General features: G+C 36.7%; 2 protein-coding genes and 1 pseudogene across 2 annotated transcripts; all 3 read left to right on the top strand.

Annotated features, from left to right (window-relative positions):
* Positions 1–35267: 35267 nt before the first annotated feature.
* On the top strand, positions 35268–37716 carry LOC137966477 (uncharacterized). Its single transcript, XM_068813101.1, has 2 exons — positions 35268–36038; positions 37094–37716. Exon 1 carries the CDS (start codon positions 35385–35387, stop codon positions 36036–36038), a length of 654 nt encoding a protein of 217 aa, XP_068669202.1. The 5' UTR covers positions 35268–35384; the 3' UTR covers positions 37094–37716.
* A 10034-nt stretch (positions 37717–47750) lies between these two features.
* Positions 47751–49460, top strand: LOC137966317 (uncharacterized; annotated as a pseudogene).
* Positions 49461–49819: 359 nt separating this feature from the next.
* On the top strand, positions 49820–50422 carry LOC137965291 (DNA mismatch repair protein MSH7-like). The gene has a single exon (XM_068811615.1). It carries the CDS (start codon positions 49820–49822, stop codon positions 50420–50422), a length of 603 nt encoding a protein of 200 aa, XP_068667716.1.
* Positions 50423–72089: the final 21667 nt, after the last annotated feature.

Here is a 72089-nt window from a genome sequence, read left to right as displayed (position 1 = left end):
CAAGTAGAGAAAGAGAGACCAGGAATGACTTGGGGAGAATTTAAAAATCTATGCACAGTTAGATTTGGGCCTCCCGCCAACAGCAACCCCCTGGGAGAGTTAGTCCTATTGAGACAAACGGGTTTGGTGGAACAATATCAAAAACTATTCCAGGAAAAGTTGGCTCATGCTGGTGAGAGGGTATTGGTTGACCAGTAGGACTCCTTATTCACAGCAGGCCTCAATGAGTATTTACAGCTAGAGGTAGAACTCCTTATGCCCACGGATCTGGCTCATGCCATGAATATGCCCGAGCAATGGAACAACGACAACAACTACAATAACATAAGCCGGGTTAGTAGAGTGAGAGGAACACTTCCTCCATGTGGCAAGGGTGCCGCTATCATTCATCTCAGGGAGAATCTACAGCAGCACCATCCAGACACACTCCGACTACGACTCAGATAGCCAATCCCCACCCTGGTAATTCCCTACTGAGCTTTATAAAAAAATTGACAAGTGCAAAGATGGCAGAAAGGCGGTCCAAAAATCTATGTAATAACTGCAATGAGCAGTATCGGGTTGGACACCAATGTAAAGGATTGTTTTGGCTCAAGGTGGATGATTCAGAGGATCCAGAGGATATTATCGAGGAGGAACCACCAGAGATATCATTGCATGCTATTACTGGGCAAAAATAGCCTACTACAATGCAAGTCCGAGCTCATGTTGTCGATCGAGAACTGGTGGGACTAGTCGACTCGGGGAGTACACACAATTTTCTGAGTTTGACAGCCGCACAGCATCTCCAGCTCCAGATACACACTCATCCAACAGCCACCGTCTCAGTGGCCAATGGTGAGAAGGTCCCTAGCTATGGGATTAGTAAGGCGGTAACTTTTTCCATTGGATTTAATTCATTTAATGCGGAATTTTTTGTTATTCCCCTGGCGGGATTTGATATGGTATTAGGCATGAAATGGTTACAAACGTTGGGGCCCATTCTGTGGGACTTTTCGTCTGGGGCTTTTCATCTTTAACCATGAGCTTTGATTTGGCCAGAAGTCGGGTGCTCTTACAGGGCTGTCAGGTGGACAAGGCCCACCGCATGCAAACTTTGCAGACACAGGATCAGCCTGACAGTACTAGTGATGGTCTGGTTGAGGAGTTCTCTGACCTCTTCAAGGAGCCTTCGGGGTTACCTCCCATGAGGCATTGTGACCACAGGATCTATCTGAAACCAGGTTCTGAGGTAGTGGTCGTGCGACCATACCACTACCCACACCTTCAGAAGGACGAGATAGAGCGTCAGTGCCATGAGATGTTGAAACAGGGTCTTATTCGTCCCAGCCGCTCCCCGTTCTCTTCACCCATCTTACTTGTAAAGAAACATGATGGGACATGGAGGTTCTGCGTGGATTATCAAGAGTTGGATGTGCAGACAGTAAAAGACAAGTTCCCGATTCTGGTAATGGATGAGCTTCTAGATGAGTTACATGGGTCGTGGTTATTCACTAAACTCAACCTCCATTCGGGATACCATCAGGTCCGGATGCACACCTCTGATATCGAGAAGACAGCGTTCCGCACGCACCATGGCCACTTTGAGTTCGTCGCCATGCCATTCGGGTTATCCAATTCACTCTCCACTTTTAAAGCTTTGATGAACAAGGTATTTAGCCCCTATCTTCGAAAATTTGTTCTTGTATTTTTCGATGATATTTTGATATATAGCAAGTCGGTTGAGGAGCACTTGGCACACTTGAGGATTGTTTTCGACTTGTTAAGAGCACATCAGCTCTATTTGAAACATTCCCAGTGTTCTTTTTCGGCTTCACATGTGGGGTATCTGGGACACATTATCTCACATGAGGGGGTTACGATGGATCCCGAGAAGATATGAGCTATTCACGAGTGGCCGCAGCCACAGTCGTGTTCTGTATTACGAGGTTTTTTTGGTCTTGCGGGCTACTACCGCAAATTTATTTAGAACTATGGGCTGACAGCACCATTGATGAGTCTACTCAAGAAAAACTCCTTTATTTGGAATAAGGGGGCCACCACGTCGTTTGTGGCACTCAAAGTTGCCCTCACATCTGTGCCAGTATTACAACTTCCCAACTTTGACGAATTGTTCATGGTAGAGTACGACGCTTCGGGCATGGGCATTGGGGCCATTTTACAGCAGTTGGGCCATCCTATTGCGTATTTTAGTAGACAGTTGGCAGTCCGTCATCACAAGCTGGCAGCCTATGAGCGTGAATTGATTGGGTTGGCCAAAGCGGTCCAACATTGGAGGCCTTATCTCTAGGGCCGGGCTTTTCTCATACGCAAGGATCACTACAGCCTTAAATTCCTACTAGAACAACATTTGACGACATCGCCACAGTAGCACTGGATCAGTAAGTTGTTGGGGTTTGACTTCTCGATGGAGTATCATGTGGGAGATTAAATAAGGTGGCAGATGCCTTGTCACGGTGTTTTGAAGATCAGCAGTTGGTCAATTCTATCAGCCAGCCGAGATTTCTCATTCTGGACTTGGTGCGAGACGCACATGCCACTAACCCTGCACTGTAGGAACTGCATCAGAAGATCTCAAAAAGGACAATGAATTTGAAGTGGTCCATCCAGGATTTCACTTATTTATTACAAGCAGTGGATTTTTCTTCCACATGAGTTCGAGTTGATTCCAGCTATTCTCTCAGCCTACCATGACAGTACACACGAGGGGATCCAGAAGACCTTGCACAGAATTCGAGCTGATTTTTACTAGCAAGCCATGAAACCCTCTATTGCGACTTATGTGGGCGACTGTCAGGTATGCCAGTGCAACAAAGCCGAGCACTTGAGTCCAGCCAGTCTTCTCCAGCCTCTGGCCCTTCCTACGCAGGTTTGGGCCGACATTTCAATGGATTTTGTGGAAGGCCTACCCCTGTCCGCCAGAAAATCCATACTTTTCTTAGTGGTTGATAGATTCTCCAAGTACGAACATTTTATACCGATGGCTCATCCGTATACAGCAACACGGGTTGCTTAGACTTTCCTGGAGCAGATAGTCCGCTTACATGGCATTCCAGAATCCATTGTGAGTGATAGAGATGCAGTTTTCACAAGCACCTTTTGGCAGGAACTGTTTCGCTTGAGTGGGACGAAATTGAAGTTCTCCTCCACCTATCATCCACAGATAGACGGGCAGACTGAGGTGGTAAACCGCACCATTGAGATGTATCTACGGTGCTTGGTGGGGGATCATCCGCGGCAATGGGTCCAATGGCTTCCGTGGGCCGAATACTGTTACAACACTTCGTTCCACTCTGCCTTGCAATCCACTCCTCTCCGGGTTATATATGGTCGGGATCCACCTCGCCTTCTCTCGTACAACCCAGGGTCCACCCGCATGGATGCGATTGATCAGGCACTCATAGACCGGGATCTGCTGCTACAGAATATCACAATCAACGCGCCTAAGCTCGGATGAAGGATGTATACGACAGAGGCCACCATGAGGTCTCTTTTGAGGTTGGGGAATATGTGTGACTACGACTCCAGCCCTACCATCAGCAGTCTCTTGCGGGACCTCCACGTCATAAGCTCTCACCCCGATTTTTTGGGCCGTTTCCCATTATTCGACGCGTGGGACCAGTTGCCTATCAACTCAAATTACCGGATACAGCCAAAATTCACGATGTGTTTCATGTCCCTCTTTTGAAGCCGCATTCCGAAGCACAACCTACATCCACTCCATTCCTACTATCGGTTGATAATGGCGAGGTTATTCTTAACCCAGCTGTGGTGTTACGCGCGCGGTTGACCGATGACCATTGGGAGATTCTCGTTCAGGGGGCGGACACTGACCCCGACGCTACAACATGGGAACGTGTGGACATCTTCGAACAAGTCTACCCAACTTTTGAGCTTGAGGACAATCTCTTTCTCCATGGGGAGGCAGATGTTGTGGACTCAATAGCACACTGAGTCACACAACAAAGAAGACAACAACAACTCACTCAATATGATTTAATTCTTATATTTCTTTGAGTAGGATTTATTTCTTATATTGTTTTAAGTAGGAGTTATTTCTAATTACTTTATATGTAAGGGCATTATGGGGAATTATTGTAACCCTAACCCTAAAACTCCTTGACGTGACCTATTTAAGGGAAAGGTATGAATGAAATAGGTAAGCTTTGAGATTTTAGAATAACCTAGTCTAAACAAGTTGAGATCACCTCTTGATCTCGAGTTTAGGGTTTACTCCAAAAATCCAACCTATCCTTCACCCTCCATTGCCATCCATCTTCACCCAAATTCATCCCTCATCATCCATACTAAGAAGAGGATCTTGCTGCCCCTTTTTTTAGCCTAAAGAGAGGATCTTCTCTCATCACCAGTGTCAACAACAAGTTGGGATCAATTTCCATCTTGACGAGCAGCAAAAGAGGAAGAATTCTGGATCTTTCACGTGAAGGGTTAGAACAACTCTTCTTGCTGGGAATTCATCACGAAAATAGAGCAAGGACAACCATCAACGTGAGCCAAGGCTGCCCACCCCCCCCCCCCCCCCCCCCCCAAGCTAGGCCTTCAAGTCCTAGAACGAGCTGCATCAAATCAGGGTTGAAACCCTGATTTACGTGAGCAAGAACAGGTATTCCTCCATTCTTTCTCCACCTGAATTGCTTCCATTCTAGCTATAACTTTAGCACTAGAATGAGACGATAAAAAGGGAGACTGATCACTGGTGGAAGAGTACCCAAAGAAGGGATCTTTAACCCTCCTTACCGAGTCCAGCAACTCATTACCAGTGCTGGATTCACAACTCCCACGCCGTGTTACTCGATCCATGACCCGGGACCGTAACACAGAGGAACTAAGAAGCCAGGTCTTAGCCACCTCTAGATAAGGCTTAATATTGGTAAGGAAAATAGCTGTTGTCAAGGCGTCTCATTTTTTTTCTTGAACAACAATGTTGGTAGAGTATGGTTGAGCAATTTTCCATTCTTGGAGAAGGCCACAAAATTGGGACAAAACTCATGAATATTATCTCCTTGTTTGGTAGCCACCATATTTTGGAAAACATCATATAGTTTTTGAAAGGAGGCGGTACTTGAATAGAGCTTAGCACATGTGTCCCAAATATCCTTGGATGTTTCCACGTGGACCACGTTGTTAGCTACATGCTCTTCCATGTTGTTAATAAACCAACTAATAACCATGCTATCATTTTTAACCCACTTGTAGTAGGCTTCATCTTCTTCATCAATCAGAGGAGGGATTTTGACAACATGACTGAGAAAGTCATGAGTAACGAGAACCCTCCGTACTGATTGTGACTAGTTGAGGTAATTGGAAAGACCTCTTAATGGAATTATAGTAATTCAGAGTATGACACTCTTATTACTCATATGTCCACTCTCCATGTTGACGCAAATCAACTGTTGAAGTCAATTATCAAAGGGCTTCTTCAAATAACAATTACACAACATAATTTGAATCACCCATAGACCAAATTAGCCACCAACGAAATAATAAGTAGAGAATATTTTCACGAGAATAAGCACTAAATCATGGAAAACATTTATGCTTTTGTCAAGCAATAACAAGAACCAGCCACTACACAACTTCTCTTATATTTATCTAACAAATAGAAAGAAGACAATAGATGCAACTCTCATCCTTAATCCAAACTCCACCACAAAACCGAGAGAAAATTTAGACAAGGCCTTTCTTGGCAAACCGAGAGCAATTTCTCGGCAAAATAATTTCCAACTCATGGGAATACTTCAACAAAAAAAATTCAATTGCTGAAGTTCAAAAGTAGAAAGAAACAATAGGAATAACTAAATGTTGGAATTCTAACCAAATGACGGTCATCTAACAACATAACCCAATCCCATGAGTAATGTTAGGTTATAAAATTGACAAAAACATATGCTAGAATCCCATATCAATGATGTTTGATCCAAGTTACATAAAGGTAACTGAATCTAAATCATAAAAAACAAAAAACAAAAAAACTTTTGATCAATCATGTAATTTTCTACAAGATGATCAAGACTATAAAATCCTTTTTAGTCATAAAAGATAGATCTTCACAATGTTTATGGAGATTATCCTGACTTGATGTGACTCAAGAATTCAAGAATAAAAAAATAGAAACTGTAAAGAAGGAATATCAAGAAAAACAAACTTCACCTATCTCTTCATGGCAAATCTCCTTCTTCTATAAACAACTTCTTGAATGGATGACACTATTACTTGAATAGGGATCCTAAACATCAAGTTATGAGACTATGTAGAAGTTAGGATCCCATGAGAAGGACTCTAGGTTAATGTGGAAGAAGAATGAGAAAAGAGAGAGAGGAGAGAGGAGAGTTTGGATTAAGGGAAGAAGAGAATGCATGAAGGGAGAAGAGAGGGTGGCTAGACGATTTTTGAAAGAGAGGGGAAGGCTTGAATGCCTTACCTCTTAGCCAAAGCTCTTATTTATAGTGTTACAATGCCCTTAGGGCTACAACTCAATAGATTAAAAGACATAATCAGACAACATATTTACATCTCTATGCCATCCTTATGGAACTTATCATAAATTGCTACTTTACTGCCTTTGACGTGTGAGCTTCTAGCCTTGAACTTGTGGGTTTGAGCCCATCTTCCAACAACCATGTTGAATTTATGGAAAAGAGAAATACTTCATTGACTTCATAAAATCAGAGTACATGAACATCTATTTATAATAGAGGAAGGTAGTAGATTCCAATTACAATTAAACTACCTTTTTCCAAATTACACCCAAACTCTAAAACTTAAAGATAAGTCCTAGCATAATTAAATAACCCAATATAAATAGAAGACTAATATGACTAAAACACCTTTAAACTAAAACTCTTTTGTGAGACCTGTTTCCATAATAATTTTGGCTCTATAAGACTTCTTATTGTTTAAGACTCATCATGCCACCTCATGTGATCATGGTGGGTCCCACTAGCTCGTGTGGTCATGGTGGGTCAATATCTTATGGGCTTGGGCCCATCTTCCAACACTCCCCCTCAAGCTGGGGGGTGAGAGAATATCATGAACTACCAGTTTGCTACAAATGGTATGTAGGATCTTCTCGTATAAAATGGCAATCCTCCATATCTTCCAACATGGCTCTGTAAGACTTCTTATTTTGAGAGTCATGTAAGAGTCTTCCATAATTTCTCTTCATCATAATGTATTCAGGGAGGATGCCCCAGCTCATTGTGCAATTGAAGAGCATGGTTTGATATGCATAACTAAAATAAGGCTGCATCCAAAAAACTGAGGACCTCCTTTTTCATGGATGCCACAATATAAAGGGTGAAAAGTGGCAAAGCAATTCAATTTCTTGGTAATTTTCTCACTAACATGAGACTCAAAAATAAATTGAGGAACGATTAAGACATCTAATAAATGATAATTTGGAGAAGTGGAAGAGCCAATCTCTTGAACTTTGGTATGTGGGTCATCTGTAACAGTCACAAAATGGTCAATAGGACTTGGGGCAAGGAATACAAATTGCCTAATTTCCCTATAAGATGTTCTTAGGTGCATGAATCAATAATTCAAGAAGAAGAGTTGGAGCAAGAAAAATAAAAGGAGATACCTATACTAGTAGTGGCAATAATGACTAGAGGATTACCAGAAGAAGAAAACCAACATACTCTTGAGATTTTTTAAACTTCATAATCTTCCCCAATAAAGGGTTTATAATTTTTTGGTGGGAAGGGGTTGATTTCTTTATTTTCATGCCAATAACTTGATTCATGTGAGTGGGTTTACCATTTATCTTCCAACATCTCTCAACCTAGTAAGTTCAACCCATAATAGGAACAAATCCGAGTAGAGGAGTCTCTAGGGTTTGAAGAATCCTTGAAGACTCACAAAAAATTCTGTGCCTACCTCTACCTCGATCTATTCTTTTATAAGCCTAGTCTCTATCTTCACTAACCATAGTTGATGTTTCAAAAGGTTTAGGTTTTTACACAATTTACTTGGTTGAATCCTAAGCATTGTAGCACATATATCACAAAATGAGGGCTTTGCAGATGAACTTAAAATTTCATTTTTGGCAAAATCCAGGTATGGTTTTATATTATCAAGACAAATAGCTCCAACTAATTCCTCTTTTTTCTTTTTTGAACAACAATTTCAGTGGAAGAAAGTTGGGCAAACTTCACTCTTGTAAGAATCCTCTAAAATGGGAAATGTACTCATTGATAATTTTTAAAATCTCTGTATTGTACATGGCATGAAAACATCATAGAGCCTTTGAAGTTTGTAAGTGCTCGAATAAAGCTTGAGATATGTGTCTCATATATTTTTTTCCAGTTTCAATATAGACCATATTATTAGCCTCAGACTCTTCCATATTGTTAATAAGACAATTAATCACCAAGGTGCCTTCTTTAAGCCATTTCTTGTAGCGAGAATCCTCCTCTTTGATTGAAAGAGGTGGCTTTGTGAGATGTTCATCTAAGTCACAACTGATGAGAAATCACTTGATAGATTGAGACCAGGACAAACAGTTTGAGACCATTCAAGTGAATTAAATTGATTTTTAAAAATTATTTTTCCCAAATTTATTACAAGAAGATGTGTGTTCAGCCATGTGTAATGTGAAAAATCAGAATTCTAGAACTTACAAGAACTCAATTCATATTAGAAGAAAGAATATGAAGACAAATTCTCAATTACGAAAGAAGCAAACACAACAAACTTCTAAGATCAAAACTTAAATCAACACGCGTAGCATGTAAGAATTAGACAAGGAAAAAAATGGCATAATTTAAATTCTTCATGGCAGCACATAAGAGCATGATTTTAACCTCTAAAAAACTTGGTAATGATGCCAAAAAAAATTTAAGAAGCTAACTCAGTCAATTTAACAAATAAAGAAACCTCTTAGATGCACTAGAAGTAGAATCAATGGCTGAATTACATCCAACCCTTAACTAGGGTTTCAATTTCGATATGAGATACAATAATTCAGAAAATACAAAGCTTGAAGGAGAATAACTCAAGGGGAGTTTTCAAAAACTCCATGGCAATGATTCAATTCTAATCTTGCCTATTTTGAGAAGGATAGGTGAGCTTTCAAAAAAACAAAACAAGTTCAAGAGACTGTTATGGGGAAAAAAAAATTCAGAAAAATGGAATAAATAAGGAACCCTAGTTGAACCTTTAGGAATTCAAGAATAGATCCTAAATACACAAAATTAATGAATAATTATAAACCTTAAGATATTTCTCAACAAAAAAAAAACATAGACTTGTGGAATAAACTTGGCTAAAATTAAAAATTTTACTTGTTTCCTTGCATGGCATATGTGTTGAGTTCATATAAAGTTGAGTGAAAAATCTGAGCACCTTCTAATTGAAACCTTAAAACCTTTGCTCCGATACATGTTAAATTATTGAGTTTCATAATCTTAAGGTGATAAAAGGAGAAGAAGAATATGAGAGAAGGGAAGAGAAAAGAGAAGACAACAGTGCAAACTAGGGAAGACAAGTGGAGAAGAGCAAGAATAGTAGGCACGTTGAGGAGTTCCCCTTAGGTTAAGAATGGGGTGAGCTCCTCTCTAATCATATATTATATCATGAGATGAATTACATTATACAAGTGTGCCTTTAGGACTTCTTACGAATAATACAAGAGAACTACAATAACTTAAGGAGTACATCATACTTCTTTACAAATTTATTTTTGGATAAAATGTAGAGAAATTATTTTTTTATTACTACAATGGTAATCACATTAATGGAAGATTCTCATTTTTATAAAAGTGAACAATAATTCTACAGTTTTTACTAAATCTATAATTTTATATTATAGGGATTTTTTCAAAAAATTATATTTTGGCAATAAAATTCTGATATAAATGTTACTAGAAATTAAATTTTAAACACAATAGGTATCCTATTAAAAAAATAGTTAAAATTAATATAATTTTTTATCACTTCATGTCTTATATGGTTTATATTATTTTTAATGAGATTTTTTTTAACTAATGTTATCACACTTCATGTATTTATATTAAAATTTTATTACCCATTTTATGTATGAAGCTACTTGATTATCCCCAAGTGATTGAGAAAATAAACAAGTGATAGTGTTAGATTTTAGGGTTGAATAGTTAAAGAACTTAGGGTTTGTAGGTAGAAAGCGGAAGAAGAAAAGAAGAGAGTAAAAGTGGTGAAAGGTGAGAGATCGAGTAGGAGAGAAAACAAGAGAGGCTAGAGTTAATTAGGGTTGAGAGGACATTGATGCCCTCCCCTTCACAAATTCATTTATAATCTTGAGGGAATAAAACCCTCGTACATGAGTAAACTAAAATGACTAAAATAACTGACATAATTACATCCTCAAGCCACTCACTCTCTAAATTACATAAAGTGTCACTATCTTCTTTAGCACTCCCCCTCAAGCTAGTGAAAAATTATCATAAATTCCCAACTTGGAACATGTCTCTGAGAGAGATTTGTACCAATGGCCTTTGTGAAGATATTTGTCAGTTGATTCTTGGAAGGGATATAATGCATAGATATTACAGCACCAGCTTGAATAGATATCTATCAGTTTATCTTGATATGTTTTGTTCTTTCATGAAACACTAGGTTGTTTGCAATATGAATGGTTGTTTGGTTATCACAATGAAGTTGCATTTGTTGGTTTACTTGGAACCCCAGCTCAGTCATAAAGGATTTTAGCCCTAATACTTCATTTATTGCATGTTCCATTGATCTATATTCTGCTTCAGCACCTGACCTTGCAACCACATTTTATGTTTTGCTTCTCCAGATGACTAGGTTACATCCAATAGTTGTACAATAACCAAACGTAGATTTTATATCATTTGGTGAACATGCCCAGTCTGCATCTACAAAGCCTTCTATGTCTACATGTCCATGGCTCTTGAATAATAACTATTGACCAGGGTTTTTCTTCAAGTATCAAAGAATCCTTTCCAATGCTTCCCAATGAGTTCATTGAGGTCAATGAATAAACTAACTAGTGACTTTAACTAAATAAGATATATCAGGTCTTGTAGCTGAGAGAGATTAATTTTCCAACCAACCACTAGAATTGTACAATATCAACATCACTAACAGTCTCATCGAATAATTTAACATTGGGCTTCATAAGTATATCGGTCAACTTGCACCCGAGCATTCTGATTTCTTGTAAAAGATTAGGAACATACTTCCTTTGTGACATAACTATGCATATTTTGATTGATGAACTTCTACCCCCAAGAAGTATTTGAGAAGTCCCAAGTCCTTAGTTTTGAATTTCCTTTTCAAATCTTCTTTTAATTGTTAAATTCCATTATAGTCACTCCTAATGATAACAATATCATCAACATATACTGCCATGAGAATCTTTCCATGAGTGGTATTTTTGACTGAGTGATTGGTCTCACATGTCTTAAGTTGTGTGACAAACATAGTAAACATATCAAACCAGGATCATGAATTTTGTTTGAGCTAATAGATGGTCTTTTTTAACCGACATACCTGCTCCCCCTCAACCACATAACCAGGTGGTTGAACCATATAAACTTCTTCTAAAAGATACATAGCTTGAAGCTCATCATCCATGGCAGTTTTCCATCTTGGATCTTTTGATGCCTCTTAATTAGTACTAGGGACTTGAAAAGATGATATAGAAGACAAAAAAGAAACACAATTGGAGGACAAACATGGAGTAGAAACAAAATTAGAGATGGAATGTGAAGTGGATGGTGGATGAGTAGAGGTATGAGGTTCTTTATGAAGGGTGATAGGACGAGTATCATATGGTGGGGCAAACAAAATTGGAGAAGATGGAGGATAACTTACCTCAAGAGCATTGGAAGACTATAGAGGGGAATGGTTAGCAAGAGGAGAGAGAGGAATATCATGTGCTTTCTCCTCATGTTGAATGTGATGATCGAAAGGCACACTTTGGCTTGGGTATTCCTATCGAGCGAGGAAAACTAGGAGGAGAGCTATGGCTAGTCCTCAAAAAAAGTATAATCAATTGAAACATATGTCTTCTTAAGAACGGGAGAGTAACACACATAGCCTTTTTGAGTTTTTGAATACCCAAAAAATATACACTTAATGGCCTTGAGAGAAAATTTGTTTTGATGTGGCTCCATATTATGAACGAAGGCGGTAGATCCAAGCACGCGTGGGGGCAACAAGAATGATGTTGCATCAGGAAATAATTTTTGAAAGGGTGTTTGACCATGTAAGACACTAGATGGCATTCAATTAATTAACAAACAAGTTGTAAGAACAACATACTACCAATAAAACTAGGGGGGCATTCATAGATAGCATGTGTCCTACCAACCTCAACTACATGTCTGTTTTTTCTTTCATACACACCATTCTATTGTGGGATATAGACACATAAGGATTGATGAATAATACCTTTTTTCTTGACAAAGAATTTGAAATTGAATAGAAAAGTACTTTTTGGCATTATTAGATCGGAATTTTTGAATTTTGGTGTGAAATTGAGTTTCTACCATATCACAAAAGGCATCAAATATAGATAGCAACTTTGGCCTTCCTTTCATCAAATATAACCATCTTACTCTAGTATGATCATCTGCAAAAATTATGAAATATTTAGAGTGAGAAATATTGGGAACATTAATAGGTCCTCGCACATCGAAATGACTTGAAACAAAGGGTCTTGAAACAACATTGGTTTCCCGAGGATGAAAAGTAAATTGATGATGTTTCCCTAGTTTATAGAACTCACATAGTAATGTAGAAATTTTACTAAGAGAATGAACTAAAGACATTAACTCGGGTAAAGAGGTATGACCCTACTTATTGTGCCACTGTTGTACCTATTTATTAGTAACTCAACAGCTACCACATTTTTAGTGTGTAAATAGTAAAGACCACCTCTCCCACGGCCTCCACCAATTGTCTATGTCGTTTTGATGTGCTGAAATACACAATAAGATGCAAAAAAAGGTAACAAAACAATTGAGTTTTTTGGGTAATTGACTAACAAACATAAGACTAAGAGGAAACTATGGCACAAATAAAACATCAGTGAGTGAGAAAGAGGAGGATAAGGTGGAAGTACCTGTGCCTTGAATTTTTGTTTGAGATCCATCTACAATGGATACAAACTGATTTTTGGTACATGGTGACACAATTGACAGGTTATGTAAGTGACCAGTGACACGTTCAAAGGTACCTGATCAATTATCCAAGATGAAGAACTACCACTAGACTTTGAGAGTAAGGAGAATGTATTTGAGGTAGCCACAATGGTTGTGGTGTCATTCTGTGGAGCTGCCATAAAGCTCTTGAATTTCTTAAACAGTGTATAGTCTTCATCTAACAAGGTTTTTCCTTTGTTTGAGTCATTAGGGACTTCATTTCTTGTTGATGTGGTAGAAGTGGAGACTTGATTTGCTTTGAAATAATTCAATTTACCATGTAAACTTCAGCATTTATCAACTAGATGATTATTCAAGCCATAGAAGGTGCACTTCCTTGATTGACCTAGATTTGAAGAGGAATTAGAATTGGAATCACTTCCACTCCTTCCACTACCTTGACCATATATTTTACCACCTCTTCCTCTGTCTCTTTCTTGATCATTTCCTCCTCTTCCATTGGTGTACATAGCAAAAATTTTAGTTTGTTCTGGTTGTGAAGATGTTACAGTCCCTGGATCTAACACGGTGATTTGTACGGAAGAAGAAGAGAAAGAAAAGAAAAGCAAGCCTAAGGGAAGCTTGAAAACCCTCGAGCTCGTTTAGGAGGAATCAACCCCTCTATTTTAACCTAAATTCAGACTTCTCTCTTTCCATTCCATTTCCCCTCTAAATAGGGTTCATGTCCACAACGTTCAAGAGAAAATTATAATTTTGCCCCTCCACAACATTTAACTTGAAAAGCAAAAGGTTCAAGGGAAAATTAAAGATTTGCCCCTCTACTGCATTTAACTTGAAAGCAAACTAAATGACTAAGTAACTGACTCAGTCAGAGTAATTGACTCCGCCATAGTGTCTCTGCCTGACTCAGCTTGCTATTGGATTCATAACATTACACCCCCCTAGAGAACGAGCTTGTCCTCAAGGTCGAAGGTAGGGATGGGTGCCGACTCGGCCTGCTATTGGGTTCACAACATTACAACCCCCCCCCCCCCCCCCCCCCCCCCCCTTCCTTGGAGAATGAGCTTGTCCTCAAGGTTGAAGGTAGGGATGGGTGCCGACTCGGCCTATTATTGGATTCAAGTTGTTACGATCCATGGATCTAACACGACGATTCGTACGGAAGAAGAAGAGAAAGAAAAGAAAGTCAAGGCTAAAGGAAGTTTGAAAACGCTCGAGCTCGTTTAGGGGAACTCAACTCCTCTATTTTAACCTAAATTCAGACTTCTCTCTTTCCATTCTATTTTCCCTCTAAATAGGGATCATATACACAAGGTTCAAGAGAAAATTATAATTTTGCCCCTCCACGACATTTAACTTGAAAAGCAAAAGGTTCAAGGGAAAATTACAGATTTACCCCTCTACTGCATTTAACTTGAAAAGCAAACTAAATGACTAAGTGACTGACTCAGTCAAAGTAATTGGCTCAGCTATGGCATCTCTGCCTGACTTGGCCTGCTATTGGGTTTATAACAGAGGAAGGCCTTGACTGGTACCCGTAACATTACTACACATACATCATTAAAGGAGGGTCTAATGAGCTCAATACCTGAGTCTTGGAAACGTCTAAATAATTTTGTAAATGTGCAAGATATATTTCTGAAATAAAGGTTTCCCTTTGCTTAGCATGGGTAGCAATATCGGTTGAATAATGTTGAGCTACAATCAACTCTTGAAGTAAGCCACAGAGCTTGGCAAAGTTCTCATGGAGAGAGCCTTCATGTATTGTTTTAGAAAATTCATGAAATATACCATAATTTTTTTTGGACCATCAGGAGTGGAGTATAATTGTGAGCATGTGTCCCAAGTATCATTGGCTAAGTTGAGGTGAATACCACCTCTTCCATACTGTTGATCAATCAGCTTATTATCAAGGTGTCTTCTTTAAGCCACTTGTGAAGAGGCCTCATCTTCATGCATAGGTGGCTGATCTAGATGGTTAGCAAGTTCTGTAGTGATTAAAAACCGTTTAACGGATTGTAACCATGACACATAGTTGCTTCTGCCCTTGAAAGAAATTGATCAACTAAACAACAATGGCTAAAATTGAAGGAACAAATTACACAATTTAACTAGTAAAGAGAGGAATCATCCAACACACTTAAACTAAAAAAAAAAAAATTAGTCAAATTTCACTATATGAACAATAGATGTTGCTGATATATACAGTGACTCAAGATGTCAATTACTCATAGACTGGTGCTTCAAAACTTGATTCAAAAACATAAGACAAGTCATACATAACAAGGGGACGAGCATGGTTTTTGTGGAGACTATGAAGTAACTCAAAAAAACTGAAGGATGAATTATAAACCACAACTTAATGCTGGAAAAAAAACTGAGATTAGGCCACAAATTCACACCATACTTGAGATTAAATTGATCATCAAACATGAATAATGATTCTTCAACATTAAGCCTTCAAACCCTAACGTTGGGTTTCATCATCTTAAAGAGTTAACACAACTTTGATCAAAACGAATTTGAAACTGAAATTTTTAGGATTTATTCGAAATTAAAAAAAATAATTTTTGAAATTAAAATCATAGCCAAAAACATCAGGAACAAACATCTTGATCAAAACACAAAATTCAGTCATGTTTTGGGGCCCACAATGTTGGAGCACACTTATTTTCAGAAACCTTTCTGGAATTTGTGAAAAAAAAACACCTTTTCCTTATAAAAAAAAGTCAACAACGAATGGGGTGAGCTAATCAGATAGATGGATTATAAACTATCTTGCGGAAGAAAATCTCTCCTACGTGACACAACAAAGGGAAACAAGTACCCCCCTTATCCTTTAAATTGGTCAACAAGGGGTCTCTACTGCTGTCATACGATAGTGAGAGAGGATCCCTCCCGTCAGAGAAATGTAAAGGGAGGGGGTGAGGCTCTGCTCCGTCCGCCAGTAAAACCAGATAAGAGGAAGAAGTTATGTTATTACATAATGACAATCATTGTGATATCATAATGATTGATGCACGATCAAACACAGTTAGAATTGCTTGTGGTGTGGTAGCATATGTAATAAAATCTCAAGAGTCAAGGTCAAGGAAACCTGTCTCTCCTGCACTTCCTCCATCCGATGAGTAGTTTTTTCAGGTCGAGGCAATTTCCACATTTAAGTTTTAACCCTCCATAGTTCCATCCATGTTTGGCATCCTGTTTTTCTATGGAAACACAGCACGTGTCAAAATTAGTAAAGTTTGTGGCTATGTCAATTTTGAGAAGATTTAATTAAATCTTCGTAATCACTACGAATTGATAGTGAGGATTTGTATTCAATTTATATAGTTTTGGTATAAAAAATTACAGTGTGATCTTATAATTAGAACTGGTCTTCTACCTTCTATTATGGGTGTGAAAAACTCTGTCTTCGGGCGTGGTATCCTCTGAGCTCTTCGGGCATGATATCCTCTACTCTCTTCAAACACGATATCCCCCCCCCCCCCCCACCTTCCTCTTGGGTCCACCCCACAAGTTGAGCATCGGATTAGAACATATATGAAGTTTGGAGCAAACAAATTCAAAAAGAGGGAGATGCTACATATTGCATGTGAAGTTTGTCAGCAACAACAAGTTCTCGAAGAAAATGATAATCCAATTCAGCATGCTTGGCTCGCTTGTGAGAAACCGGATTAGAGTTCAGGAAGATTGCACTTTTGTTGTCACATAAGAGAAGAGGTCATTGTGAAATAGGAACATGAAGATCGCAAAGGAGATACGTAAAGAAAAGAAGTTTAGTTGTAGTGTGTGCAAGAGCACAATAATCAAATTCATAGCTGGAACGTGTTACCATAGGTTGCTTTTAGCACTCCAAGAAATCAAATTGTCGCCAAAATAAATGGAGTAGCCAGAGGTAGAGCGGAGAGTGTCAAGACAGCTTGCTCAGTCAGCATCAAAGTAAGCAACTAGAGCACCAAGAGTAGCAGATGGGTGAATGGTAAGGCCAAAGTGAATGGTGACTTTAACATAGAAAAAAATTCGATTAACAGCAAGAAAATTATCATTAGTGGGAGCATACAGGAATTGGCTAACAGATTTGACCGCATGGCCAACATCAGGGTGCGTGATGGTCAAGTATTGAAGTGCGCTAACGGGAGACCTGTAAAGAGTGGGATCCAAAAATAGAGAACAATCAACAGACAGAAACTGGAAAATGACCATAGGCATATAGATAGGGCTATTGTCAAGTAATTGAGCTCGAGTAAGAATATCATGTGCATATTTGAGATGACTGATAAATAGTCCAATGGAAGTTGGTAAAGCATCAAGGCCAAGAAAGTAACTAAGAGGACCCAAATCCTTAGTGGCAAACTTAAAATTGAGCTTACGAGTGAAGTTGTTTATAAGAGCTGAGTTGTTGCAAGTAACAATGATGTCGTCAACATAAAGGAACAAATAGATAATGTCAGAGTACTTATGAAAGACAAATAAAAAAGTGTTGTACGGCTGCAGGAGAAACCAAGTTGAATGATAAAAGAGCTTAAACGCTGGAACTAGGCAAGAGGAGCTTGCTTGAGACCATAGAGAACCTTCTGCAACTGACAAACAGGATGAGGGAAACGAGGGTCAATGTACCCAAAGGTTGTTCCATATAAATATTTTCAATGATAGTACTATTGATGAATGCATTCTTAACGTCAAATTGTTGAAGAAACCATTTGTTGGGCACAACAATAGAGAGCACAACTCTGGCAATGGTAGACTTTATAATAGGACTAAATGTATCAATGTAGTCAAGACCAGGTACCATGTTTGTAGCCCTTGGAGAATATTAGATTCCAAAAAGTTGGAAAATTTGAGAGGATAGGGGTTGATTTGAGAGGTTTTGATCAAAGAAAAGTTGTGTTCATCAAATTGAGCATGGCGGGTGATGTAGAGCTAAGAGGTGAAGAGATCAAGTCAACGAAACCCTTTATAAGAGGGATTGTAACCCAAAAAAATGCATGGAATACTACGATGTAAAAGTTTATTAGACATATAGAATCATGTAAGCAAAGAAAAACACAACAACCAAAGGGATGAAAATTTCATAGTTCAGAAAGGAACCATATAAAAGTTTGAACGGTGATTTACCTTCAAGAAATGATGTAAGAAAATGGTTGATGATGTAAGTTGTAGTAATGAAGGCATCAATCCAAAAACAAGGAGAGAGATGGGAGTGAAAAAGAAGTGCCAGACCAATTTCAGCCTCATGACGATGTTTGCATTCAACATGACCATTTTGGGCTGGAGAATATGGACAAGAAAGTTGATGGTGAATGGCAGAGGTACGAAGATGAGTTTTGAAACAAGTGCTAGTAAATTTCCCCCCGCCATCACTTTGAAAAAAATTAATATGCGCAAAATATTGATTTTCCACAAAATTTTGAAATAGGGTAAAAATCATAAAAATCGAATTTGAATTTCAAAGGATAAAGCCAGGTGAATATTAAAAAATTATTAATGAAGAGAACATAATAGTGAAATCCTAAATTGGATGTGATGGGTGAAGGGCCCTATATGTCACAATGAATAAGATCTAACGCATTAGAAGACCTATGTTCATGACGTGGATATGGCAAACGATGATTTTTTGCAAGTTGACATGTACTACATAATGATGAAGAGGGCAATAAAGATGTAAAATAAAGATGTGTTTGTTTATGTAAGGAAGAAATAATAGAATGATTTACATGTCCAAGGCGAGCATGCCATAAATCGTAGGAAGCATATAAAGATTCATTCTTAAGGACACAGAGTTGCCACGCTCTAGCACATATAAGCCTCCATCTCTCTTACCAGTTGCCACCACCCTTCCTATGAAATGATTCTGAACAGTGAAAAGATGTTTAGTAAATGTAATAGATAAAGGAAAGTCATACTTTAATTTACTAATGGAGAGAAGATTTTTGGTGAGATGAGGAACAACTAAAACATCGAAAAACTGAATATTTGGGGGTAGGAGAGAGAATATCAGTGTGTAATATAGGTAAGGAGGTATCATCCCCACAATTACAGAGTCCTTACTAGTGAATTGAATGGATTGATCCAAGATGGATAGGTCATTGGACATATGTCGAAGCTCTAGTGTCCAAGAACCATTTAGAAGGCGCAAATCCATTTAGAGAGCTTGATCTGGTGAAAGCCTCAACAAGATGGACGCAAGACTAATAGGACTCATTGCGGACATAACATTGGTTGAAGTGAGGTGGGTGATGCCCTTGACCCGAATGAATTCGGCCTCGTTTGGCATAATGGCAGCCATGGATTCGACCAAAGTCGCAGTGGGTCGAACGGTCAAAACCATGGGATGTAGTAGTGAAAGTAGAAGTAAGAGAAATAGGCCTCTCAATCAATTTCTGGAAAAGCTCAAAGCTCTCGGCTTTGGAGACTAGGTTAAAGAAACAAGGGAGAGGCGTGAGGGCCATTTGTGTGATGGAGAAGGTAGAGAAATCAGCTCCGAGTCTACAGAGAAACCTGTTGAGTTTGTCGATGCTATCGACAAGTCTGACGATCATGTGAAGTTAATCACAGAGACCCTTGAAAAGGCGGGCGTCGATGGAAACAGGTTGATTTTCGTGCTTCAGCAGCTGGAGGTTATCCTTGAGATGGATTTTTCAAGCCTTTGACGGGTGGTTGAAGGCATTTTCTAACACGAACTAGACCTCACATGCAGTAGAGAGGCCAACAGATTCGGCCACTGCCTCTTTGGTAAGGGAGGAAAGGAGGAGGCTGAGAAGGTGATGATCCATCGCTTTCCATACCAAATATTAGACAGTAAGGGTGGTCGAATCGGCAACAACAAACTGAGATAGTGGTGCTAGGGTTCTGTCCATATAACTGAGGAGATTTTGACTTTTATGAAGGGGAAGAAGTTGGTTTTTCCAGATGAGGTAGGTTGCTGAAGAGAGTTTAATGGTAATCATGTGGATTAAGTTATGAAAGAGGAGAAGATAAGGGGGGTTATTCCAAAATAAAGTGGAATGAATTGCCCCCGCATTACCTAGTTCATTAGATAAATGGGTTAGTGTAGAATGAATTACACTTCAAGTGAATCACGTCAATTCATTCTCTCAGACAAAATCGGGGAATTTGGATTCATACCTATTTTCCTAATCAACCACTTGAAGCGCGCAACGAGCGTTGGTTCCCCCACCCCCCCCCCCCCCCCCCCCCCCCCAAAGGAAAAAATTCCCATCATTTCCCTTTCTCCTCTCCCTCTCCCGACGATTTTTTTCACCCCATCTACTTTCTCTCGTTTTCGCTCTCTCTGCTTTCTCCATTCGTCCCAACTTCATTCATCATGTCTCTCTCGTTGTGCAATGCCTAGGGTTTCTGCCATCGGCATCAGCGCTTCGTAGGATTTTAGGGTTTTTACCGAGTCTATGATGCTTCGGAGAACGGATTGGGACAGAAACCTTGCCGGTGCAGAGCAGCGGAGCGACATTTGTTGTCGTGGGGTCTATCTTCATGTCGTAACAGAATTTTGCGGAGGTTTCGAAGGCCACGGAGCCGCCTGGGAAATCCAAAGGCGAAATGTGGCATGGCTCTTTGATGATGACGATGACGACGACTTGTTATTTTTTACTTTTTTCACTTTTTTAAAATTTATTCTAATCACACGTAATTAGTATATTAATTTATAATAACTTTAATCATTAATTTTTTTAATTATCCAATTACTATAATTAATTAAACCATTGGATTTACATTTTTTGTTAATATATTATTAATTAATAATACGTAAAAAGTATATATTATGTTATTGATAAATTAATATATTTATTTATTTATTATGTATCTTTTTTATTTTTTATTAAAATAGTGATTTTTAATGTTAAAATATATCTTATGTTATTACAAAATAATTTATTTATTTATTATATTCGTTTATCTTATTTTTAAATTTTTTATTTATTTTAAATAATTTATTCTAGTAACACGTAATTAGTATATTAATTTATAATAAATTGTAATCATTAATTGGTTTAATTATCCAATTGCTATAATTAATTAAAATACTAGTGTTACATTTTGTGTCAATATATTATTAGTTAATAATACGTAAAAATATATATTATGTTATTGATAAATTAATATATTTATTTATTTATTATGTATTTTTTTATTTTGCGTTAAAATAGTGAGTTTTAATGTTAAAATATATCTTATGTTATTACAAAAAAAATTATTTATTTATTATATTCGCTTATGTTATTTTTTACTTTTTTTTATTAATTTTTAATATATTTTTCTAATCACATGTAATTATTATTTTAATTTATAATAAACTATAATCATTAAGTAATATAATATAGTTTTTAATTAATTAGAATATTAATATATTTTAATACAACACATTAAATTACCTATAAGTGTAGTAACCATGTTTGTTTTGGTTAACTATTTTTTCAGGTATATGTTCTATTTAAGTATATTATAAAAGGTTACTCATTCTCTTCTTTATATCATACTTTTCATTTAGGGCACTAACACTGGAATCTGTTTTCCAGTGCACTTGAACTCGTCTACACTAATACCCAAGGATGAGTTAAAGTTGACTCAATTTATTTAAGATAAATTGAATTCTTCCTTCATTTCAATTTCATTATAGACTAACGCCTTATGTTGTGGACTCGATAGCAGGATGAGTCATCCAAAGGCGACACGGTGAGTTGACCCAGGAGTAGGACTTAAAAGGAGTTATGCGTATAGGTATTTTTATTATTTGATGAATGTAATGAAGGAAGCCTTAATGGCAATTTTGTAAAAAAACTTTGTTTTCGGTTTCAGCTTAAGAGCTCACGATTGGAATGAAAAATCAAGGAAGAATTTGGGATGTGCGTTCTCCCTAAGGAACCAGGGGCGCTGTCCCCTTGGAACTCACGATGTAGACTCCTATCGACGAGTCTAAATTCCCATTCCGACAACCTTTCGCATCTTCTCACTTCCGAAATCCATTTCCGACCATCGTTCATCCCTAATCGACAACATAGGTCGACCAAAGAGGTCTCGGCGACCAGAATCCGTTCCAGAACAGCAAGGCAATTTTTCCCTTCGTCGTGTGACTCGTCCTGTGGTCCGGGAACACAACAACTTGGTATCAGAGCAGGTCAGGATGGGATAGACGTCATCCAACAATGTCGAATTGATGGCTAATAGCAGAGAACTGGTTCAAGCAGAAAGGGCAGCGGACCAGGAAGAGACGGAAGGGCATCTGGCTGAGTGGAAGGACAACCGAATTTCACAAAATTCTCAGCAGGTAACCTCACAAATCCAAAGCTTGTCAATTAGATTGGATGAATTTATGGGGGGACAAAACCCCACCCCTCGGGAGGGAGGGAGAAGCCCCGCGACAATGCAGGGCGATCAGTTCACTGGGCGAAGAGAGTATGTTGGGCGAACAGAGTTTGTTGGGCAAACTGAGACCACAGTAAACGGCGTGAGTAATGGTCCAGGTGGTGGGACCATTCCATGTTACACCAAATTGGATTTTCCAATTTTTAAGGGTGTCGAGGACACATTGATTTGGCTCTACAGGTGTGAAAAAAAATTCCCATCAAAGAACAGCTAAAAATGACAAGGTATGGTTGGCCGCCTTCCACATGCTCGATGAAGCGCAACTATGGGGCCACCAACTCGAATTAGAAAATTCAAACATCGAATGGGAAGAATTTAAAGATTTATGCACAATTCGGTTTGGACCGCCAGCTCAGAGCAATCCATTAGGGGACCTAGTCTTGCTGCGTCAAACCTGCACAGTGGAGCAGCATCAAAAGGCATTCCAGGAGAAATTAGCCAGAGCCAGTAGGATAGTCTGGGTGGATCAACAGGTGGGGTTATTTACTGTTGGATTATCAAAGTCCCTACGGTTAGAGGTGGAGCTCCTCGCTTCCCCTAATTTAGCCAGAGCAATGAACTTAGCCCGCACGCTGGAGGCCAAATAGAAAATTCAGAATCATAGGCCTTGGCAAAATAACAGGTCTGCTACTAGCAGTGCATGGCACTCTAGTGCCCCTGCATATCCTTCCACAGTGCCTAAGACTAGTCAGCCTCCACCGGCCTTTATCAAAAAATTATCCAGAGCAAAAATGGAAGACAGAAGATCCAGAGGGTTGTGTTATAAATGTGATGAAAAGTATATCTTTGGTTATCAATGTCAGAAGTTATTTTGGCTAGAAGTGGAAGATAATGAGGAGGAAGAGCCCATACCCACAGAGCAGGTAGAAGAAGAACCAGAACTTGAAATCTCGCTCCACGCAATTACAGGCCTCCAATCTACTAAACCTATGCAGCTTTGTGCTATCGTCAATGACCAACTTCTCCTCAGTTTGGTGGATTTAGGGAGTACCCATAACTTCATTAGCAGCAACACAGCCTAGCAATTACATTTGCAAGTGCAGCCTTGCCCAGTGGCTTCAGTGTTAGTGGCCAATGGGGAAAAAACTTCCTAGTTATGGGGTCAGCAAGGCCGTATTTTTTTTTTTTTGAAGGCTCTCAGTTTGAAGCAGAATTTCTAATTATTCCTTTAGCTGGATTTGATATGGTGCTAGGAGTTAAATGGTTACAAACGTTGGGACCAATCTTGTGGGACTTCGTAGCATTAATGATGACGTTTGAGTGGGCAGGCAAACAATTACAATTACGGGGGCGCAAGGCATATTCAGCCACAATTGCAGCTTCTCCAACAACAGCCTCCCTTGGCCGCGTCATTAGATGAATTATTGGAGGACTATTCTGATATTTTCCAGGAACCTACAGGACTTCCACCCTTGAGAAGATCTGACCACAGAATTTGTTTGAAGGTTGGCTATGAGGTGGTAGTCGTGAGGCCCTATCGCTACCCTCATTTACAGAAAGATGAAATTGAGAGACAATGTAAACTGATGCTCGAACAAGAAATCATAAGAAAGAGTACGTCTCCATTCTCGTCCTCACTCCTCCCTGTTAAGAAGCATGACCAGACTTGGCGATTTTGCATGGATTACAGACAACTCAATTCCAAGACTTTCAAGGACAAATTTCCTATTCCGGTGGTTGATGAATTATTGGATGAACTCTTTGGGGGCCAGTTGTTAAAAAAGTTGGATTTGCGTTCGCGATATCATCAAGTCCGTATGCATCCTCCAGATATTCAAAAAATAGCCTTCCGTACTCAGCACAGACACTTCAAGTTCCTTGTCATGCCATTTGGTCTCTCTAACGCCCCTTCCACATTTCAGGCACTTTTGAACGAGGTATTTATTGATTATCTCAGAAAATTTGTTTTTATATTTTTTTAAGACATCCTCATATTCAGCAATTCGTGGCATGAGCATTTACAACATCTCCAAAGGGTTTTTCAAATTATTCGAGCTCACCAGCTTTATTTAAAAAGGACAAAGTGTACCTTTGGGAGCCAATAGGTTACTTATTTGGGGCACATCATTACAACAGTCGGGGTTACAGTGGACCCAGACAAAATTGTAGTTATTACACAGTGGCCACTACCGAGCACCATTTCTGCTTTGAGGGGTTTTTTGGGCTTAGCGGGCTATTACCGCAAATTCATTCAGGACTATGCAGCCTTCGCAGCACCGTTAACAAATCTGCTGCGTAGAAATTCCTTCCAGTAGAGTGATGAGACCACCACAGCCTTTCAGACTCTGAAAACAACACTGGCGACTACCCCGGTCTTACGGTTACCAGATTTTGGGGAAATCTTTGTGGTTGAATGTGATGCCTCCGACGACGGTATAGGAGCGGTTCTGCTACAAGCCAACCACCCTATCGCCTTTTTCAAGCGACAACTTCCGCTACACCAACATAAACTACCAGCCTATGAAAGAGAATTGATTGGTCTAACGAAAGCCGTACGCAACTGGCGTCCATATTTATGGGGTCGATATTTTATCATCCGCACTGACCGTTATACTTTGAAATATCTTTTGGATCAGTGCATTTCTACATCACCGCAGCAGCTATGGATCAGTAAATTATTGGGGCTCGACTTCACTGTGGAACATAGAGCGGGCCGATTGAATACAATTGTTGATGCTCTATCCCGCAAGTCTAAATCTTTGGGTCAATTGAATGCCATCAGTTATCCCACTCCTACCTTGCTGGACTCTATCAAGACAGAGCACAATTCGGTTCCTGAGTTGCAAGACTTACGCTAGAAAATTACAGCGGGGCACATGCCCTCTTGTTGGCGAGTTCATGACGACATTATTCTTTACAAGCGTAACATTTATTTGGCCCCAGCGTCCCCTCTCATTGACGCAATGCTCTCAGCCTATCATAACAGTTATCAAGAAGGCATCCAGAAAACTCTCTTTTGGCTCCAAAAGGATATTTATTGGGAAAGTATGAAGTCCTCGGTTATTGCATATGTCTCTGCGTGCACTGTATGTCAGTGTAACAAAGCCGAGCATTTAAGACCAGCAGGGGTACTCCTGCCACTCCAGCTTCCCACTCAGGTTTGGTCCGATATCTCAATGGATTTTATTGAAGGTCTGCCGACATCCTTTGGCAAATCTGTTCTTCTGGTGGTCGTGGACAGGTTCTCTAAGTATGGGCACTTCATTCCCTTGGCACACCCCTACACAGCAGCCTCAATAGCCAAAATATTTTTTACTCACATTGTTCGGCTCCACGGCATTCCAGAGTCCATTGTCAGTGATAGGGACGTCGTCTTCACTACCCAGTTTTGGCGTGATCTGTTCCAACTCTACGGTACCAAGTTGAATTTTTCATCAGCATATCACCCTCAGTCAAATGGCCAAATAGAGATGCTCAACCACACCGTTGAAATGTATTTGCGATGTTTAGTGGGAGATCATCCACAGCAGTGGGTGGACTGTATTCCTTGGGCAGAGTACGCTTACAATACGTCCTTCCACACGGCCTTACAGGAGACACCGTTCCAGATTGTATATGGAAGGGATCCCCCCCCCCCAACTCCTTTCATATGTTCCAGAGTCCACCAGAGTGGACGCAGTTGACACTGCTCTTATTGAAAAGGATAAATTGCTCGCGGTTACACACCTTCGTCTGTGGCAGGCCTAAGTCAAAATGAAGGACTATTATGATCAAGGCCACAGAGACGTTCAATACAACGTTGGTGACTTGGTTTGGTTGCGCCTCCAGGATTACAGGTAATCTTCCATGGCAAGCAGCAGGCATCAGTTATCGTCCAAATACTTTGGGCCCTTCGTCATCTCTCAGCGGGTGGGTGAAGTAGCCTACAAACTCAACCTGCCCCCATACGTACAGATCCTCGATGTTTTCCATGTGTCATTCCTCAAGCCATTCAAAGGCAGCGACCATCCACGCATGCCATCTCTACCACCCATGGAAGAAGGTCAGTTATCTCTCATGCCACACCAGATTTTAAATGCTCGTCAGAATGCACACCGCAGGGAGGTTTTAGTTCAATGGACACACTCCGACGTCGGCAGCGCTACTTGGGAGGACATTGACGTTTTCCAGCAAGCCTACCCCATGTTCGAGATTGCGGACAACCTCATTTTTAAGGGGGGGAGTGATGTTGTAGACTCTAGCAGGACGAGTCATCCAGAGGCGACGCAATGAGTTGACTCAGGAGTAGGACTTAGGAGTTATGCATATAGGTTTTTTATTATTTGATGAACGTAACGAAGGAAGCCTTAATGGCAAGTTTTTAAAAAAAAGAACTCTATTTTCAGTTTGAGCTTACGAGCTCACGTTGGAATGAAAAATCAAGGAAGAATTTGGGTTCTACTTTCTCCCTATGGAACCAGGGTCGGCGTTCCCCCGGAACCCAAGGTGTAGACTCCCGTCAACGAGTCTAAATTCCCATTCCGACAACCTTTCGCATCTTCTCACTTCCGAAATCCATTTCCGAACCATTTCCGACCATCGTTCTTCCCTAATCGGCAACATAGATCGACCAGAGAGGTCTCTGCGACCAGAATCCGTTCCAGAACAGCAAGGCGATTTCTCCCTTCGTCGTGTGATTCGTTCTATGGTCCGGGAACATAACACCTTAGGTAGCCATTCGAGGATGTCGAAGAAGACTGATTTTATGGAAATTGCCGGGAGCTTTTGGGTCGCGGCGTCCGATTCAGCAAGAAGTTAAATCAGGGACATGAAGTTTTACGGAGATTTGGATAAAATTGTAGAGGACTCGTAAATTTCTAATTTACGCGAAGAACAAGGGCACCGCCACTGCTACCACTAAATTCATTGATCAAAAATGACAAACCGAAATGCTAAAACGACTTTATAAACTTCCTCGGCATCGACGGGAGCAGGGGGAGGGTCCTCCTTTTGTGTAGCATGTGACGGTGCTATGTATCATCATCAGGGAGGACTGCAACTGCACGCTTGAGGAGTGGCTCGCGCTTGATGTTGATAGTGTTGCAGGAGCTCGACGCCCTCCCACCTCAACAGGCGGTGAAGATGAACGGCGCCGGTGACGAGAAGAAGGTGCTGAACGGCGAGTTGGAAACTACGCGCCAGAGAGCGAATGGAAGCAGAGACTCGGCGGACGTTGGCTATTTCGTCAAGATTTTGACGCTCAGTGGGGCCGATGATTGGCGAAGATGAACGCCATTGGCAACGAGAGGAAGGTGCTGAACGACGAGTTGCGCCGGAGAGCGAATGGAAGCATAAACTAGACGGTCGTCGGCTACCTCGTCAAGATTTTGACGCTTGGTGGGGCCGAAACGTAGATTCCCGTCCACGAAGCGAGAAATTCAATCGGGGAGAGGAAGGGATCGACGAGGAGCTCATGAGAAGATTTAATTAAATCTTCGTAATCACCACGGTGGTGAGGATTTGTATTCAATTTCGAGAGTTTCGGTATTTAAAATTACAGCGTGATCTTCTAATTAAAACTGTTGTTCTGCCTTCTGTTACGGACATCGAAACCTCTGGTCTTCGGGCGTGATAAAAAATTTTGTTGGATGTCTCTCTGATTTCTGTGCTTTTTATACTTAAATCTTATTTAGAATTCTCATACATGGTTATGCTATTCATATCGAGCAAAGTAAACTTGCATATGCAAGCGTTAAGCGAAATGCTTTCTGTAATCTGTAAATCTCATGTCAATCATCGATCAGCTCATGAGGACATTAGTCAAATGCCAAAGAACGTTAGTCGCAAGATATATGTTAAATTTGTCGGTAAGTTTTCTTGATTGAACAGGATAATGATACCGAAAAGTTGTCAGGTCTGAATTATAAATTCAGATGGCAGGTTGCAAGTGTGACATTCTTCAAAAATACTTTATTGTTTATTGTGTATTATTCGATTCTTTTATTTTGGGTCGGTGTGAAAGAGATTGAGATTATGATCAAGTCTTGAGTGTAGTATTATTCATTAGATAGAGTTTAATTACTTCATCCCTTAAACATTAAGCCATTGCCGATTTTGGTATGTCAAACCCAGCTACAGTCAGACAAGTTTGAACGAACGATTTAAGAAACTAGAGGTCGTATGGTGGAACTGTTGAAGGACATCATTTGAGGTGAACGAGGCCTTTCTGTCAAACTCCTAATATTCGTCTAACTGCTTCCACCAAACTCTGGTTGTTAACTAGTAGAGGTTGCTTAGCACTTTGCAGGAAGCTGTTTTTATTTTTATTTTATTCTTTTTACGAAAGAAAAAATGAAATCAGAAGGAAAAAGGCAGATTTCTGGTTTAGCTTATTTTGGCAAAGTCTCTAAAGTTTTTTATTTTGTTTTATTTTTCTCAGGTAATTTTTTAAACTTAGCTAAAGGTTAGGGACCTTTTTTAAGGTAAGTGTTGAATACGATCTTCCTAGGTCTGTAATTCTAAATGTGGTTGCGGAGACATTGTATTTCAAAATGGTCTTATAATTTATTAAATTGTAGTGGATAAATATGCACAGTCTCTAAGCTATTGAATGGTAAAAAAATTCTTATATTTGTGTCTTCTTATTTTATTTTGTTGTTTTGTACTGCGATAATAAAGAACTCTTTTCCTTTTTAATTATTTATAGTATAAATTTTGGGGGAAAATATTTTATCACTACAACTCATAAACAAAGTTGGGTCAAATAAAAAACTTTAATGTGCATTTTTCTTTGATTCAACTTACATCAATTGGTCAGGATTCATTTTGAACTTGACCCTTGATTAGGTTGAGTGTAGACCCATTTTTGATAAAACACTCAATTTTAGTTTTCATGGATGTCAACCAACATTTTTGTCAAGTTATATAACTAGTAATAGATAATGACATGATTGGGCTATTAGGATTTAGATGACCTAATTGATTTATAAACATTATAATTTGTTATAATTTATGCATTATTGAAGAACAGGTATCAAAAGGTCTTACATGACTATCACAACAAGAAGTCTCACAGAGCCAAAATTATTATGATGGAGTCTTATAGGAGTCTTAGTGGAGGAGGTCTCATAGAAGAGTCTTAGTTAAAAGCGTTTTAGTTGTGTTAGTCTTCTATTTATGTTCAATTATTTTAGGACTTATCTTTGGGTGTTTTAACTTTGGGTGTAAGTGGGACAAAAGGTAGTTTAATTATAATTAGATTCTACTTGTTTCCTCTATTATAAATAGAGGTTTATGGACTCAAATTACATCAAGTTAATGAAGTTTTCTCTTTTCTAGAAATTCAACATTGTAACAAAGCAGGTTATGTGAGTTAACTCGGTCAATCCACAAAGATAGTGTAGTCATTTATGATCTATCATCGCTAGTAGTTTAGGTTTGTATTCTATCTTTTTTCTTTTCTTCCTATCCTAGAATATGTTGGTTTCTTAGTGTTCATGCCTCTATACTGAACTTTTCATATTTTAAATTATATATTAATGGAAAGATCTTAAAATAATAATAATAAATTTGAAATTGGAGTTTTCTACAAAGAGAAATCAATATTTGAAACAACAAATATCAGACTGCAAGAGAGGTTCGAGCTGCGGCAGAAAGCTTCACTTTTTGAGCTATTTTAAGTGTTGAAACCATTGCGCTAAAAGGCTCGAACCTTTTAGCGCAATGGTTTCAACATGGTTTAAAGCAGACTTTTGTTATGGACTCCATAGCAGGTCGAGTGATTGGTAGACGTCGTGGGTAAATCATGTAATTTTCTGGTTTAAGCATTTTGTTGGTTTAGATGTAATTTGATTTCTTTTCTTGGGCCTTGTTATTGGCCTTTGCTTTGTACTCGAACCTCTTATAAGAGGGACGAATGCTTGAATGGAATTAAGCTTGATCATTAGTCATAAATCAGAGATCAGATACTCTCACTTCCAAGGAGGTCCAAGGTGCAAGTTTCCTTCGAAAGCTTGAGTCTTCTCAACCATAGGGTGTTCTAAAAATCCAAAACCTCACTCAAGGACGAATTCCAATCTGGAACCAATAGGAGATCGCCGAGTGACTCGATCCATGGCTAGGGACCTTAACAATGTGGTAGCAGACAAGACCACCATCGGCGGTTCTTCTTCTCAGAGTGATTTGCGAAATATTATTGAAGAAGTTTGTATTGAAGGACAAAACCAAACAGCAGCACTTCGGGCAAAGAATGCAGCACTCAGAACTGATTTTCTAGAGCTCCTGGAGTGTTCTTCAACTCAATCTTCGAATTGGAGAGTGGCATGCTAGGGATTCTGCCATTCTGGGTAGTTCCAGCAAGCCATCCGACCAGCAGCTCTTTCACCAACCATCTACTCAACCTCCTATGCGTCCAACATATCAAATAGTAGGGGGTGTCCATGGCACAAGCCACACCACCATTCCAATGTACACAAAGCTCGATTTCCCCACTTATGATGGGTCTTCCAACCCTTTAATATGGTTACATAGGTGTGAAAAAAAAAGAACACAAGCGGATGACCGGGTCCCTTTAGCTGCCTTCCACATGTTCGATGAAGCGCAGTTATGGTACCACTAGTTTGAATCTGAACACCACATCAACGATTGAGACACTTTTAAGGATTATTGCATGCTGAGGTTCGGCCCCCTAGCCAGAAGTAACCCTCTGGGTGATTTGGTGAACCTAAAATGAACCGGTTCAATAAAAGCTATCAACACCATCGTATCCACCTATCACAACAGCACTCATGAAGGCCAGCAAAAGACATACTTCAGGCTTAGCCGTGACTTCTACTGGTCAGGTATGAAACCATGGTGTCTTATTATGTGTCTGCTTGTCAGGTCTGCCAAAGGAACAAAGCCGAGAACTTAAGCCCAACGGGGTTGCTTCAGCTTCTCCAACTCCCTTCTCAGGTATGGACGGATGTTTCTATGGATTTTATTGATGGCCTACCTAAGTCGTCCGACAAATCTATTATCTTGGTTGTGGTGGATCAATTCTCAAAATATGGTCACTTCCTTCCTCTGTCGCATCCTTACACGGCGACCCACGTCGCTATGATTTTATGGACCAGATTGTTCGCCTCCATGACTTACCTGAATCCATTATGAGTGACCGCAACACTGTTTTCACTAGTATCTTTTGGAAGGAGTTTTTCCATTTACATGGGACCAAATTGGCATTCTCTTCCGCCTACCACCCTCAGATGGATGGACAAACTGAAGTGGTCAATCAGACCATTGAGATGTATTTGCGTTGCTTCGTGGGGGATCATCTGAAGACTTGGGTCTGTTGGCTAGCATGGGCAGAATTTTGTTACAATACCTTCTTCCTCACAGCCCTCCGGACTATACCTTTCAAAGTGGTTTAAGGTCGTGACCCCCCGCCTCTTATCTTATGTGGCTGGGTCTTCTCATGTGGCAGCTCTCGATCAGGCTTTGTGCAAATGTGATCGTATGCTTGACCTGGTCAAAGCTAATTTGCAGTAAGCTCAGTCTCAGATGAAGCAGATATATGACAAGGGTCATCGGGACCTCTCTTATGCACCTGGGGACTATGTCCGGCTTCGTCTTCAACCCTACCACCAGCTCTCTCTTGCAGCTTCCAAGCATCATAAAACTTTCCCCGAAATTCTATGGTCCATTTCAGATTGTGGATCATGTTGGCAGCATTGCTTATAGGTTGCAACTTCCCCCGAATGCCAAAATTCATGATGTTTTCCATGTCTCCCTTTTGAAGCCATTCAAGGGAGACTCGCCTCTATTGCATACACCCTTGCCACTGTTGGAGGATGGTCGTGTGCTGCCAACTCCAATTTTTTTTTTTGTAGACTCAACGTGTACACGGTTCGTGGGAGATGTTAGTCCAATAGGCGGAGACCGACCCTGCTGAAGCCTCATGGGAACCCTTAGAAGCCTTTTGTGTTGTCTATCCCAACTTTGAGCTCGAGGACAAGCTCTTTCTCTAGAAGGGGGGTGATGTTATGGACTCCATAGCAGGTCGAGTGATTAGTAGACGTCGCATGTAAATCATGTAATTTTCTGGTTTAAGCACTTTGTTGCTTTATATGTAATTTCCTTTCTTTTCGTGGACCTTGTTATTGGCCTTTGCTTTGTACTCGAACCCTAGTCCTCTCTTATAAGGGGGACGAATGCTTGAATGGAATTAAGCTTGATCATTAGTCTTAAATCAGAGATCGGATACTCTCTATTCCAAGGAGGTCCAAGGTGCAAGCTTCTTTTGAAATCTTGAGTCTTTTCAACCATAGGGCGTTCTAAAAATCTCAAACCTCACTCAAGGACGAATTCTAATCTGGAACCAATAGGAGATCGCTGAGTCACTCGATCCATGGCTAGGGACCTTAACAACTTTATATGGAGATTTATATGTCAAAAGAAATATCTATAAGTCTATTTTTTACCTTGTCAAACCAATTCAAAATCTGAGTTTTCTAGAGGTAGATATCAATTTCGCAAGGGCCAATGGTCATGTTGGCCAAAGAAGAAAGAGTACTCAATTCGGTTAGATTATAGAATCCAAAATCTATCAAATTCTTTATCTCAAAATAAGTATATTTTATGAATAAAAATTATACTTTGATGAAAGGTATCGAAGTCTAGTTTTAAAAGGAGAGAATTTTATGTCAATTTGATCTATAGTTAAGGAGATATTCCCATTGGAGTTGCCAAGGGTCATGCAACAAAATGAAAAAAAGTTAAGAGGTCATAAAATATTCAATAATTAATCTTTTTTTTTTGTCAAATTGGATATAAATTTAAAGCTCTTTGAATCTTGTTTCTTGAACAACAAAATTTTTATTTTTATTTTGAGCTATATATTTGGAGATATTGATATCAGAAGTTCCAAAGGTTAATTCTGTAAAAAGTCTATTTTTTCCTATTTTCTCTCCTATTATCTCTTCATGCATTGATGTTAATTGAGTTTACTTTTATCCTAAAATTGAGTTGTTTAGCCAAAAAAATTTTTATAATAAGAGAGTTTTGGTTGGACTTCATCACTCCATGATGTGCTCTTTCAAGGTATGCAATACCTTGCTTCAATGTTGTTTTCAAGTTTTGCGTTTTTATTACTTGGTTGTATATCTTCCACATAGTTAACTCCAAAAAATTATGGTCACGCAAAAAAAGTTATATTTGATCAAGTTTATTAAGTTCTACCATTATAGTCTCCTCTAATTTTTATTTTTTTTTAAAAAGGTCACTTTGGAAGTATAAGTGTTGCATAGTTGAATCCTTCCATTGAAAGTTGTTTTCCTCTATTATTTCTTCAATTTATCATCTTGCATTTTTTATCACTTTAGAGCAATGCCTAGACCCACTACCTAAAAAGTATAGGAGTGTGTCCAATATCCACCTTGAGTCAAGTCTTTTGTTCTTCACCCAAGAGATGATTTGTGTTTGAGATACCCTTAAAAATTTAGTTTATTTGATAAACCTGAAAGTTGGGCAGTTTGTCCGCCTTTAAAATTGAGCAGAGTGTGTTTTAGACTCTAATAATTTTGACTAATAAATGGAGCTTTATCGTACAACTAGAAGTTATTTTCTTTCTCCTGCATTATGTTTTGTCCAAACTAGATCTATATGTCAATTTTTCCCCAACTTGAGGGGGAGAAGTAGATGAAGAAGTACAAGAAAGAGATATTTTGTTCCACATATTGTGGTAATTTTTTTGTGACCAAAATATTCAAGAAAGAGTGCGAATAAAAGATGAAATTATTTGCATCTATGAAGAATTTTTTTTAGTAAAAGAATATTGAAAACCAAGAATCTTTTTCCTTGCAAATTGAAGTTTATAACTTGCTCATGTACTCAAATTATATTAAGTTTATAAATTGTGTTGTTTCCTATCCTATAACACTCTCTTTAAATTCAACAATAATACTTAACATGAGAGACCCGTAAATGAAAAACTCAATTTTAACTTTTCCCTTCTTTATACAAATTTATATAAAAGATCATAACATGTGAAAAGAGGCATGGGTAATGGCTAAGTTGATAAGTAGGGATTTTTCCTACAGAAGAAATGTTTATTTTTTCTTGATTTATAATAGATGAAGTACATTTCCTACCTAAATTCTTAAACCTGCCCCCATTAAGATCAACCTTAAATACATTATTGTGATAAATACTAAATTGTCTAAAATAAGTATTTTTATTATAACCAAGTGCTTTATTAATACATCCCTTTTAGAAGGGTTGGTTTGCTTATTAGTGATTAGACCTAGGACATTTTTTTATTTTTTGTAATTCCTACAAGAATCTTGTTTAAACTAAAATTTTATTTTTAAAAATTTTAAAAATTTATAAAACTCGCGAGAGGATATATATACTTACCAAAAGATTAAAACTTTGGCTTATAGTAATTTAACCTATGTTTATATTTATTTTTAATTATAAAGTTTGCATTCTTTTTAGAGAGAGAAAAAAAAAAAAAGTATGCCGCAGATGAAGCACCCCAGCATTGAGATTCGAGAGAAGGCAAAATCAGCCACTGTGCGGCACTAAATACTGTGATAGATAGTAGATGCGCCCCATTTATGTAAAGTTTGGCAGGCAATGATGGCATGTGGGCATTTTAAGAAGAAAACCAGTCTTCTCTCTTTTTGGTTGTTTAGGAAGAGCAATAAGGAAGCATTCAGATGCAGAGATGTACTCGAATTCTTATTAAAGAAAAGATACAGCCACACTGTTCCAGATGTTAACTGGTAAATCCCACTTCACGAAATATAAAACCCAGCTTTCCGATTAACAAATTCAACAAGTAAAAATGCAAAACCCTTCAAAAAGTCGGGCACCATTTCTTTGACTCTGAACTCTGAGCCTCACGGTTCATTATACTTCAGTGCTTAAGTCATCAAAACACGCTGGAGACCTTCATTTCATTCCGCCACCATGGAAGCTAAAGAAGGGAAAACGAAGCGGAAGCATGAACAGAAACAGTCGAAGAAATCCACGACCAATCCTTCCTTCAAACCCATCTCTGAAGTAAAGGGTATCCGATTCGGGGCCCAATTCGTGGTGAAATCCTTCACCGTTCGTCGTGCTGCTTCTCTTGAACTCCTGCGCCTTCTCTCTCTGCCCCTTCTTTCCTGCAACCAGTCTAATTCCCTTCCTTTTCCTTCCACTGTCACCTTCTTGCCTACCAACTTCACCATCCTAGCTCACCATGCGTGGCACACACTCACCCTCGGCCTCGGCACCAAAAAATCCAAAGTCCTTCTCTTCGTCTTCGAGTCTGAAGCCATGAAATCTGCGGTCGATCGAATTTGGCCGTCGGCGATTCCTCTCGGGGAAGTGAACAAGAAGCTGATAAGGGGGCTCTCTGGGTGCGAGATGGCTCGGTTTAAATTCAGAAAAGGATGCATCACTTTCTATCTCTATGCAGTGAGGCATGTTGGGGTCGCGGGGTTCACACGCACAGAAGATCTTAGAACCATTTTACAGTCTTTGGTTGCTCTAAACGATTTCTTGGATCATACTGCCATGCTTGCTTTGCCGGCACAGAGGAGCATCGGGTTCTCGCCCCCGGTAGCCATGGCTCACTGAGTATATCATTCTCACCCTTTCTTCTATTTCTTCCTGATCATTCAAAGTGAAAAATTCTATTAATTTCTCTTCCGTCTCTTTTCTTGTGTTTTCAATTTTTGGTTGATGGGTGGGCAATGGAAAAATTCATTTTTTCTTTCGTTTTTACTTTGTGTATTTTGAATATTAAAAAATGGGAGTGTCTCGAGAGTGAGTAAGAAGAAGGACAACCGTATAATTGCTACGAGTCGAGAAGAACTGTTTCTAACTCTATTTTTTTTTTCTCCTCTGATTCTGCTCTTCTCCTTGAAATGATAGCTGTGTATGTGAGCATGTGACCTTCTTCTTTTTCTTTCTCTTTAAATAACTGCAGCGTCCGAGGAGACGCCATTTATGAAATTTGCAACAGAGACCTGTGAACAGTAATATGGTTTAGTGTAGATGATCAAGCTGGTGGTGGAACTGTTATTAAACTGAATCGGGTAAATAGAGTTCATCTTGTTTCAAACTCATACAAGAATAAACAAATGGGTTAAATAAAATTATGGGTGGTTGGAGGGATGATGGGGCCATGGTGGAAAAAGCTGGTCTAATCATCAAACAAAGCAAAAGGAGTGAGAGGACCGATTCCCACCTGTTTCTGCACTTTATGGTGTCTACTAAAGCTGTGGAAGCCTCACTTTCTTTTTGGTGTCTTTAATCATACCCTGGACCCAGGACACAGAACTATGGCATCTTTCTGTACCTGTCAATCCACAATTGAAACGCTTGTGCCTTTTGCATATCAACAACACCTCTAATAAGATCTCAACTTGAGATTTTTTATGGTTTGTTAAGTTATATTATATGTTGAGAAAGAAACTGCCCACCAATTCATGTTATGTCAGATTAGGTTGAGATCAGATAACTTAGCTTAAATTGAAATTTGAACTATATAATATTTTATACCAATTGTTTAATTGACTGTATTTGTCAACAAGCTCCCTCCACTGTATTCCTGCCATTTCTCTTCCTCTTGTTCTTTTACTTGTTTTCTCTGACCCAATTCATCGAATAGATGATGTCCACCATTGCAGGCTTTGGATTTCCACATCTTAGTAATCTCATCCTCATTTTATTCTGAAGCTTGGGGTTTACGAACAACCAGTCGGGGCTCTCTGGAATCAATGCAGTTGGTCTTTCCCAATAAAAAAAAGTAAAAAAATAAAAAAAATGAGACCCAGAAAATGGGTCTTCAAGATTGTTCCTCTGTATCTTTCTTACATGCATAATCTTTCAAATGGATTTAGAATCTTCTGTTTCATGTAAAAAATTTACCTTACGAGCGGAGTCACCTGTGGGAAAAAAAGCAACCCTATTAATGAGTTTTCTGTCCTTTTCTTAATTCTACCTGAGGGGCTCTCTGGAATCAAGATAATGAGTTGTCTTCGGCGGCAGTCAAGATACGGAAAATATGCCGTGAAGGTCTCATTTTCCACCATAGAAAATGATTTGGAAGGGATCCACCAAATTTCCTTCCGTCGGAAGGCTTCTAAGACTGACGTTAGCGTAGACTTGATCCCTGAGTTTGCTAAGAACCTGAGATGGTTAATTCCCATCCACAGTGAGTACTGCGAGGTGAATCGATGGCTTTCGTGAGTTCCCCCTGTCGCTGAACTTTCATTTCTTCCATGAATCAGTTTGGTGATTCCAAACCTCATACGTTACCTGATCGAAGAAGACTCCGGGAATTTACTGGGAATTTTGGCCGTTAAAACATGTCTGCTGACTTTATTGCCAAGGGAAGTTGCTATATAAGAAGAATAGTGCTGTTAATGTACCTTTAAATTTACAGAACGATGTGGACGCTTATTAAAGAGGGGAAATATTTGAGGCAAAGGCAAGCAGTTGCTTCCCGGCAAAGATTGGGGGGGGGGGCGGGCAAGGACAAACCTGTGATGATTAATGAATGTAAAAATCAAATAACAGAGTATGCACTTGGATTTAATGTGATTTTGCAGAAAACCTTACATCCATAGGAAGGAAACTTTACACACAATAAGAAGACTTTAGGGGTTTTTAATTTTCTTTTAGGATAATTTCTCCGAACATCGTTATTAGACATTGTTTTTTAAATACGGTCATTTAGGCTTTAATTTTATATACGATTTTGTACATCAAATCAAATCTACAGATATATAGTAAAGCAACGGGGTCGAGAAAAACTCAAGCACGGAGCCGTTCTTTGATTGTCTTTCAATAGATTAGATCCGATAGAGTCGAGTTGTAGAGAAGGGGTAGAGAGCCGCTGTAGATTTGAAAAAAGATGATTTTTGGTGATTCTACTACGACTTCAACTACTAGAGCTTCAAGCGTGTTCAAAATTAAGGTTGAGGCTTCAAATTGAACTTCTTTATCACATATTTAACCATATATCATTCCCATATGTGGTTCAAAGGCTTAGAGGAGCCCGCAGATACAACAACTTGTACAGCCAAGGTTATGGAATCAATACAGCGACCCTCAACACTGTTCTGTATAGAAGAAGCAGATGGAAGAAGAAAATAATTCACCGTATTTTTCATTGATGATGAGACATGTATTTATAGATTTACAATAAGTGACGTAGCGTTTACAACTCTTCAGCCATGTGCCGTAGTTGGATACAATTTGATTTGAGTTCATACATTGTCCTTTATCTCTATCATGCCCCCACAAGATAGATCTTCGAGAGGAAAGTCCAATCTTGGTCTTTAAGAAGAGGAAACGTGTTTGGGGAAGCGGTTTGGTGAGAGCACCAATCAACTGATCACCAAAGGAGACATAAGTAACCCGAAGAGTGCCACTCAGAACTTTTTTGTGAATGATGTGGTAATCCAAAACAACATGTTTCATGCAAGAGTGAAATACTGGATTGGAGCATATATTTATAGCGCCCACATTATCACAATAAAAGCACCGGTTGTTGTGGAAGAAAAACACCCAATTCAGTTAGCAGATCCATCAGATCTCAACTATAGTGCTTGTCACAGATCAATGTTCCGCCTAAGTAGATGACCGAGCCACAATCCATTGCTTCTTAGAACTCCAAGAGATAGGATTGTGACCTAGGTAAATAAGGTAAACACCTGTGGAAGTAAAATCATCCTTGTTTCCTGCTCAATCACCATCAGAGAACACATGTAGTGACAAAGAAGATTGTCAATGTAAGACAATACCATGATCCAGAGTTCCACAAAGGTATCACAACAAGTGCTTCACAGCATCCCAATGGTCAGTAGTAGGGCAATGAATAAACTTAGATAACTTATTTACCACATAGGCAATGTCAGGGCACGTAAGAGACAAGTATTGGAGACTACCAAAAATAGTTCGATATTCAGATGGATCAAAGGGTGTCGTGCTAGACTAAAGTGTGAGTGTAGATGATGTGGCAAGAGGTGTAGTTATAGGCTTTGCATTTTCCATCCATGTACGAGCAAGTAGATCAGAAATATACCAGCATTGAGACAAAAACAATCCTTGAGAATGAAGAACAACTTCAATTCTGTTGAATTTATGGAAAAGAGAAATACTTCATTGATTTATTATAATCAGAGTACATGTACCTCTATTTATAATAGAGGAAGATAGTAGAGTCCAATTACAATAAAACTACCTTTGTCCCAATTACACCCAAAATCTAACACTTAAAGATAAATCCTAGCATAATTAAATAACTCAATATAGATAAAAGACAAACATAACTCAAACTAGAACTATTCTAGGACGTGACCATAAGATAAAGATGCCTTTGTGAGTCCTTCTTGATCTTCCAATTTATGTGATAAGGATGTCGGCTCGTGGTAATCATGGTGGGTCCTACTTCTTATGTTCTTGGGCCCATCTTGTGGGCCTTCCTTGGTCATGTGACCCATCTTATAATAATCTTAGATATGTGGGCATTCCTTTGTCGTGTGGGCTTGGGCCTATCTTCCAACACTCCCCCTCAAGCTGGGGGTGAGAGAACAACATGAACTCCCAACTTGCTGCAAATGATGTATAAAATATTTTTTTATAAAACAACACATCTTCCAACACTCCCCCTCACGCTGTTGCGTCCTTCCTGAGACCCTACTGGCATAATATTAGTGAGAGTAAAAATTACTCCTAGCCGGTAAGACAGTGCTCCATACTCCAGTCCTAATGCTGGATGTATGGCACTCTCCGTCTTCTGTAGGTAGTGTGTCTGTCGGCATTGCTCTGAAGTATCCACCACCGTGTCCCTCCACAGGACAACGACTCTCAAGTGGTAGGAGTAATAAAAGCCATTATAGGGGGTAGTGGGTTTATTTATAATGGTGTCCCAATCCAGACACTGACTCTCATGGTATCCCAACCATGATATTTTTTAGAGTTATATTTATCATGGTGTCCCAATCCGGGCACCAACTCTCATGGTGTCCCAACCGTGATATTTTTGAGAGTCAAATAAATTATTGTATGAGAAAATTTAATGAGGTCACCTCTTCTTCAATAATAATGTTTCATCCAAAGAGACATAATATCAGAAATTGTAATGTAACACGACCATCTTCCAACACATATAACACGAACCAAAATAATAAACCTCGTAGAAGGACCCACGAAATAATCATAATCCGATATAAATATTTTTTCTTAGATGTAGAAGCTTCATCTTTTGTGCTCACCCTTTTTTGAATATTTTGGTCACATAAACTTATCCACAACATAAGGAATAAAATACCTCTTTCTTGTACTTCTTCTACTTCTCCCCCTCAAGCTGGAAAGTAATGACAATGATCCCAACTTGAACCAAATATCATAGATGTAGCAATAAGGCCAAATAATAGAGATATATAAATAACCCCTCAAACCTGGGAGAAATTAGATATTTTCCAGATATATCCACTCAAAAAGAAACACAAAACAATTGGCATAAATTCAGATTTTTTAATACAATAGAATACCAGCATGACCTTTGATTCTTCCAATGCGAATAAATCTTTAAATATAGATCAGATTGACATGAATTGTTTTTATTATAAAACTAGGATTAAATACCTTTCATCCAAGTATAAATTATCTTCATAAAATATAATTATAAAAAGATAAATAATCTGATAGATTTCTGTCTCTGTCATCTAGTCGAACTAAGTATTGTTTCTCCTTTTTTTCCAGAATGACCATTGACTATTCAAAGATCAATATATCCTTATAAAAAATTCATATTGATAATTGGTTGAATATTTAAGAAAATATACTTACATATCTTTCTTTTGATATATAATTCTCCATATAAAGTCCATTTCTTGATAGCAAAAAATACCTTAGAAGTTGAAGCTTTTTGCTGCTGCTCGAACCTCTTTTTCAATCCGACCTTTGCTGCTTCCAATATCGATTTCTCTTTGTAGATAACTCAGATAAAAAATTGGTTGAATAGGTAAAAGAATAGACTTATAGATATTTCTTTTGATATATATTTCTCCATATAAAGTCTAGTTCTTGAGAGCATAAAATACCTCGAAAGCTGAAGCTTTCTGCTACTACTCGAACCTCTTTTACAATCTGACCTTTGTACATTCAAATATCGATATCTCTCTATAGATAAATCCGATTGGAAAACATTGTTTTTACTTGGAAAGTAAACTCAAATATATTTATGTCAATATATAATTTGCAATATGAAAATCTCAGTATACAGGTTAAAAACACAAAGCAAACTACGGGTGTAGGGATTGAAAACAAATAACTACAAACCTAGACTTAGGGTTTAGGGTTTAGAGAAAAGGATCTCATTATCTCTGTAGGTTGACCAAGTCAACTCACATAACCTACTTTGATACCATGTTGAATTTATGAAAAAGAAAAATATTGCATTGACTTATTATAATTAGAGGACATGAACCTCTTTTTATAATAGAGGAAGATAGTAGAGTCTAATTACAATAAAACTACCTTTGTCCCAATTATACCCAAACTCTAACACTTAAAGATAAATCCTAGCATAATTAAATAACTCAATATAGATAAAAGATAAACATAACTCAAACTAGAACTCTTCTAGGACGTGACCTTAAGATAAAGATGCCTTTAAGAGTCCTTCTTGAACTTCCAACTTATGTGATAAGGATGTCAGCTCGTGGTAATCATGGTGGCTCCTAATTCTTATGTTCTTGGGCCCATATTGTGGGTCTTACTTGATTGTGTGCCCATCTTATAATACTCTTAGATATGTGGGCCTTCCTTGGTCATGTGGGCTTGGGCCTATCTTCCAAAAAATTCTGAGAAAGTAAGTGAAGGAGCCAAGATCTTTGCTTGAAAATCGTTGAGCAAGAAGGTGCATGAACGTTGTCATAGCTTGATCATTGTCTGCTGTAATAATAATGTCATCCAGATAGACCAGAATATACAGTACAATACTACCTGTGTGAGAGATAAATAGAGAGGAGTCTGCATGAGAGTTGGTTAAACCAGAGGTCATAAGAAACTAGTGCACCTCATGATACCAAGTACGTGGAGCTTGTTTGAGACCGTAGATAGCTTTGCAAAGTTTGCAGACATCATGGGGATGATCACGATCAATGAAGCCCGATGGTTGTGCCATAAAAACATCCTCAAACATGGTACCTTGGAGAAATACATTATTGATATCAAGTTGGGAAAGCGACCAGCTATGAATTATTGTAAGGCTAAGAACAATGCGAATAGTGGTAGGTTTGATAATTGGACTACAAGTTTCATGATAATCAAACCCAGGTGCTAGTGAAACCCTTTGGAAACTAAGTGAGCTTCATACCTATCTCTCTAGCCATCATATAGACATTTAGTAAGAAAAATCTATTTGAAACCTACCAGATTTGGTGAGAGATCCGAGGGAAAAAAATTTCATCTCCTATCCCAAACAAGAGCATCATACTCATCAGACATAGCCTTAAGCCATTTGGGATTGGTGAGAGCTTGAGTCACAGTTGGCAGATATAAGAAGCGGGGTTGTGAGGTTTAATTTTTGGATGAGCTTGTAAATATTGTTATTAGATCTAGAGACAATAACATAGGGAAGGGAGAAAGCTAGATGGGATGATAGGAGTGGGTCAGCCGATGAGGGAGGTCTATGAGTGGGGTTAGGTGTGAGGACTTGAATGAAGCTTGCAGAGGGCACATGGATTGAATATGTGGATGATGTGCCGGTAACTGGAAGCAAGGACATAGAGGAATACCAGAGGGAGAGTGTATCAGATGAAGGACAGTCAAGGTGAGAGTGAAGTGTAGTGAAGGGAAAGATAGAATCAACAATTTAACATGAAGGGACTTATAAAGACGAAAGGTGGTGGGTTCAAAACATAGATATAAACTTTGAGTGGTAGAGTATCCAAGAAAGACACAAGGGTGAAGGGTATTCTTGTAATATCACTTTTATTAGGGTGAAGGGTATTTTTTTAATATTACTTTCAATATCTATAAATACAACTTAAGGGGGAGAGTTTGGACAAGTCTATTACCCTAATCTTGCTCCCATTTTCTCCAAATTCGTCACTCTTTCTCTTCTCCTCCTAAAACCTTCACTCCACAACTCTTCTTCTTCTTCTCGTCCTTTAATCATCTTCTACTATGATTATACATCATGAAATCCTAAGTTTCAACATGGTATCATAGCGGGAAATGATTTGAGATGTAAAAGGAGAAGAAGATGGAGAAAAAATGGAAGAAGAAGAAGACGAAGAAAAAGAAAAAGAAAAAAGAGGAGTTTCTCATTTTCCTTAAGTCTTATTTCTTAATTTTTATATTTCATTGGATGTTTCACTCACTTGCCTTATTTTTAATATAGAACGTTATATACCATTGAAAATATATTTGAATTTAGTTTGCAACTCAATAGGAATCGTTAAAATCAGATTTTTCTGGAAAGAGAAATCGATAACTGAAGCAATAAAGGTAAAGCAACAGAAAAGTTTCATGTAACATTAGAAAGCTTCAACTTTAGAGCCATTTTATGCCATCAAGAACAAGAATTTCTATGAATAATTATATATAAAAATAAATATATGTAAGTCTATTTTCTTATATATTCAACCAATTCTCATTCTGAGTTTTTCGGATGGAGATATCAATCTTGGAAGAGTCAATGGGCATGCTGGCCAAAGAAGAAAGAGTACACAGTTTGGCCAGATTATAGAGTCCGAAATCTATCAGATTATTTATCTCAAAAGAAGTATATTTTATGAAGAGAATTTATACTTTTTTGAAATTTATTTAAGTCTAGTTTAAGAAGGAGAAAATTTCATGTCAATCTGATCTATATTTAAGGAGATATTCGCATTGAAAGAATCAAAGGTCATGCTGGTATACTATTGTATGCGAATATCTGAATTTAAGACGATTTTTTTGCTTAACTTTTTGAGTTGTTGTTATTTATCAACAATATCAAAAAAGTATCTCATGATCTACCCTGGGTAAGTTTCTATTTTTTAACTAACAATATCTAGAAAGAATCTTTAGAAGATCATCTTATTTTTAGAAACTTTCCTTGATTTGTTTGTCAAAGATTGCCTTGCCTAAAGATTTCAAGAAAAAAAAAAAGCAAGGAAAGGTGTCTTCTTTGATTGCGAAGTAGGCACCACTCGAAGGAGGAAACTACCTTATTTAGAAGATTTTTATAGCTACGATTTTTGTGAGATTTTTTTGGTATTTTGAAAGATTACTAAGAATTTGATTTGGTATCCTTGCTTAAAAAATTAAGGCAAGAAAAGATTGAAATATTTGGCTTGGCTTGATTTACTTGGTTTACAATATTTGAGCTAGTGAAGTTGTTGATACCAGCCTTTTTTTACTTGGTCATACAAGAGGTGGATCAGTACTTGAGCTTGCAAAATATTTGGTGACTTCAAGTTGGGATCATTGACATTATCTCCCAACTTGAGGGGGAGAATAAAAGGAGAAGTATGAAGGATGAGCACATTGGAGATGATTTGATTTATTGATTATCAAACAATACAATTCAACTTATTATTGGCAGTCTATTACTCAGGTTGACTCACTCACTTTGTCAAAACTACTATATGTTATCTACTACCGGCTTGACTCAGGATTGATTATTACCTTGGATTATCTTCAGCTTATTACTTGGTGCATAGCTTCCTTATTGAAGGATGGACTTCCCGTAGATTATCTTATGTGTCCTCATTGCTCATAAGGATTTTTACTACCTACTGGTTATCCATTGCTATATAACTGCCTATTTGGAAGCCCATTTCAGCCGCTACTATTGTGTCTCTCAAATTGAGACATTATTATTGAAGGAAGACTTCTCGGTTGCTGATTGTTGTCAACATTGGTTATTTTGATGAAGAAGAAAGAACATGGTGGCCCAATTATATTATCTTCCAGTGTTTACCCTTCACCCCCTTATTTGGCATTTTTACTACTACCATTTGAGAGTCGGGTGCCCTATGGAGGGACACCGTGATGGAGGAGTTTATTACTATACTTCTGAGCAATGCCTATAGACCCACTACCAACAAGCCTAGATTGGAGTGTGCCCAATATCCAGTGTGTGTCAAGTCTATTATTCACCCAAGAGGTGTTTTTTTAGCTACCTTGAGAAAGTGGGTAGACTCTATCCCTACAGTAGGGATACTTTTCCACTTGTGAAATTGAGCCAAAAATATTTTTTACTATGACCATTTGATTGAAGTATGGAGCGATGTCTTACGTGTTAATTTATGGAATCTAATTAACGTCTTACGATGAGTCGGTATGTGGATTGACCTACGATATATTGATTCCTATTTCATTAAAGGTAGTTTGGGGATTTCACACTTATATTACGGTTGCCCTGATTTTTTCTTTATATTTGGGGGCGCCATTGTTAGGTTTTATTATTGAGGAGGATCATCAGTTGCGGCTGAGAGAGGTTAGAGAAAAAACACGAGTGTGTATGATTTCTCTTGTAAACTATTTCATCTTCATTGTGCATTACTGCAATGGCGGAAGACAGGACATAGTCTCACCTTGAGGTGAACCTGTATAAATCTTGTGTTCTTCGTGCTTGTTTTTTCTTTTTTTGTAATTATTATTATTGCTCTCATTAATTTTAAATTAGGGCATATAATTCCTAACATTATGACTTAGAGTGATTTTACTCTCTTATATTACGCTAGCTGGTTCTCTTCGAAAAAAGAGACTACTAGCTTGAGGGGGAGTGTTGAAAGATGGGCCCAAGCACACACGACCTAGGAAGGCCCACAAACCCACATGCAATTCATTAAAATAAATTGGCGTGTCACGACCATTGATAATATCAACAAGTGGTTTGTAATCATCGTTGAGTCCATCCAAAATTTTCTTTGTGAAATCCTCTCCATCCTTAGGTTTTCCTAGGGCTGCAAGTTCATGAACACGGGTTTTAACAAACTACATATACTCAAAAATTATTTGAGATCCCTTAGTGGTGTGCTTGATTTGTTCCTTAATCTGCTTGATGTGACTACAAGAAGGACGGGCATAAGCATGAGCTAGAGTATTCTAGGCTTCATGAGAGGTTTGTGACTGAGTGATAAGAGGAATGAGAGATGGCATGAGAGAGCTGACAAGAGCACAAAAAATCAGTTTGTCTTTGATGAAGCCATGTATGGTATTCGGGATTGGGATTGGCGAGATTATTGGCTATCTTTATGGCTGCGTGTGCAGGATGAGATACATCAACGAACTTGTAGAGATTATAACCAATAAGAACAACTTCCATTTGAAGCTTGCAACAAAGATAATTGGTAGATGTGAGTTTGAAAGAATTGTGGATGTTGATCACCGTAAGAGGTGTGGTTGGGTCATGGGCATTATGAACGGTTGTTTGAGTATCTTTAGGAGCCATGAGCAGAAAGTTAGACGAGGCTTAGATAAGCAACAGGCTATAGGTGGCAATAATACACAGTAACAGGTGGCACTGTGAGAAGAAGAGAGGCAAGTAGCAAAGACCTTACTTATTTATTTATTATTTTTTTAATACAGTCGCACGTGTGAGAATCACATGTGCATCAAACTTCTTGTTCCCAAACTCCTCTTTAATAAAAAATTTGGATTAAACTGAAGATCAATAACATGGCAATGGGAAGAAGAAGAGGGAAGAAAAATACTAGGCACAAGCAACGACAAGGACAACTGAGACGGCGGGATGGCCCTTGGTGGTGCGGCTTTGGCGACAATGGTTTAGAAGGTGACAATGTATCCATCATGGGCGGGTTCAATCTTCCTTGTGGTTGATGGGAAGGCTTTGCTCCCTCTTCAAGTAAGATACAATGCATGCATGTAGATGGGCTAATTCCTTTAATATCTGCCAACCAATAGCTATCTTTTGCTCATTAAGGACTTCCATAAGTTTTTCTTCTTGTAGTGCACTAATGTTATGGGCTCACAATGACCCACTTGGTCCGGAGGTTAAGTACCTATGCTTTCCGCTCCTAATAGGCCGGTCTTTTAGGTAGTATTGGTGACGTGCCTAACATTTGGTATCAGAACAGGTTCGCAACGAGAGATTCTTCATTCCAAAAAATAGCCGTAGTGAAATCAGAAATAATGTAAAAAATGGAAGGATTACACACCGAGTTAAAATCAGTAATACGGGATGAGATGCGTGCCTTACGCACAAAAATAATGGAGATACTTCGGGCTGAAATCGAAGCTCTTCGGGATAAGGAGTCACCATTTTTGAAGAAGATGTTGCTTGACCTCAAAGCTCTGCGGAACGGGCCCAATGATTTGCCTATTTTAGTTCGGTCAGATGCATCCATGGTCGACATTGTTGCTGTTCACCGACGGACAAAGCCTCCTCAGGTCAGGAATTTCGGTGACAACGGTGAGGGGTGGAAGGTTAGCATCACCTCCACTTCTCACTCAACAGAGACATACCTCAACTCATCGACATCAAGACCAGGTGAGTCTTCGAATTCCTCGATCCTGCGTATAAAAATTGGGGAACGGCAACCCTTGTTTTGGGATACCGGTCAATAACAGAAAATTTTCTGTTGTGGGGATGTCAAAATTATTTTTTCGGCAACCTCTGTTGTGCACTTTCTACTGGTTAATCTTGGAATGTCCCACTTTCCTGAGATGGTAATTGGGGATAGTTCTTTAACTCTTTTACATAAGGAGACGTCCGTCACAATTTCTTTTAATGCATTCGATGCTTTTAGTGAGTGGAAGCATGATGGTTTACCGCCTGTGGAAGTCCCCGCTGCTGCCAAGTGAAAATTTAGAAGCAAGCCTTCTCAACAGGTGATACTCGATGAAGATTATACCTCCACTACACCTTATTTTTGGGGTGAAACAATTGACAGAGATCCAGAGAAGGTTGACGCAAGTGACAAAAACTTGCATTTGTGTTGGAAGAATAGCAGAGAATAAATTGCTTTAGTTGCATTGGCATCCAAAGAACCCATTCTCTTCTATGATAAGTGGTTCTCTATGCAAATGAGTTAGCTGATAGTGGAGTGTCACTCTTACCAGTAAAAGTGAGAGTAATGCCAAATTATTGGTTTCTTCTACTACATTTCTGGTTAAGAGTTGATGGAGTACTAATGAGGTTAAGGGACACACGATTGTATTGTAGTTTTGGAAGTGATCCCCATGTAAAACAGGAGATGAGTTTACTGTTACAGAAGAGTCCTCTTTGTGTAGCCAACAGACCTCTAGAATTAATAGCTGCTCTGCAGTTTCGTGTTAGTGGGTGGGCCACACTTGTGCATGATCTAAATTTCAAGGAGATTCCTACTCATTGTGGGACTGATGTAGCTTGCAAGATGTATGTTGAAATGCTAAGAAGAATTACGACAAGAGCTGGGTGCAGGGTTCTTGAGCAGCATTCATGTTGTGCTACCTTTGAATCCCCAGTGTGTTTGGAATATGATGCGAGGTACTTGGGTTCTGGATTGGATGGGGCAGTAAAGACTCTTCAACATAAAGGCTATCTAAATTCAGATACTTCACAAGTAGGCTACCAAATCTTGTTATTAGAAGCAGGCTACAAACTCAAGACTGCTGCTCACTCAAATTCCTGTACTGTAACAACCACATGGTTTGGGTTCTCTTGCACATGGCAGGGTAGTAATCAAATATTTGACACAATCAACCTTGCTCTTCCGAATTTTTCATATGCATCTCAGGCATTTTGGATTCGAATTCCCCAGCCAGTAAACGCAGCAGTAGAGCATCAATTTCAGTCGTTTTGTGCTGGCCAGCATGTTGCTTCTCTCTTCTTAATGTGGTACCTTTGTACATTACATGCATTACTGCGGACAGGGGTTCAGCGTGTGAAAATTCCCCTACCACTCTCTTTGTTCCAGAAAGATTGTTGCTGTATGATAGCCATCCTATTGGCATTGCTCTTTCAGCACCAGTTCAAGCAATTTTTGGGGACCTCTTGCCAACAGCATTGGAACTTGTGATAACATGCAACTGCTCAACCTATTGTGTTTTCTCTTAGAGAACGATGCTAACATCCGCTAAATCAATTGAGCGGGTGAAGCTCTTCAACCAAAATCTTGCTGCAAAATTCAAATCTGGCAGGCTCTATGAACCCTACAAGGTCAGGGATGACTACCTTGCAAGCAAACTCAAGGACGAGGCGTTTGTGTCGTTGTGGAAGGGCAATACTCCATATGTTCTCCACTTATTTCCCAACCAGGCACTTATCTTTACCTTTAAGGATTATTTCCTGAAACTCTTCAACTTCAAGGCAGACAGAGAGGGATTTCGGAAATGGATTGTTGGTCACTTTGCATTGGGTCAGGCACTGCCAAAACAGTATCATGCAAGAATGCTAGGGCCCCATGCAACCATTCAGGAAATGCATAAAACAATGGCAAAGTCAATTGGTGATCTCAATCCCTGAAATTGGCAATGGGCTCAATGAAGTTGATAGTGAATTTGCCCCACACCAGGACTATGTGGTGATAGAATCAGATATTGTGCCATTAGCCATTTTTGTTGAGTTGTTTGCTGGAAAACTTCCTCAATGGTACCAACTCTTTTATACGATTAGCTATTTTGATGTGCTACAGTCACTTGCTGTTACTGCAAATTCTTCAATGGGGTCCATGTGTAGACCTGCTAATTTGTCACATGTTTCAAATTCTGCAGTTTCTTGCCATGAGCATGGAGGATCTTTCCTTCAAATCACAGGGCTTTGGCACTCACATGCTGTTGCTGATAGTGGATTGTTGATAGGTCCAAATATGGGTGGGAAGTTCACACTTTTGCGTGCTTCATGTTTGGCTGTTATACTGTCTCAGTTGGGATGCTCTGTACCTTCAAAAATGTGTATTTTGACAACTGTGAATACGGTTTTCACTCGTACTGGTGCAACTGACAAAATCATGATTGGAGAGAGTACCATTTTTATAGAATGCAGGGCGACTGCTATTAGAATTTAGGATCGGAAAGAGCCGTTGCTCTGCTGGTCGGGCCGGCGTAGTCGAGAAGACGAAGATGGGTTGAATTGTGAAATATTTTATTAAAAACACTGTTACAAATACATGAAGCTTTATACAGTAAAAAGAGAAAAAGGGTAAAATAGTAAAATACAAAAATTAAATAATAAATAAATTAATTACATTCTAATACTCCCCCTCAAGGTGGCTTGTAAATATCCTTGATAGCCATCTTGGACTACAAAGAAAAAAGGTGGGTAGAAGGAAGAGGTTTAGTGAACATGTCGGCTAACTGGTACTAAGAACGAATGGGAAGTAACTTGAGGATGCCCGAAGTAACCCGTTCACGAACAAAATGACAATCGATCTCAATATGTTTTGTACACTCATGGAATGTGGGGTTTGAAACAATATGAATCGCAGTTTGATTGTCGCAATAGAGCAATGCAGGAGATGCAACCTTGACTTGAAAATCTTGAAGAAGTTGTTGCAACCAAATAATTTCACTGGCAGTAGAAGAGAAAGCTCGATATTCATCCTTGGTGGAGAAGCGAGAGACGGTGGTCTGCTTTTTGGCCTTCTAAGAGACCAAAGAATCACCAATGAAGATGCAAAAACCTGTAGTAGATCGGCGAGAATCAAGGCATGATCCCCAATCAGCATCAGAGTAAGCGCGTACCTGCAAGAAAGAAGTAGAAGAAAACAACAAACCTTGACCAGGGCTGGTCTTGAGATAACGAAGCAGGTGATGTACTGCCTGGAGATGAGGAAGGCGGGGTTGGGCCACAAATTGAGTGAGCTTGTGAACGAAAAAAGTAATGTCGGGGCGAGAATTGTTATGTTAGCTTTTTTCCAATGGATAAAATAATGGCTTGTTTGACTTGGGTAAGTATCCCACCGCACGTTCACTTGAGAATTTAATGAGGTTTGGATCCATAGGTCATTTGCTTGTTAAAATGTTTCAACCATGCATATCAATATTTAAAACATGTGTAGGTTCAATTAGAAATCTCTCTTATAAAATTCCAAGCTATTAGGGTTGAACTAGTGGAATTTCCTAAACTTGGATATCAAAACTTTCGTGTTCATTTGAGGTGTGAGAATAAAATTTCTTTACTTATATTTGTTGTTGTTTTAAATTTTTTGCATACATAAACTCCAAAATTTTCTTTTTGTTGTGATCTCTTTGCCTTGTCTTTTTGTTAATTAGATAAAAGGAAAAAGTGAAAACTCAAGTTTTGATTTAAGAGAAAAGAACACATCTAAAATGGAAATGCACAAATGTGGAGAGAGATAATACCAAAAAGTGTCTGTAATTTTTAGGGATTGTAAACTCTTTCTAGTTTTTATATATTAGCTTTTGCAATCGTCTGGAAAAGGGGGAGGCGGGGATATTTAACTAAGTGTTGACTCCCAATTCTCAAGTCATTTCTTACAAAACTATAGCCCGTTACGCATGATTTTCTGATAAATCAATTTACAAATCATCTATGATTGTTAGGTCAACTTTTTATAAACGGGCAAAATAATGGCTTATTTGACACGGGTAAATATCAGACCGCATGTTCACTTGAGAATATAATGAGGTTTGAATCCATTGGTCATTTGCATCTTTAACATGTTTCAAGCATGTATGACCATATTTTAAACATGTGTAAGATCAATTAGAAATCTCTCTCTTATAAAATTCCAAAGTATTAGGGTTGAACTTGTGAAATTTCCCAAACTTGGATATCAAAATTTTCATTTTCATTTGTGGTGTGTGAATAAATTTTCTTTACTTACATTTGTTGTTGTTTTAAATTTTTTGCACACATAACCTCCAAAATTTTCATTTTGTTGTGAACTGTTTGCCTTGTCTTTTTGTTCACGAGATAAAGGGAAAAAGTGAAAACTCAAGTTTTGATTTAAGAAAAAAGTACACATCTAAAATAGAAATGCACAAATGTAGAGATTGATAATTCCAAAAACTGTCTCTAATTTTTAGGGACTGTAGATGCTTTCTATTTTTTATATATTATATTTTGCAATCGTCGGGAAAAAGGGGAGGCGTGGGATTTTTAACTGAGTGTTGACTCCGAATCCGTAAGTCATTTCTAACAAAGATATAGCCTGTTATGCATGATTGACCGATAAATCACTTTACAAATCATCTATGATTGTTAGGTCTGCTTTTTGCAAACGCCCCAAATAATTACATGTTTAACTCGGGTAAATATCCCACTGCACGTTCACTTGAGAATTTAATGAGGTTTGGATCCATAGGTCTTTGGCATCTTTAACTTGTTTCAAGCATGCGTACACATATTTAAAACATGTGTGGGATCAATTCGAAATCTCTCTCTTATAAAATTCCAAGCAATTAGGGTTGAACTAGTGGAATGTCCAAAACTTGGATAACAAAACTTTCGTGTTCATTTGTGGTGTGTGAACAAATATTTTTTAGTTACATTTGTTTTTGTTTTAAATTTTTTGTATTCATAAACTCCTAAATTTTCATTTTTTTATTATCTGTTTGCCTTGTCCTTTTGTTCACGAGATGAAGGGAAAAAGGGAAAACTCAAGTTTTGATTTAAGAAAAACGTATACATCTAAAATGGAAATGCACAAATTTAGAAAGAGATAATTCGTAAAAGTGTTTGTAATTTTTAGGGATTGTAAAGTCTTTTTAGTTTTATATATTAGGTTTTGCAATCATCGGGAAAAGGGGGAGGCGGGGGATATTTAACTAAGTGTTGACTCCAAATCCGTAAGTCATTTCTTACGAAGATATAGCTCGTTATGCACGATTGACCGATAAATCACTTTACAAATCATCTATGATTGTTAGGTCATCTTTTTGGAAACGGACAAAATAATGGCTTATTTGACTCGGGTAAATATCCCACCACACGTTCACTTGAGAATATAACGAGGTTTGGATCCATAGGTCATTTGCATCTTTTACATGTGTCAAGCAAGATATCCATATTTTAAACATGTGTAGGATCAATTAGAAATCTCTCTCTTATAAAATTCCTTGCTATTAGGGTTAAACTTGTGGAATTTCCCAAACTTGGATATCAAAACTTTCGTTTTCATCTGTGGTGTGAATAAATTTTATTTACTTACATTTGTTGTTGTTTTAAATTTTTTGCACACATAAACTCCAAAATTTTCATTTTGTTGTGAACTGTTTGCCTTGTCTGTTTGTTCGCGAGATAAAGGGAAAAAGTGAAAACTCAAGTTTTGATTTAAGAAAAAAGTACACATATAAAACAGAAATGCACAAATGTAGAGAGAGATAATTCTAAAAAGTGTCTGTAATTTTTAGGGATTGTAGACTCTTTCTATTTTTTATATATTAGGTTTTGCATCATCGGGAAAAAGGGGAGGTGGGGGATTTTTAACTGAGTGTTGTCTCCCAATCCGTAAGTCATTTCTAAAAAAAATATAGCCTATTACACATGATTGACCGATAAATCACTTTACAAATCATCTATGATTGTTAGGTCTGCTTTTTACAAACGGGCCAAATAATGGAATGTTTTACTCGGGTAAATATCCCACTAAACGTCCACTTGAGAATTTAATGAGGTTTGAATCCATAGGTCTTTCGCATCTTTAATATGTTTCAAGCATGCATACACATACTTAAAACATGTGTGGGATCAATTAGAAATCTCTCTCTTATAAAATTCCAAGCAATTAGGGCTGAACTAGTAGAATTTCCAAAACTTGGATATCATAACTTTCGTGTTCATTTGTGGTGTGTGAATAAATTTTCTTTAGTTACATTTGTCATTTTTTTAAATGTTTTGCATTCATAAACTCCTAAATTTTCATTTTATTGTTATCTGTTTGCTTGTGCTTTTGTTCACGAGATGAAGAGAAAAAGGGAAAACTCAAGTTTTGATTTAAGAAAAAGTTTATACATAAAATGGAAATGCACAAATGTAGAGACAGATAATTCGTAAAAGTGTCTGCAATTTTTAGGGATTGTAAACTCTTTCTAGTTTTTATATATTAGGTTTTGCAATCATCGGGAAAAGGCGGAGGCATGGGAAATTTAACTGAGTGTTGACTCCCAATCCGTAAGTCATTTCTTACAAAGATATAGCTCGTTACGCATGATTGACCGATAAATCACTTTACATATCATCTATGATTGTTAGGTCATCTTTTTGAAAACAGGCAAAATAATGGGTTATTTGACTCGGGTAAATATCCCACCGCAAGTTCACTTGAGAATATAATGTGGTTTGGATCCATAGGTCATTTGCATCTTTAACATGTTTCAAGCATGTATATCCATATTTTAAATTTGTGGTGGATCAATTTGAAATCTCTCTCTTGTAAAATTCCAAGCTAATAGGGTTGAACTTGTGGAATTTCCCAAACTTGGATATCAAAACTATCGTTTTCATTTGTGGTGTGTGAATAAATTTTCTTTACTAACATTTGTTGTTGTTTTAAATTTTTTGCATGCATAAACTCCAAAATTTTCATTTGGTTGTGATCTGCTTGCTTTGTCTTTTTGGTCAAGAGATAAAGGCAAAAAGTGAAAACTCAAGTTTTGATGTAAGAAAAAACTACACATCTAAAATGGAAATGCAAAAATGTTGAGACAGATAATTCCAAAAAGTGTCTGTAATTTTTAGGGATTGTAAACTCTTTCTAGTTTTTATATATTAGGTTTTGCAATCGTTGAGAAACGGGGGAGGTGGGGGATTTTTAATTGAGTGTTGACTCGTAATCCGTAAGTCATTTCTTACAAAAATATAGCCCGTTATGCATGATTGACCAATAAATCACTTTACAAATCATCTATGATTGTTAGGTCATTTTTGGAAACGGGCCAAATAATGGCTTGTTGAACTCGAGTAAATATCCCACCGCACGTTCATTTGAGAATTTATTGAGGTTTGGGTCCATAGGTCATTTGCATCTTTAACATGTTTCAAGCATGCATATCCGTATTTTAAACATGTGTAGGATCTATTAGAAATCCCTCTTATAAAGTTCCAAGCTATTAGGGTTGAACTATTTGAATTTCCCAAACTTGGATATAAAAACTTTCCTGTTCATTTGTGGTGTTTGAATGAATTTTCTATACTTACATTAGTTGATATAAATTTTTTGCATACATAAACTCAAAAATTTTTATTTTGTTGTGATGAAATTTCCTTATCTTTTTGTTCACGAGATAGAGGGAAAAAGTGAAAACTCAAGTTTTGATTTAAGAAAAAACAACACATCTAAAATGCAAATGCACAAAAGTAGAGACAGATAATTCCAAAAAGTGTCTATAATTTTTAGGGATTGTAAACTCTTTCTAGTTTTTATATTATAGATTTGCAATCATCGGGAAAAGGGGGAGGCAGGGGATTTTTCACTGAATGTTGACTCCCAAACCGTAAGTCATTTTCGACAAAAATGTAACCCGTTACGCATGATTGACCGATAAATCACTTTACAAATCATCTATGATTGTTAGGTCAGCTTTTTGCAAACGGGCAAAATAATGGCTTGTTTGACTCGGGTAAACATCCCACCGCACGTTCACTTGAGAATTTAATGAGGTTTAGATCCATAGGTCATTTGCATCTTTAACATGTTTCAAGCACGCATATCCATGAATAAAATATGTATAGGATCAATTAGAAATATCTCTCTTATAAAATTCCAAGCTATAGGGTTGAATTAGTGAAATTTCCCAAACTTGGATATCAAAACTTTCATGGTCATTTGTGGTGTGCGAATAAATTTTATTTGCTTACATTGGTTGTTGTTTTAAATTTTTTGCATATATAAACTCCAAAATTTTCATTTTGTTGTAATAAGTTTTCCTTGTCTTGTTGTTCATGAGATAAAAGGAAAAACTGAAAACTCAAGTTTTCATTTAAGAAAAAAATATACATCGAAAATGGAAATGCACAAATGTAGAGAGAGAATTCCAAAAAGTGTTTGTAATTTTTAGGGATTGTAAACTCTTTCAAGTTTTTATATATTAGGTTTTGCAATCGTCAGGAAAGGGGGAGGTGGGGATTTTTTAACTAAGTGTTGACTCCCAATCTGTAAGTCATTTCTTACAAATATATAGTCCGTTACGCTTGATTGACTGATAAATCACTTTAAAAATCATCTATGATTGTTATGTCAGCTTTTTGCAAGCTGGTAAAATTATGGCTTGTTTGACTCGGGTAAATATCCCACCGAACGTTCACTTAAGAATTTAATGCGGTTTGGATCCATAGATAATTTGCATGTTTAACATGTTTAGACCATTCAAATCTATATTTAAAACATGTGTAGGTTCAATTAGATATCTCTCTTAAAAAAATTCCAAGCAATTAGGGTTGAACAAGTGGAATTTCCCAAACTTGGATATCAAAACTCTTGTGTTAATTTTTGGTGTGTGAATAAATTTCTTTCCTTACATTTGTTATTTTTTAAAATGTTTTGCATACATAAACTCCAAAAATTTCATTTTGTTGTGTTCTATTTGCCTTGTCTTTTTTGTTAATGAGATAAAGGGAAAAAAGGGAAAACTCTAGTTTTGATTTTAGAAAAAAGTACACATCTAGAATGGAAATATACAAATGTAGAGAGAGATAATTCTAAAAAGTGTCTGCAATTTTTAGGGATTGTAAACTCTTTCTAGTTTTTATTTATTCGGTTTTACAATCGTCGGGAAAGGGGGGAGGCAGGGGATTTTTAACTGAGTATTGACTTCCAATCCTTAAGTCATTTCTTACAAAAATATTGCCGGTTGCGAATGATTGACCCATAAATCACTTTACAAATCATCTATGATTGTTAGGTCAGCTTTTTGCAAATGGTCCAAATAATGGATTGTGTGACTCGGGTAAATATCCCACAACACGTTCACTTGAGAATTTAATCAGGTTTGGATCCATAGGTCATTTGCATCTTTAACATGTTTTAGGCATGCATATCTGTATTTTAAATATGTGTAGGATCAATTAGAAATCTCTCTTATAAAATTCCAAGTTATTAGGGTTGAACAAGTGGAATTTCCAAAACTTGGATATCAAAACTTTCGTATTCATTTGTGATGTTTGAATAAATTTTATATGCTTATATTTGTTGTTTTTTTAATTTTTTGCATAGATAAACTCCAAAATTTTCATTTTTTTGTGATCTGTTTGTCTTGTCTTTTTGTTCACGAGATTAAGGAAAAAGTGAAAACTCAAGTTTTGATTTAAGAAAAAATAACACATCTAAAATGGAAATGCACAAATGTAGATAGAGATAATTCCAAGAAGTGTATGTAATTTTTAGGGATTATAAACACTTTCTAATTTTTATATTTTAGGTTTGCAATCGTCGGGAAAAGGGGGAGGCGGATGATTTTTAACTAAGTGTTGAATCACAATCCATCAGTCATTTCTTAAAAAAATATAGCCCGTTACGCATGATTGACCGATAAATCAATTTACAAATCATCTATGATTGTTAGGTAGCCTTTTTGCAAACGGGCCAAATAATGGCTTGTTTGACTCGGGTAAATATCCCACCGCACGTTCACCTGAGAATTTAATGAGGTTTAAATGCATAGGTCATTTGCATCTTTAACATGTTTCAAGCATGCATATCCCTATTTAAAACATGTGTGGGATCAATTAGAAATCTCTCACTCATAAACTTCCAAGCTATTAGGGTATAACTTGTGCAATTTCCCAAACTTGGATATCAAAACATTCGTGTTCATTTGTGGTGTGTGAATAAATTTTCTTTACTTATATTTGTTGTTGTTTTAAATTTTTTGCATTTATAAACTCCAAAATTTTTATTTTGTTGTTATCTGTTTGCCCTGTCTTTTTTGTTCACGAGATGAAGGAAAAAAGTCAAAACTCAAGTTTTGATTGAAAAAAAAAAGTATACATCTAAAATGGAAATGCAAAAATGTCGTGATTGATAATACATAAAAGTGTCTGAAATTTTTTTTTCGGATTGTAAACTATTTCTAGTTTTTATATATTAGGTTTTGCAATCGTCGGGAAAATGGGGAGGTAGGGGATATTTAACCGAGTATTGACTCCCAATCCGTAAGTCATTTCTTACAAAAATATAGCCCATTACGCATGATTGACCGATAAATCACTATACAAATCATCTACGATTGTTAGGTCAACTATTTGGAAACGGGCAAAATAATGGCTTGTTTGACTCGGGTAAATATCCCACCAAACGTTCACCTGAGAATTTAATGAGGTTTGGATCCACAGGTCATTTGCATGTGTAACATGTTTCAACCGTGCATATCCATATTAAAATTCATAGCTATTAGGGTTGAACTAGTTGAATTTCCGAAACTTGGATATCAAAACTTTCGTTTTCATTTGTGGTGTGTGAATAAATTTTCATTACTTCCATTTGTTGTTGTTTTAAATTTTTTTCTTAGATAAACTCCAAAATTTTCATTTTGTTGTGATCTCCTTGCGTGTCCTTTTGTTCACGAGATAAAGGGAAAAAGTGAAAACTCAAGTTTTCACTTAAGAAAATAGTACACATCTAAAATTGAAATGCACAAATGCAGAGAGAGATTATTCCAAAAAGTGTCGGTATTTTTTAGGGATTGTAAAATCTTTCTAGATTTTATATATTAGGTTTGCAATCATCGAGAAAATGGGGAGGCGGGAGAACTGAGTGTTGACTCCCAATCCATAACTTATTTCTTACAAAAATATAGCCCGTTACGCATGATTGACCAATAAATCATTTTTCAAATCATCTATGATTGTTAGGTCAGCTTTATGCAAACGGGCAAAATAATGGCTTGTTTTACTTGGGTAAATATCCCACCGCAAGTTCACTTGAGAGTTTAATGAGGTTTGGATCCATAGGTCATTTGTATCTTTAACATGTTTCAAGCATGCATATCCTTATTTAGAACATTTGTAGTATCAATTAGAAATCTCTCTCTTATAAAATTCAGAGCTATTAGGGTTGAACTAGTGGAATTTCCCAAACTTGGATATCAAAACTTTCCTGTTCACTTGTGGTGTTTGAATAAATTTTTTTTACTTACATTTGTCGTTGTTTTTAATTTTTTGCATTCTTAAACTTCAAAAATTTGATTTTTTTGTGATTTGTTTGCCTTGTCTTTTTGTTCACGAGATGAAGGGAAAAAGTGAAGACTCAAGTTTTGATTTAAGAAAAAAGTATACATCTAAAATGGAAAAACACAAATGTAGATAGAGATAATTCGTAAAAGTGCCTGTAGTTTTTAGGGATTGTAAACTCTTTCTAGTTTTCATATATTAGGTTTTGCAAACGTCAGGAAAAGGGAAAGGCGGGTGATTTTTTACTGAGTGTTGTCTCCCAATCCGTAAGTCATTTCTTACAAAAATATAGCCCGTTACGCATAATTGACTGATAAATCACTTTACAAATTATCTATGATTGTTATGTCCACTTTTTGCAACCAGGCAAAATAATGGCTTATTTGACTTAGGTAAATATCCCACCGCACGTCCCCTTGAGAATTTAATGAGTTTGAATCCATTGGTCATTTCCATCTATAACATGTTTCAAGCATGCATATCCGTATTTTAAACATGTGTAGGATCAATTAGAAGTCTCTCTTATAAAAATTCAAGCAATTAGGGTTGAACGAGTGGAATTTCCCAAACTTGGATATCAAAACTTTCATGTTTATTTGTGGTGTGTGAATAAATTTTCTTTACTTACAATTGTTGTAAATATTTTGCACACATAAACTCCAAAATTTTCATTTCGTTGTGTTCTGTTTGTCTTGTCCTTTTGTTCAGGAGACATAGGGAAAAAGTGAAAACTCTAGTTTTGTTTTAAGAAAAAAGTACACATCTAAAATGGAAATACACAAATGTAGAGAGAGATAATTCTAAAAAGTGTTTGTAATTTTTAGGGATTGTAAACTCTTTCTTGTTTTTATTTATTCGGTTTTGCAATCGTCGGGAAAAGGGGGAGGCGGGGGATTTTTAACTGAGTGTTGACTCCCAATCCGTAAATTATTTCTTACCAAAATATAGCCCGTTATGCTTGATTGATCGATAAATATTTTTAAAAATCATCTATGATTGTTGGGTCAGCTTTTTCAAAACGGGCCAATTAATGGATTGTGTGACTCAGGTGAATATCCCACCGCACGTTGAGTTGAAAATTTAATGAGGTTTGGATCCATAGGTCATTTGCATCTTTAACATGTGTCAGGCATGCATATCCGTATTTTAAACATGTGTAGGATAAATTAGAAATCTCTCTTATAAAATTCCAAGTTATTAGGGTTGAACTAGTGGAATTTCCAAAACTTGGATATCTAAACTTTCGTGTTCATTTGTGGTGTTGGAATAAATTTTATATACTTATATTTGTTATTGTTTTAAATTTTTTGCTTACAGAAACTCCAAAATTTTAATTTTGTTGTGATCTGTTTGCCTTGTCTTTTTGTTCACGAGATAAAGGGAAAAAGTGAAAACTCAAGTTTTGATTTAAGAAAAAGGAACATCTAAAATAGAAATGCATAACTGTAGAGAGAGATAATTCCAAAAAGTGTATGTAATTTTTACAGATTATAAACACTTTCTAGTTTTTATATATTAGGTTTGCAATTGTCGGCAAAAGGGGGAGGCAGGGGATTTTTAACTGAGTGTTGACTCCCTATCCATAAGTCATTTTGTACAAAAATATAACCTGTTACGCATGATTGACCGATAAATCACTTTACAAATCATCTATGATTGTTAGGTCAGCTTTTTGCAAACGGGCAAAATAATGGCTTCTTTGACTCGGGAAAATATCCCACCGCATGTTCACTTGAGAATTTAATGAGGTTTGGATCTATAGGTCATCTGCATCTTTAACATGTTTAAAGAATGTATATCAATATTTTAAACATGTGTACGATCAATTAGAAATTTCTCTCATATAAAATTCTAAGCTATTAGGGTTGAACAAGTGGAATTTCCCAAACTTGGATATCAAAACTTTCGTGTTCATTTGTGGTGTGTGAATAAACTTTCTTGACTTACATTTGTTGTTTTTTTAAATTTTTATCATACATAAACTCTAAAATTTTTATTTGATGTGATTTGTTTGCCTTGCCTTTTTGTTCACGAGATAAGGGGAAAAAGTGGAAACTCAAGTTTTGAATTAAGAAAAAAGTACACATCTAAAATGGTAATGCACTAAGGTAGAGATAGATAATTCCAAAAAGTGTCTGTAATTTTTAGGGATTGTAAACTCTTTCTAGTTTTCATGTATTAGTTTTTGCAATCGTTGAGAAAAGTGGGAGGCGGGGGATTTTTAACTGAATGTTGACTCCCAATCCGTAAGTCATTTCTTTAAAAAATATAGCCCTTTATGCATGATTGACCGATAAATCACTTTACAAATCATCTATGATTGTTAGGTCAACTTTTTCCCAACGGGCAAAATAAAGGCTTGTTTTACTTGGGTAAATATCCCACCACAGGTTCACTTGAGAATTTAATGAGGTATGGATCCATAGGTCATTTGCATTTTTAACATGTTTCAAGCATGTATATCTATAGTTAAAATATGTGTAGGATCAATTAGAAATCTCTATCTTATAAATTTTCAAGAAATTAGGGTTGAACTAGTAGAATTTCCCAAAGTTGGATATCAAAACTTTCACGTTCATTTGTGGTGTGTGAATAAATTTTCTTTACTAAAATTTTTTGTTGTTTTAAATGTTTTGCATTAATCAACTCCAAAATTTTAATTTTGTTGTGATCTCTTTGCCTTGTCTTCATGAGATAAAGGGAAAAAGAGAAAACTCAAGTTTTGATTTAAGAAAAAAGTACACATCTAAAATGGAAATGCGCAAATGTAGAGAGAGATAATTCCAAAAAGTGTCTATAATTTTAAGGAACTCTTTTTAGTTTTTATATATTACGTTTTCAATTGTCCGTAAAAGGGGGAGGCGGGGAATTTTTAATTGAGTGTTGTTTCCCAATCCATGAGTCATTTTTGACAAAAAAATAGCCCGTTACGCATGATTGACTGATAATTCGCTTTACAAATCATTTATGAATGTTAGGTCAACTTTTTGCAATCGGGCAAAATAATAGCTTGTTTGACTCGGGTAAATATCCCACCGCACGTTCACTTGAGAATTTAATGAGGTTTGGATCCTTTGGTCATTTGCATTTTTAACATGTTTCAAGCATGCATATCCTTTTTTAAAACTGGTGAAGGATCAATTTGAAATCTTTCTCTTATAAAATTCCACGCTAATTGGTCTGAACTAGTGGAATTTCCCAAACTTGGATATCAAAATTTACATTGGTTGTTGTTTTAAATTTTTTGCATACATAAACTTCAAAATTTTCATTTTGTTGGGATCAATTTGCCTTGTCTTTTTGTTCATGAGATAAAGGGAAAAAATGATGAAAACTCAAGTTTTGATTTAATAAAAAACTACACATCAAAAAAGGAAATGCACAAATGCAGAGAGAGATAATTCCAAAAAGTGTCTGTATTTTTTAGGGATTGTAAACTCTTTCTAGATTTTATATATTAGGTTTGCAATCATCGGGAAAATGGGGAGGCGAGGGATTTTTAATTGCATGTTGACTCCCAATCTGTAACTCATTTCTTAGAAAAATATTGCCCATTACGCATGATTGACCAATAAATCACTTTATAAATAATCTATGATTGTTAGGTCAACTTTTTGAAAATGGGCAAAATAATGGCTTGTTTGACTCAGGTAAATATCCCACCACATGTTTACTTGAGAATTTAATGAGGTTTCGATCCATAGGTCATTTGCATCTTTAACAGGTTTCAAGCGTGCATATTCATATTTAAAACATGTGTAGGATCAATTAGAAATCTCCCTCTTTGTAAAATTCCAAGATATTAGCGTTGAATTAGTGGAATTTTCCAAACTTGGATATCAAAACTTTCATGTTCATTTGTGGTGTGTGAATAAATTTTATTTACTTACATTGGTTGTGGTTTTAAATTTTTTTCATGCACAAACTCCAAAATTTTCATGTTGTTGTGATCAGGTTTCCTTGTCTTTTTGTGCATGAGAAAAATGGAAAAAGTGAAAACTCAAGTTTTCATTTAAGAAAAAGGTATACATAGAAAATAGAAATGCCCAAATGTAGAGAGAAATAATTCCCAAAAGTGTCTGTATTTTTTAGGGATTGTAAACTCAATCAAGCTGTTATATATTTGGTTTTGCAATCGTAGGGAGAAGGGGGAAGCGGGGAATTTTTAATTGAGTGTTGACTAATAATCCATAAGTCATTTATCACAAAAATATAACCCATTAAACTTGATTGACCGATAAATCACTTTAAAAATCATCAATGATTGTTAGGTAAGTTTTTTGCAAACGGGAAAAATTATGGCTTGTTTGACTCGGGTAAATATCTCACCGAACGTTCACTTGAGAATTTAATGAGGTTTTGATCCATAGGTAATTTGCATGTTTAACATGTTTCAACTATGCATATCCATATTTGAAACATGTGTAGGTTCAATTAGAAATCTCTCTTATAAAATTCCAAGCAATTAGGGTTGAATTAGTGGAATTTCCCAAACTTGGATATCAAAACTTTCATGTTCATTTGTGGTGTGTGAATAAAATTTTTTTACTTAAATTTGTTGTTGTTTTAAATTTTTTGCATACATAAACTCAAAAATTTTCATTTTTTTTTGTATTCTGTTTGCCTTGTCTTTTTGTTCACGAGATCAAGGGAAAAAGTGAAAACACATGTTTTGATTTAAGAAAAAAGAACACATCTAAAATGGAAATGCACAAATGTAGCGTGAGATAATTCCAAAAAGTGTATGTAATTTTTTGGATTTTAAACACTTTCTACTTTTTATATATTAGGTTTGCAATCATCGGGAAAAGGGGGAGGCGGGGGATTTTTAACTAAGTGTTGACTCCCTATCCATAAGTCATTTCTTACGAAAATATAGCCCGTTACGCATGATTGACCGATAAATCACTTTACAAATCATCTATGATTGTTTGGTCAACTTTTTTCAAATGGTCAAAATAATGGCTAGTTTGACTCGAGTAAATATCCCACCATAGATTCACTTGAGAATTCAATGAGGTTTGAATCCATAGGTCATTTGTATCTTTAACATGTTTCAAGCATGCATATCCATTTTTAAAACATGTGTAGGATCAATTAGAAATTTCTCACTTACAAAATTCCAAGCTATTAGGGTATAACTTGTGGAATTTCCCAAACTAGGATATCAAAACTTTCGTGTTCATTTGTGGGGTGTGAATAAATTTTCTTTACTTACATTTGTTGTTTTTTTAAATTTTTTGCATACATAAACTCCAGAAATTTTCATTTTGTAGTGATCTCTTTGCCTTGTCTTTTTGTTCACGAGATAAAGGGAAAAAGTGAAAACTCTAAGTTTTGATTTAAGAAAAAAGAACACATCTAAAATAGAAATGCACAAATGTGGAGAGAGATAATACGAAGAAGTGTCTGTAATTTTTAGGGATTGTAAACTCTTTCTAGTTTTTTTATATTAGATTTTGCAATCGTTAGGCAAAGGGGGAGGCGGGGGATTTTTAACTGAGTGTTGACTCCCAATCCATATGTCATTTCTTCAGAAACTATAGCCTTTTACGCATGATTGATCGATAAATCACTTTGCAAATCAACTATGATTGTTAGGTCATCTTTTTGCAAACGGGCAAAAGAATGGCTTGCTTTACTTGGGTAAAAATGCCACCGCTCGTTCATTTGAGAATTTAATGATGTTTGGATCCATAGGTCATTTGCATCTTTAACATGTTTCAAGCTTGCATTTCCATATTTAAAATATGTGTAGGATCAATTAGAAATCTCTCTTATAAAGTTCCAAGCTATTAGGATTGAACTAGTAGAATTTCCCAAACTTGGATATCAAAACTTTTGCGTTCATTTGTGGTGTGTGAATAAATTTTATTTACTTATATTTGTTGTTGTTTTAAATTTTTTGCATTCATCAACTCCAAAATTTTCATTTTGTTGTGATCTGTTTGCCTTGTCTTCGCGAGAAAAAGGGAAAATAAGAAAAAAGTACACATCTAAAATGGAAATGCACAAATGTAGAGAGAGATAATTCCAAAAAGTGTCTGTAATTTTTTGGGATTCTAAACTCTTTCTAGTTTTTATATATTAGGTTTGCAATCGTCCAGAAAAAGGCGAGGCAAGGCATTTTTAAGTGACGGTTGATTCCCAATCTGTAAGTCATTTTTGACAAAAAAATTTACCTCTTACACATGATTGACCAATAATTCACTTTACAAATCATCTATGAATGTTAGGTCAGCTTTATGCAAACGGGCAAAATAATGGCTTGCTTGACTTGGGTAAATATCCCACTCCACGTTCACTTGAGATTTTAATGAGGTTTGGATCCATAGGTCATTGCATCTTTAACCTGTTTCAAGCATGCATATCCATATTTAAAACATGTGAAGGATCAATTAGAAATCTCTCTCTTATAAAATTCCAAGCTTCTTGGTTTGAACTAGTCAAATTTCCCAAACTCGGATATCAAAAATTTTCGTGTTCATTTGTAGTGTTTGAATAAATTTTCTTTATATACATTGGTTGTTGTTTTAAATTTTTTGCATACATAAACTTCAAAATTTTCTTTTTGTTGAGATCAGTTCGCCTTGTATTTTTTTTCATGAGTGGAAGGGAAAAAGTGAAAACTCAAGTTTTGATTTAATAAAAAAGTACACATCTAAAAAGGAAATGCACAAATGTAGAGAGAGAAAATTCATAAAAATGTCTATAATTTTTAGGGATTGTAAACTCTTTCTCATTTTTATATATTAGGTTTTGCAATTTTCAAGAAAAGGGGGAGGCGGGGGATTTTTAACTGAGTTTTGAATCCCTATCGATAAGTCATTTCTTACAAAAATATAGCCTGTTACGAATGACTGACCGATAAATCACTTTACAAATCATATATGATTGTTAGGTCAGCTTTTTGCAAACTAGCAAAATAATGGCTTGTTTGACTCAGGTAATTATCCCACCGCACGTTCACTTGAGAATTTAATGAGGTTTGGATTCATAGGTCATTTACATCTTTAACATGTTTCAAGCATGCATATCCCTATTTAAAACATGTGTATGATCAATTAGAAATCTTTCTTTTAAAATTCCAAGCTATTAGGGTTGAACTAGTGGAATTTCCCAAACTTGGATATCAAAACTTTTGTTCTCATTTGTGGTGTGTGAATAAATTTTCTTTACTTACATTTGTTGTTGTTTTAAATTTTTTGCATACATGAACTCCAAAATTTTCTTTTTGTTGTGATCTCTTTGCCTTGTCTTTTTGTTCACGAGATAAAGGGAAAAAGTAAAAACTCTAAGTTTTGACTTAAGAAAAAAGAACACATCTAAAATGGAAATGCACAAAAGAAGAGAGAGATAATACGAAAAAATGTTTGTAATTTTTAGGGATTGTAAACATTTTCTAGTTTTTATATATTATGTTTGCAATCGTTGGGAAAAAGAGGAGGCGGGGGATTTTTAACTGAGTGTTGACTCCCAATCTGTAAGTCATTTCATACAAAAATATAGCTGGTTATGTATGATTGACCGATAAATCCATTTAAAATCATCTATGATTGTTAGGTCAGCTTTTTGCAAACGGGCAAAATAATGGGTTGTTTGACTCGGGTAAAAATCCCACCACATGTTCACTTGAGAATTTCATGAGGTTTGGATCCATAGGTCATTTGCATCTTTAACATGTTTCAAACATGCCTATCCATATTTAAAACATGTGTAGTATCAATTAGAAACCTCTCTCTTATAAAATTCCAAGCTATTAGGGTTGAACTAGTGGAATTTCCCAAAGTTGGATATCAAAACTTTCGTGTTCATTTGTGGTGTGTGAATAAATTTTCTTTACTTACATTTGTGGTTGTTTTAAATTTTTTGCATTCATAAACTCATAAATTTTTATTTTGTTGTGATTTGTTTGCCTTCTCTTTTTGTTCAGGAGATGAAGGGAAAAAGTGAAGACTCAAGTTTTGATGTAAGAAAATAGGATACATCTAAAATGGAAATGCACAAATGTAGATAGAGATAATTCGTAAAAGTGTCTATAATTTTTAGGGATTGTAAACTCTTTCTAGTTTTTATATATTAGGTTTTGCCATCGTCTGGAAAAGGGAGAGGCGGGGGATTTTTTACTGACTGTTGACTCCCAATCTGTAAATCATTTCATACAAAAATATAGCCCGTTACGCATGATTGACTGATAAATCACTTTACAAATTATCTATAATTGTAATATCAGTTTTTTGCAACCGGGTAGGGTAAATATCCGACCGCACGTCCCCTTGAGAATTTAATGAGGTTTGGATCCATTGGTCATTTGCATCTTTAACATGTTTCAAGCATGCATATCCGTATTTTAAACATGTGTACGATCAATTAGAATTCTCTCTTATAAAATTCCAAGCTATTGGGGTTGAACTGGTGGAATTTCCCAAACTTTTTTATCAAAACTTTCGTCTTCATTTGTGGTGAGTGAATAAGTTTTCTTTACTTACATTCGATGTTGTTTTAAATTTTCCTCATACATAAATTCCCCAATTTTCATTTTGTTGTGATCCGTTTGCCTTGTCTTTTTGTTCACGAGATAAAGGGAAAAAGTGAAAAATCAAGTTTTAATTTAAGAAAAAAGAAAACATCTAAAATGGCAATGCACCAATGTAGAGAGAGATAATTCCAAAAAGTGTCTATATATTTTAGGGATTGAAAACTCTTTCTAGTTTTTATATATTAGGTTTGTAATCTTCGGGAAAAGGGGGAGGCGGGGGATTTTTCACTGATTGTAGACTCCCAAACCGTAAGCCATTTTTGACAAAAATCTAGCCCGTTACGCATGATTGACCAATAAATCACTTTACAAATCATCTATGATTGTTAGGTCAGCCTTTTGCAAAAGGACAAAATAATGGCTTGTTTGACACGGGTAAATATCCCACCGCACGTTCACCTGAGAATTTAATGAGGTTTGGATCCATAGGTCATTTGCATCTTTAACATGTTTCAAGCATGCATATCCATATTTAAAACATGTGTAGGATCAATTAGAAATCTTTCTCTTATAAAATTCCAAGCTATTAGGGTTGAACTAGTGGAATTTCCCAAACTTGTATATCAAAACTTTTGTGTTCATTTGTGGTGTGTGAATAAATTTTATTTCCTTACATTTATTGTTGTTTAAAATTTTTTGCATTCATAAACTCCAAAATTTTCACTTTATTGTGATCTGTATGCCTTGTCTTTTTGTTCACGAGATGGAGGGAAAAATTTGAAAACTCAAGTTTTGATTTAAGAAAAAAAATATTCATCTGAAATGGAAATGCACAAATGTAGAGAGAGATAATTCGTAAAAAAAATTGTAGTTTTTAGGGATTGTAAACTCTTTCAAGTTTTTATATATTAGGTTTTGCAATCGTCGGGAAAAGGGGGAAGCAGGGGATATTTAACTGAGTGTTGAGTACCAATCAGTACTTTATTTCTTACAAAAATATGGCCTGTTACGCATAATTGACCAATAAATCACTTTACAAATCCTCTATGATTGTTAGGTCAGCTTTTTGAAAGCGGGCAAAATAATGGTTTATTGGACTTGGGTAAATATCCCACCGCACGTTAACTTGAGAATTTAATGAGGTTTGGATCCATAGGTCATTTGCAATCTTTAACATGTTTCAAGCATGCGAATCCATATTTAAAACATGTGTAGGATCAATTAGAAATCTCTCTCTTATAAAATTCCAAGCTATTAGGGTTGAACTAGTGGAATTTCCCAAACATGGATATCAAAACTTTGGTGTTCCTTTGTGGTGTGTGAATCAATTTTCTTTACTTACATTTGTTGTTGTTATAAATTTTTTGCATGCATAATCTCCAAATTTTTCATTTTGTTATGATCTGTTTGCATTTTTCTTTTGTTCACGAGATAAAAGTAAAAAGTGAAAACTCAAGTTTTGATTTAAGAAAAAAGTATACATCTAAAATGGAAATGCACAAATGTAGAGAGAGATAATTTATAAAAGTGTCTGTAATTTTCAGGGATTGTAAACTCTTTCTAGTTTTTATATATTTGGTTTTACAATAGTCGGGCAATGGGGGAGGCAGGGAATTTTTAACTGAGTGTTGACTCCGAATCCGTAAGTCATTTCTTACAAAAATATAGCCCGTTACGCCTGATAGACCAATAAATCACTTTACAAATCATCTATGATCGTTAGGTTATAGCAAACGGGCAAAATACTGGCTTGTTTGACTCGGGTAAATATCTCACCACACATTCACTTGAGAATTTAATGAGGTTTGGATCCATAGGTCATTTGTATCTTTAACATGTTTCAAGCATGCATATCCACATTTAAAACATGTGTAGGATCAATTAGAAATCTCTCTCATATAAAATTCCAAGCTATTAAACTAGAAGAATTTCTAAAACTTAGATATCCAAATTTTCGTGTTCATTTGTGGTGTGTGAATAAATTTTATTTACTTACATTTGTTGATGTTTTAAATTTTTTGCATGCATAAACTCCAAAATTTTCTTTTTGTTGTGATCTGTTTTCCGTGTCTGTTTTAAATTTTTTGCATGCATAAACTCCAAAATTTTCTTTTTGTTGTGATCTGTTTTCCGTGTCTGTTTTAAATTTTTTGCATGCATAAACTCCAAAATTTTCTTTTTGTTGTGATTTGTTTTTCGTGTCTTTTTGTTCACGAGAGAAAGGGAAAAAGTGAAAACTCAAGTTTTGATTTAAGAAAAAAGTACACATCTAAAATGGAAAACCACAAATGTAGAGAGAGATAATTCAAAAAAGTATCTATAATTTTTAGGGATTGTAAACTGTTTCTAGTTTTTAGATATTAGGTTTGCAATCGTCGAGAAAAAAGGGGGGCGGGGGATTTTTAACTGAGTGTTGACTCCCAATCCGTAGGACATTTCTTACAAAAATATAGCCCGTTATGCATGATTGACCGATTATTCACTCTACAAATCTTCTATGATTGTTAGGTTAGCTTTTTGCAAACGAACAAAATAATGGTTTGTTTGACTTAGGTAAATATCCCACCGAACATTTTCTTGAGAATTTTTATGAGGTTTGGATCCATAGGTCATTTGCATCTTTAACATGTTTCAAGAATGCTTATCCATGTTTAAAACATGTGTAGGATCAATTAGAATCTCTCTCTTATAAAATTCCAAGCAATTAGGGATGAACTAGTGGAATTTCCCAAACTTGGATAGCAAAAATTTTGTTTTCATTTGTGGTGTGTGAATAAATTTTGTTTACTTACATTGGTTGTTGTTTTAAAATTTTTACATACATAAACTCCAAAATTTTCTTTTTGTTGTGATCAGCTTTCCTTGTCTTTTTGTTCACGAGATAAAAGGAAAAAGTGAAAACTCAAGTTTTGATTTAAAAAAAAAGTATGCATCTAAAATGGAAATGCAGAAATTTAGAGAGAGAGTTCTCCAAAAAGTGTTTGTAATTTTTAGGGATTGAAAAATCTTTCTAGTTTTTATATTTTAGGTTTTGCAATCGTCGAGAAAAGAGGGAGGCGGGGGATTTTTAACTGAGTGTTGACTTCCAATCCGAAAATCATTTCGTACAAAAATATAGCCCGTTACGCATGATTGATCAATAAATCACTTTACAAATCATTTATGTTTCGGAGGTTTGCTTTTTGCAAATGGGCAAAATGATGGCTTGTTTGACTCGGGTAAATATCCCACCGCATGTTCACTTGAGAATTTAATGAGGTATGGATCCATAAGTCATTTGCATCTTTAACATGTTTCAAGAATGCATATCCATATTTAAAACATGTGTAGGATTAAATAGAAATTTGTCTCTTATAAAATTCCAAGCTATTAGGGTTGAACTAATGGAATTTCCAAAACTTGGATATAAAAAATTTTGTGTTCATTTGTGGTGTGTGAAAAAAAAAATTTTACTTACATTTTTGTTGTTTTAAATTTTTTGCATACATAAACTACAAAATTTTCATTTTGTTGTGATTTGTTTGCCATTTTTTTTGTTCATGAGATAAAGGGAAAAAGTGAAAACTCAAGTTTTGATTTAAGAAAAAAGTATATATCTCAAATGGAAATGCACAAATGTAGAGATAGATAATTCGTAAAAGTATCTTTAATTTTTAGGGATTGTAAACTCTTTCTAGTTTTTATATATTTGGTTTTACAATCGTCGGGAAAAAGGGGAAGCGGGGGATTTTTAATTGAGTGTTGACTCCCAATCTGTAAGTCATTTTTTACAAAAATATAGCCCAATACACTTGATTGACCGATAAAACACTTTACAAATCATCTACGATTGTTAGGTCAGCTTTTAGCAAACGGGCAAAATACTGGCTTTTTTGACTCCGGTAAATATCCCCACTCGTTAACTTGAAAATTTAATGATGTTTGGATCCATAGGTCATTTGCATCTATAACATGTTTCAAGCATGCATTTCCATATTTAAAACATGTGTAGGATCAATGAGAAATCTCTCTCTTATAAAATTCCAAGCTATTAAGGTTGAACTAGTGTTATTTACAAAACTTGGATATCAAAACTTTCTTGTTCATTTGTCATGTGTGAATAAATTTTCTTTACTTACATTTT

Source organism: Aristolochia californica, unplaced genomic scaffold, assembly GCF_029961685.1.
Source record: "Aristolochia californica isolate CCGP_79_NKW_82.1479 unplaced genomic scaffold, dmAriCali1.0.hap1 SCAF_5, whole genome shotgun sequence".
NCBI lineage: Eukaryota > Viridiplantae > Streptophyta > Magnoliopsida > Piperales > Aristolochiaceae > Aristolochia > Aristolochia californica.
The sequence above is the reverse complement of the archived record's forward strand: the minus strand, read 5'-3'. Positions and strand labels throughout refer to the sequence as shown.

Coding starts and splice junctions, on each gene's coding strand:
- LOC137966477 (XM_068813101.1), top strand. CDS start 35,385: ATGGAAGCTAAAGAAGGGAAAACGAAGCGGAAGCATGAACAGAAACAG.
- LOC137965291 (XM_068811615.1), top strand. CDS start 49,820: ATGCAACCATTCAGGAAATGCATAAAACAATGGCAAAGTCAATTGGTG.